Raw genomic sequence first — 72,089 nt, 5'->3', positions numbered from 1 at the left:
TCCGAAGTCTCACTAGGGTCTTACATCTACAACACTGAGATGATTTTTCTGGTGCCATTTCTTACTCTGAGAGCTTTTTTGCTCTTTGGAGACACTATGGATGAGAACCAGCTTTATACCAGAACCCAGCAGGTCTTGAATCCTTACATGTTTCTTCTGAATTCTGCTTGAGAACTTGAGAACCGTTATGCTTTTAACTCACCTCTCTATCTCTTTTTTTGAGGTTAATTTATTGATTTTGAGAGAGATAGAGACACCATGAGTTGGGGAGGGGCAGAGAGAGAGAGGGAGAGAGAGAATTCCAAGACCCAACATGGGGCTCAAGTTCACAAAACCACAAGATCATGACCTGAGCTGAAACCAAGAGTCAGATTCTCAACTGACAGCCACCTAGGCACCCCTCACCTCTCTTTACCCATCCTTCAACATATCATACACGGCTGAGGAACCAGCTGGCATATTCAGTATTATGCTTGGAAATTACAGTCAAATCCACCTGCTCCCCCACCTGTTCCTATTTTCCACACTACTACAGGGGAGGGTATTACCAAACTTTGCTAGCACTTGGTAACATGAATCACTTTCTCTTCAGCCTCCAAGCACAGTCCACCCTGTCCTTCAAAAAAGCTTTACCTACAGATGCCTCGAAGCCCTTACAGCTCCAGCAACTCCTGGGGCCAGGGTCAATGCCATGTACTTTACATTTCTGTTATGGAAGCACCACAGTTCCAGCTTCCACTCTTTGCTCTGGTTATCTTTTGCTACATGGCATAAGACTTTGAAATGTTGTGACTTAAAGCCACAACCATTTAAATTTGCCTCACAATCTTGTGGACCAGCAATTCTGGCAGAGGTTAGCTGGGTATTTTTTCTGCTTCATGTGGCATGGACTGGAGTCCCTCTGTGGTATTCAACAGATAACTGAGGGGTCTACAGGATTCAGGGCAGCTTCATTCCTATTCAAAGTGGCTTGGAAATGGTGACTGGAAAGAACCCACCGGTCCCTCTCCCTATCCAGTTAAATGTAGGACCACAGTCAGGATAGTCAGACTTTTAAAATTTAAGTATAAGTTGGTTAGCACATAGTGTAATAGTTTCAGGAGTAGAATTTAGTGATACATCACTTACATATAACACCCAGTGTTCATCCCAACAAGTGCCCTCCTTAATGCTCATCACCCATTTAGCCCATCTCTCCACCCACCTCCCCTCCAGCGACCCTCACTTTGTTCTCTGTATTGAAGAGTATCTTATGGTTCGCCTCCCTCTCCATTTGTATCTTATTTTTCCTTCCCTTCACCTATGTTCATCTGCTTTGTTTCTTAAATCCCACAACTGAGTGAAATCATGTGATATTTGTCTTTCTCTGACTTATTTTGCTTAGCATAATACACTAGTTCCCACCACATTGCTGCAAATAGTAAGGTTTCATTCTTTTTGATCACTGAGTAATATTCCATTATATATATATATGTGTATATATATATATATATATATATATATATATATATATATGTTCCATGTGTATATATATATATATATATATATATTCCATTGTATTCCATTGTATATATTCCATTGTATATATATTCCATATATATTCCATATATATTCCATTGTGTATATATATATTCCATATATATATATATATATATATCTATATATCTATATCTATGCCACATCTTCTTTATCTATTCAGCAGTTGATGGACATTTGGGCTCTTTCCATAATTTGGATACTGTTAGAAACGTTGGAGTGCATGTGAACCTTTGAATCAGTATTTTTGTATCCTTTAGATAAATACTTAGTAGTGCAATTTGCTGGGTTGTAGTGGAGTTCTATTTTTAATTTTTTGAGGAACCTCTATACTGTTTTCAAATTGTTGCACGATTTTGCATTCCCACCAACAGCGCAAAAGTGTCCCCCTTTCTCCGCATTCTCACCAACATCTGTTGTTTCCTAAGTTGTTAATTTTAACCATTTTGACAGGTGTGAGGTGGTGTCTCTTTGTTGTTTTGATTTGTATTTCTCTGATGATGAGTGACGTTAAACATCTTTTCATGTGTCTGTTAGCCATCTGGAAATCTTCTTTGGAAAATTGTCTATTCGTGTCTTCTGCCCATTTCTTCACTGGATTATTTGTATTGGGTGTTGAGTTGGGTAAGTTCTTTATAGATTTTGGATATTAACCCTTTGTCCGATATGTCATTTGCAAATATCTTCTTCATTCCATCAGTTGTCTTTTAGTTTTGCTGATTAATGAATCTTTATATATGATCCTTATAATCTAGTAAATGCAATATATAACTAAACGTATGTGGAGATCAAGATGCTCAATGGAGCCCATTGTAAGCCAGGGAAAATGAGTAAGTGTGGAAGCCCTCAGAGATTTGATGTACAAGCAGGCTCTTGTTGGAAAATAATTTGTTTCTTATAGAAATAGTTACTCAATTGACCCTGGAATGAAATTAAGGGACTGAATTAATGAACTGAAAATCATTATGGTGTCAGTTGACATAGATTAAGGCTTTGATAAACAGCATCCACTGCGACCCAGAGTCCGGAACTGTGATTAGCTATCTTTTCAACAATTGCAGTGTTAACCTCAGTGACTTCCGTCATCCCAGGGACTTCTGCCTCTGAGCCTCAGGATTTCATAAACAGAGATTCTAACAGCTAGAAGAAAGACCTCCTTTGCTGAGGATATGATTGGATACGTAAGCCTGAGACTGGTTCTCCTTTAATGCCGGCTTAAATATGACTTCCCTTACCTAAATCTTTCCTACTATAAACTCACAATTTATCATTTGTTTAACTTTTTTTTTCTGTTTAAATTATATGCTTTTCACATATTTGACTGTCTGTGCCTCTTTCTTGGCAAGAACCAAGTCACTCTTTCTCTAGAGATTGTTCTAGGGGAGAAAAACTGTCCAGAAGTGTTTACTTTATTTGAATTTGTTGCACATATTCTAATAAACTAATTTATAATGACCTTACATTCTCTTTCATTAAAAACAGTAATGACATAGAAAGCCATAGGCTGTGTCTGCACATAGTAATGGGAGGATTATTTTCCTGATACACTGGCCCAAGAGATTTCTGACAACTCAAATATCTGCGCAGGCTAGAGTTTTTGTTAATTACCTAGATGGTTTTTTGTTATATTTTCCTGTGTATAAATATCCCTCATTACTTGTATGAGGGAAGAGCCCTTACATATGGAAGAGCCCAATTCTCTTGGATGAAAAGTGGGGAAAGGTAGAAACATGTCTTCCGTTAGGGAAGAAGTGACCTTAAGGATACGTATGTTTTGAATGAGTGAACAGGTAGAGTTCTCTCTCACCGGAGAGACTGCTCAGTCATTGGTCTTCCAGGAAGCAAATTCCACAATTTTTGTTGTTAGGCACAGAGACATGTTAATGTACAGAGACATAAATGTTATCCCAATCCTCAAAAGAAAATATTTTTTTTGTTGTCTCATCATAAATGTCTAATAAGAGATTTATTTAACTAATCTGAGGTTATAAAATTTTGGGCATTTTTATGTTGACAAATAACAGGCTTGTCCAAGTTAATTTCTACTAATCAGGATAATTTTTGTATGGCCTTTTGGACATAGCAATTTTGTTTTGCTTTGAGGTCATTTTCCCAGCAAGTGAGAATGTTCAACTATATTTGCACAGTAAATATGTTGTATTTATGTGTCTTTATAACCTAGACATCCACATTGGATAATTCTACACTTATCTGAAAGACTGAGATGTTGGGGAACCTTCATGGAAATGTAGAAAGTGTGGTCACTTGGAACTGTTTTTAGATGCACTGATCAGGCATATATTATTATGAGTTTTATGGTCACCCACAGTTCTGTGAAGTATATACAATTACTCACAGTGAGAGAAGCACTATTTTAATGACCAAAGAAACGACCCAAGAGGTGAGTCCTTAAAACAACCAAGGGATATGCAATGAAAATTCATGTAATATATTTTATGTAGCTAATGTCTTAAATACCATATATTTTCATTGGAGAAAGACTGGATTGAGGAAATTAAGCTAGCAAAACTGAAGTTAGCCAGTGTATCTAAAATGTATTTGGTATTAGTATTATAACCTGACAGATTTTTATTGTCCATTTAGCCAAATAACAAAGAGGAACACATAATGCATTTGAAATAAACTAACGGAATTATAAAGTAGGTTCATGGGCTATTTTACATAGCATGTTAATATTTGTAATTACTGTTAGATATATAAATTAGAGAATTTAAAATTGTATATCATATCAAGTGTGTTAGAATATAGAGGAATAAATAAATGCCTATTCTGTTCTGGAAGCTTGATGTGCACTGTTATGTGTGAATCTTAAAATTTTCATTGGTACTATGTTGCTGCATATTCATGAAGAAATTCGTGCTCGTGAGTAACTTTTGGCCATTGAGAGAGACATAAAACTGTAATTTGTAAAATACTATAGTATTTTTGTTACCATGGGATTTTAATTTATCTTTTAAAAGATATATTCATAACAAACTATGTAAATTATATCTTTTAAGTAGAGCTGTGTTTACTTAATGGTTTCAGTTATTAAAGCCTCGTAAGTCTATCTGTCCGTTTTTATAGTATGAAATCTTTGATGACTTAAACTCTGGAGAAGAGTTTATATGCCTCATTCCTACATGTGAATAATTTAACTGGCTAGTAGAAGATTTATCTTGGTGAAATCCAAAGTGGGGATTAATAAGAGTGAAGAACACTATTTCTTGCAGAAAATAATGAATGAAAAATAAGAATTATATATAGACTGCCTTGTAGTGTTATGTTCTTGAACAGGAGTGGCTCTATCAATCTAGAACTTCCACGATGATAGCACCCCCCAACAAAATGGAGTAACAATGTGAATGAAGCCTGGAGATCATTTGTCACACCTGGCTTCTAAGGAAAGCTCAAGCTTTTTCTTCACGTGTCCTCCCCTCCCAAATCCATGGGATTGGAATCAACTTGTCTATATATGAGGTTTAGTTAATTCTTTAATTTCCTTGAGCACTGAATAACCCAAAAGTTTGGGCTTGTGTCTGTGTACAACTCTTCTCTCATTTAATTTTGTTCTTCCCTTCAGATGTAGGGTCTCTAAGGAATCAGTGCTTTTATTCTTTTTGAATTTTTTTTTCCTTACCAAGAAGTGCTCTGTGTTTAATTGCTATGACTTCCCAGGATGCCTCCTGAGTGACCCCTGGAAGGCTCAGGGGATTTGCCTTCTGGCACTTCTAGCACCTCCTCACTAAAGGAAAACTTTGAGAATAAGATTTTTTTAAAAAAGTTATTTACTTATTTTGAGCGAGAGAGTATGGGCGAGGGAGGGGCAGAGAGAGGAGAGAGAGAGAATTGTAAACAGGCTCTGTGCTCTCAGCGCAGAGCCTAATTTGGGGCTCGATCCGACCAACTGTGAGATCATGACCTGAGCTGAAAACAAGAGTTGGGCGCTTACTGACTGAGCTTCCCAGGCATCCCTGAATAATATTTTTAAACGAATACTAACCTCACTTAATTAATATTCTTTTTTACCTGAGGATATTCATATCTTCAATATAATTTCTCCTCTCTGATTTGATACTTCCTTTCTTTCATTTTCTACCTTTTTTCTCTAGTTTTCTGCTTGCTTCTAGACAAGTCACATTTCATCATATGTAAATAATACTGCTCATATGTAATAAAATAGTTAATTCCTAAGGCATACAAACCTATCCTATGCACAGCAAGTGGTTCATGAGTTAGAGGTGCAATATTCTTTTTACCTGGGACTATGTCTATGATACTTACTAAATTGACAAAGATTCAGATGATTTGTTCTGATACAACTTAATAGTGAAACATTCAAGAACATTAATCATAGTACAATTTACTGAGCCTTTAAATAGGTGCCAGGCAGGTTCTGGATGCTTTATTTGTAATAAAACAACAAACTTAAGAAGTAGAAACTGTTGCTCTCCCCATTCTACAAATCATGAAACTCGGACACAGAGAGGTTAAGTTGCCCAACATTGCCCAGATGGCACATGGCAGAGCTGGGATTCCAACACAGGCAATGAAGTTCCAGAACCCACACTATTCACCACTGCACTACGCTCCCTCTCCAAGGATGTTTTGGGTCTTAACTAGGTGCACACTGAATGAGAAACTTGTAGTCATGATTTGATCTTGGTAATGATCAAGTCCCAGTTGCCACTGGCTAGCCTTTCTCAAGTAACAGTAACAAGATTGGAAATTTTAATGTAATTATAAAAATATGAAAATAGAAGGAAATGTCAGCAGAATAGAAGTAACTATTTCTTCTAACTGTGTCAGCAGAATAGAAGGGGTGGGGCTGCACAAAGGTCTCACAGAGCACTGGACTGGAAAGGATTCTGAGGTGGATGAGTTTGACCCCCTTAGTTTCCAATGAGCAAGCTGAGACAGGCTTGTAAGACATTTAGAAGGTGACTCAAACCCATGCCTTCTTACACTGAGCTTGGACTTTTCCCCCGAGGGTGCTGTTTTTTGCAACCTGGGCAACGAAGTTGTATTTTTGAGTGCTCTCAGTACCTAAGAAGCATTATAAGTGAAACCATGTCCCATTGTACCCTACCCCTCTTTTCAGCGTCTGTTTCTCTTCCCTCAATACCTAGCTCATGCCAAGAGTTTTGAAAAAAAAATACCAGGTGCTAATGTAACAATTTGTGAAAATCGCAAGTCTCTCCAGTTCAGTTCAAATGTATTTGCTGAAAATCTAGAGAGTTATTTGTGTTAAGATATTGTGGGGTGGGCAAACATTAAGTGGAGAGAACTCCAACTCCTTACAAAGCTGATCGAGAATCATACCAAGTCATTGTAATAGGGAACAATGTGCTAAATAGTTTTGCAGTTATTTGATACAGTTAAATCTAGTCTTTACCTCAGAGTCTAGTCTGAACATCTAATAGTGGAATGTCATAGTATTATTAAGTGAATTATTACACAAGAGATGCTATTTTTGGTGCTGGATACATCACACTGTAAAGGTACTCACTGCAACTACGTACTACCACCTCAAAAGTCTGACTCTATGCTGATTTATGTAGCATTTATTACCAGCAGAAAGTAAGTTTCTGGAGAGCAGGGATCCTTTCCTTGTTTGTGACTGCTGACTTCTGTGCCAAGAATAGACATAGTTTAAATAAGGCTATAATAAGTCTATGTCGATAGCTGAGCTTTTGATTACTCCTCTGTATAGACGATCCCCTAAGACTTAGAGATAGAACTTCTTTCTTGTAGGCCAACAAGATCAGCTGAAGACAAATAGGACCATCAAGGGAAGGTGTAACAGGCATTTTGGAAGAACTCAATAGTTACCACTAACTGTTTATTGTGTATAAACCGCTGTAGAAAAGACTTAATGATGAAGATGTGCTCTTAACAATGGACGTATTTATAGTCATGTTCACGATTCCATTACAGATTGCATTGTCCTGAGCTCTCATCCCTGAAACAGGTCATATAGAAAGAGGAAATGGGAAATAGTAACAATGTGACGGAATTTGTCCTCCTTGGCCTCACCCGGGATCCTGAAGGGCAAAAAGCATTATTTGTCATGATTTTACTGATCTACATTGTGACAATAATGAGCAACCTGCTCATTGTGGTGACTGTTTTTGGCAGCCCCTCTCTGGGCTCCCCCATGTACTTCTTCCTCACCTATCTGTCACTCATGGATGTTGTTTATTCCACTGTCATCTCTCCCAAATTGATTATAGACTTACTCTGTGACAAAAAGACAATTTCCTTCCCAGCTTGCATGGGCCAGCTCTTCCTAGAACACTTGTTTGGGGGTTCTGAGGTCTTCCTCCTGATTGTGATGGCCTATGATCGCTATGTGGCCATCTGTAGGCCGCTGCATTACTTGACTATCATGAATCGACAGGTTTGCATTCTGCTGTTGGTGGTGGCCTGGGTTGGAGGTCTTATGCACTCTATGGTTCAACTTCTCTTTGTGTACAGCCTCCCGTTTTGTGGCCCCAATGTCATTGATCACTTCATCTGTGACATGTACCCATTACTGGAACTTGCCTGCACTGACACCTACTTAATAGGCCTCACTGTTGTTGCCAATGGTGGAGCCATCTGCATGGTCATCTTTTTCCTTCTGCTCATCTCGTACGGAGTCATTCTAAATTCTCTTAGAAGTCACAGTCCAGAAGGGAGGCGCAAAGCCCTGTCCACCTGCAGTTCCCACACCACAGTGGTTGTCCTCTTTTTTGTTCCCTGCATTTTCATGTATGTTAGACCTGTTTCCAACTTGTCCATTGATAAATCCATAACTCTGGTTTATACAATTATCACTCCCATGTTAAATCCTTTAATATACACCTTGAGAAATTCCGAGATGAAAAATGCTATGGAAAAATTCTGGTGTAAAAATGTAACCAAAAGTAAAATAAGCATGTGTCACTGACACTGAACACATTTATGGTTAATTCTGAAGCAACAAAAAGGTACTAAATTCTGACAATGGATTTAGTAAATTCAGTGGATTCTCTAGAGATGTTTCTCTTTATTTACACAAAGTCATCAAGAAGTGGAATGGATTGTCTTTTGAGGTAATAATCAACCTAATAGGGAAATTCTGGAGGTTGAATAAAATTTGTCCCATTACAAGTAAAAATACAATTAATTTCACCTCGTAGCCTTATTTTTCTTGGTTTATATTGAAATGGAACTTTAGAAACAATAGTTTTTAAATTAAAAAAATGTCTTTTTATTTTGAGAGAGAGGAGAAAGTGAGCATGAGTTGAGGAGGGGCAGATAGAGAGGGAGAGAGAAAATCCCCAGCAGGTTCTGCACTGCCAGCAAGGAGCCCAATGCAGAGCTTGAACCCATGAACCATGAGACCATGACCTGAGCTGATATCAAGAGTCAGACGCTTAACCAACTGAACCATCTAGGCACCCGAAGAGTTTTAAAATTTTAAATGTGAAACAACCTACTTTTGAAAATTTACTTTCACCCAAACTAAAGAGAAAGTAATTTGGCTAATACTTAGAACAAATTACTGGGGCCAAAAGAGTGGTGTATAAATTTTAATGCTCATTATTCTATCAGCACAGAAACTTTCTGTAGCTGCAATATGCATCTTGTCCTTAAGATGATTTCCATTCCTCAGGTCAATGCCTATGCTTTTGCAGTTCAGGACATTTAAATGGGAGATGTTATTGTGTTTGGTTAGATGCTATCAGTGAGAAATTTTGTTAAAAATTTAACAAAGGGATGTTAAAAGGGATGTTGTATGTTTTTCCAGTTTGTTATGAGCCTGTATGGGGATGGTTGATGATGAAAACAGATTCTAGTTCCTAATTTGAGCACAGAAAACCATGCTAATTCAATTATAAATATATTTTATGCTTTTCCTCATTAGCTGTTATGTACATTTTGTTGCCATTCTTCAACAAGAAGATAGAACCTACTTTGTCTTCATGATACTAAAGATATGGGTAAAGAAATGTGTTATTTTGCATAACAGTGTTTCCCCCAAAAGTTGTATTCAACTTAAGTATTTTGTCCTGATAGACCTAATAATGATTTTCTTTGGAATCAACAAAATTTTGTTTTTCACTGTTATGTGTAAAAATCGACAACAGGTTTTTCTGTCTGCAGCCCATCCCTAAACACTGCAAACTAGGAAGAAAATGAACTTGCTTTCATTGTAACATGGAACATCATCATGCTTTGGAAGAGTTTTCTTTTCTAACTACAAAAAGATTTTATAACTTATTTTAAAATTTTATTATTTTTCATGCATATTGAATGATATATACAATTTACTTTTACATGTGATAGCCTCTTAACCTTGAATGTGATCAATATCATTGAAACTACCTGTGCATACTTCCCTGATAGCATTCATCTGCCTCTTCCCAGAGGTAATCTTAATGCTGAATTTTGGATAATCATAGTTAGAAACAGTTTAACTACATATGTATGTATCCTGAACATATATTGTGTAGAGTTTTCCTGCCTTTATTGAAATTATACTAAGTATTGCATAGTTTTCTGAATCTTACTTTTTTAATTTAAGTTTTTAATTTTAATTCCAGTATGGTTAACTAACATACAGTGTTATATTAGTTTCAGGTGTATGAGATAGGGATTCAATATTTCTATACGTTACTCAGTGCTCATCATGAGAAGAGTACTCTTTAATCCCCATTACCTATTTCACCCATCCCTCCATCCATTTCTCCTCTGGTAATCCATCAGTTTGTTCCTAAAGTTGAGTCTGTTTCTTGGTTTCTCTCTCTTTTTTCCTTTGCTCATTTCTTTTGTTTCTTAAATTCCACATATGAGTGAAATTATATGGTATTTGTCTTTCTCTGACTTATTTCACTTAACATTATACTCTCTGGATCCATCCATATTGTTGAAAATGGCAAGATTTCTTTCTTCTTCTGGGTGAATAACATTCCATTGTGTATATGTACACACACACGCACACACACACACACACACACACACACACACTACTTCTTTATCCATTCATCTGTTGATGGACACTTGGGCTGCTTCCATAATTTGGCTATTGTAAATAATGCTGCAATAAACATAGGGTGCATGTATCCCTTTGTTTTAGCGTTTTTGTATTTTGGGGGTAAATACCCAGTAGTGTGATTACTGGATTATAGGGTAGTTCTATTTTTTAACGTTTTGAGGAAAACATTTTGTTTCCCATAGTGGCTGCACAAGTTTGCATTCCCACCAACAATGCATGAGGATTCCCATTTTACCACATCCTCACCAACACTTCTTGTTTTTGTGTTTCTGATTTTAGCCATTCTGACAGGTGCGAGGTGGCATATCATTGTGGTTTTGACTTCTATTTCTCTGATGTTGAGTGATGTTGAGCATCTTTTCATGTGTCTGTTAGTCATGTGGATATTTTCTTTGGAAAAATGTCTATACATGTCTTCTGCCCATGTTGTAACTGGGCTATTTGTTTTTTGGGTGTTGAGTTTGGTAAGTTCTTTATAGATTTTGCATACTAACCCTTTGTCAGGTATGTAATTTGCAAGTATCTTCTCCCATTCCATAGGTTGCCTTTTAGTTTTGTTGATTGTTTTCTTTAAAATCCCAATAGTTCATGTTTGCTTTTGTTTCCCCTGCCCTTGGTGACATGTCTAGTAAGGAGTTGTTGCGGCCGAGGTCAAAGAGGTTAGTTACTTCCTGTGTGTCCTCTACGATTTTGATGGTTTTCTGTCTCACGTTATGTCTTTCATCCATTTTGAATTTAGTTTTGTGCATGGTGTAAGAAAGTGGTCCAGCTTCATTTTTCTGCATGTTGCAGTCAAGTTTTCCCAACACCATTTGTTGAAGACACTGTCCTTTTTCCATTAGATATTCTTTCCTGCTTTGTTGAAGATTAGTTGACCATACAGTTGTGGGTCCATTTCTGGGTTTTTCATTCTGTTACATTGATATATGTGCCTATTTTTGTGACAGTACCATATTGTCTTGATGACTACAGCTTTATAATATAGCTTGAATTCTGGAATTGTGATGCCTCCAGTTTTCTTTTTCTTTTTCAGGATTGTTTTGGCTCCTTGGGATCTTTTGTGGTTCCATAGAAATTTTAAGATTGTTCTAACTCTGCGAAAAATGCTGGTGGTACTTTGATAGGGGTTGCACTAAATATGTAGATTGCTTTGGGTAGTATAGACATTTTAACATTTGTTCTTCCAGTCCATGACCCTGGAATGCTTTTCTACTTTTTTGTGTGTCCTCTTCGATTTATTTCATCAGAGTTCTATAATTTTCAGAGTATAGATTTTTTTTAATGTTCATTTATTTTGAGAGAGAGACAGAGAGAGAGAGAGAGAGACAGAGAGAGAGAAGGCACTGGTCAGGGGATAGACAGAATCCCAAGTAGGCTCCGTGTTGTCAGCACAGAGCCCAATGTGGGGGGAAGAAAAGCTCTCACTTTGAGTATGATGTTAACCTGGGTTTTTCACATATGGCCTTTATTATGTTGAGATATGTTCCCTCTAAATCTACTTTATTGAGGGTTTTTATCATGAATGGATATTGTACTTTATCAAATGCTTTTTCTGCATCTATGGAAATGGTCATATGATTTTTATCTTCTCTACTGTTGATGTGATGTATCATATTAATTGATTTGTGAATATTGAACCACTCTTGCAACCCAGGAATAAATACCACTTGGTCATGGTGAATGACTTTTTAAAATGTATTGTGGATTTGGCTTGCTAATATTTTGTTGAAGATTTTTGCATCTATGTTCATCAGCCACATTGGCCTATAGTTCTCTTTTTTTTTTTGGTCTTTATCTGGTTTTGGTATGTCTTTATCTGGTTTTGGTATGCTGGCCCCATAGAACGAATTTGGAAATTTTCCTTTGTCTTTTATTTTTTGGAATAGTTTAAGAATAATAGGTATTAACTCTTCTTTAAATGTTTGGTAGGAAAAAAATAAGTGTTTGGCAGAATTCACCTGTGAAGTCATCTGGTTCTGGACTTTTGATTGTTGGGAGTTTTTTGATTACTGATTCAATTTCATTGCTGGTAATTGGTCTGTTCAAATTTTCTATTTCTTCCTGATTCAGTTTTGGGAGGTATTTTTTCATAGGAATGTATCCATTACTTTTATATTCTCTATAACCCTATGTATTTCTGTGGGGTTGGTTGTTACTTATCCTCTTTGATTTCTGGTTTTGTTTATTTGAGTCATCTCTCTCCCCCATCCCCCCTTTTTTTGATGAGTGTGGTTAAATGTTTATCAATTCGAAGAATGTGCTCCTGGTTTTATTGATATTCTATTTTTTAAATACAAATACACACACACACAGAGGAAAGTATGGCCCATTCAAAGAAACAAAATAAAACAGCAGAAATTGTCCCTATAAAGCTCTGATAACTGGACAAGGACTTCAACACACCATCTTAGAGATGTTCAAACAAGTAAAGGAAGGTATGGCAAAGCTCAAGGAAAGGACGCTAAGGAAAGAGTCAAGGCCAAATATCAAAAAAGAGACAGAAAACTTCCATATCAATAAACCTCAGTAAAGAAATAGTATTTTTGGGGGGAGCCTGGTGGCTCAGACAGTTAAGCACCTGGCTCTTGGTTTTGTCCCTGGTCATGACCACACACTTTTGTGAGTTCAAGCCCCAGGTCTTCTTGGGATTCTGTCTCTCTGCTCCTTCCCCTGTCATGATGCCTCTATCTTTCTCAAACTAAATAAATAAACATAAAAAAGAAGTAATACACTTTTCAAATCATGTGTAGAGAGTTTCAAAGGACCTGACAGTGTTATATGAAAGGCATCTGAATATCCAGTTTCAATATTTCTAGATTTAGTTTCTATGGTTTTTTTTCTTATATTACTTTGTAATTGTCTCTTTCAAATTATATATCCATACCATCTATCTCTTATTCTTTTTAAGAAAGATTCTCTTCTTTGGGGCAAAACTTCTCAGTTGGAATTTTATATGTGGGTTTTACCTCCTCTGAGTTAAATGGAAACTTATAACATTGATTACCAATAATCTTGTGCCATTCTTATTAAGTATGTCTTTTTTATACAAAGACTTAAGATTTTTACTTCACTCCAGTGTCTTCTTCAACTTGAGAATTTCAAATATATACTGATGAATTGAAAATAACGAGTTGTTGGGGTGACTAGGTGGCTCAGTTAGTTGAGTGTCTGACTCTTGATTTCAGTTCAGGTCATGATCCCAGGTTGTGGGATTGAGCCCTGCCTTGGGTTCTGTGCTGAGCATGGAACCTGCTTAGGATTCTCTCTCTCCCTATGCCCCTCTCCCTTACTCTACAATAAAAAAGGGGCACCTGGGTGGCTCAGTTGGTTGAGTGACTCTTGACATTGGCTCAGGTCATGGTCTCATGGTTCATGGATTCAGGCCCCACATTGAGCTCTGAACTGATAGTGAGGAAGCCTGCTTGGGATTCTCTATGCCCCTCCACTGCTCATGCTCACTCATGTGCTCTCTCTTTCAAAATAAATAAATAAACTTAAAAGAAATCAAATTAAATTAAAAAAATAAAGAATTCTTGTTCATGCAATCTTGTATTTTTGGTATTAATAAGTGACGTGTTCCTTGCTTTTAGATTGCTGTTTTTTTCTACTTAATTCTCCTGAAGTGATTGGCTAGAAGCCTCTGAAAACATGGATCATGTAGAAGGTCTCAGTTCTCTAGAGCATGATTCCTCAGTGAGTTTAATTTTGAACAAGCAGCCTTGGGGACAAAATGTTTTAACAACTCCATGAAGTAATTTGTGGCTCATTGTTGATTAAGTGCCCAGTCATATCTTTCCTTACCTGGGAGAATATTTCTCTTTGGGGGGTAATGTTGCTGTCAAGATGTAAAAAAAAAAAAGCCATTACTTTACTGGGCATGGGCCATATTAAACCAGTCATGTGAATGCTTTCAGAAATATTCCAAAGAATCCAAAACATCCACTGCATTATGGACTAAAAATGCTATTAAAGGTTGATTCAATTAATTTGGTCAGTTAAACATAATGATGTTTTACATTTAATTTTTGGTACATAATCTCAATGGCGGCTTTCAAATTCAATGATTCATCAATCATATCAACTATACATTCTTGAAGCCAACTCTGTATAATCCCATAATCCAAACTATTAAATGTCTGTGAAAGTTGAAGAAGATGGTCATGCTTTGTGCAGGCAGAGAAAGAGAAATCCTTATGTGACAAAGCATTTCGATGTCACTAGGTGCACCCTGACATTTTTTCTGTAGTCACATTGGGGTTGATGTGTTGGCAATCCTGACTCATTTTCATGCAACTAAGTGGTCATCTTTCAGGACCAAAGATAGAATTGCAGAAGCCTGGATTTGGAACAAGTGACCAAACAGAAAAGAGAAAAGAGAAAACAGAAAACAGAAAACCCAGGTAATGTATATACCTTAAACATATACCTTATACGTATACATATATACCTTATACGAGGGATCCTAGAAAATATTTTCCCTTTTATGTCTGGCTTATGGCACTTATCATGGTGTCTTCAATGAGTTTTATCCATGTTGTAGCATGTATCAGCATTTTTTCCTTTTTAAGGCTGAATAATGTTCCATTATCTATATATACCATAATTTATTTATGCATTTATTAGTTGAAGGACATTTGGACTGTTTCCACTTTTAGGCTACTGTGTATAATGCTTCTATGAACACTGGTGTGCAAATGACAGTTTGAATCTCTGCTTCCTATTCTCGTGTGTATATACACCAAATAACAGTTTGATATGTAAATTAATATCCCTTTAGTACAAAGGGAAACTCAGAACTTACAGTGTGAAAACTTGAGGTCATAGAAATTTAGTTACTTGTTAGATTCATTGACCTGTATGTGTACCTTATTAGAAAGCAAACTTTAGTGTCTGTGGAAATAGAATTCATGAGTTTTGTTAGATATGAGATGTATAGAATATTAAAGAAAATGCCACTATCTGTTTCTGCCTATGGGTTAATTCCATGGATATTTTCTCATTTTTAGGATCTTAAAAATATTGTGAATAAAATTGACACATTGTATTATTCACCCAGTTGACCTCTTATTTATAAAAATAAGGCCCCTTTGATTAAATTTAGATTTAATGATACAATGCAAAGAGGAGACTGAAATGTGGAGAAAAACAGAGGCAAGGGCATTTGTACACAGTAAAGCAAATGGTAAGGAAAGGACAGCTTCTGTAATTGTGTGTGAAAACTACCCAGTCAGTCCCTCCACCCCTCAGGGAATGCTCCCTTGGGTAATGGGAGAAGACAGTGGACTTTGGGGAAACTCATCTAACACTAGTTCTAAGAGGTGTGGCACTAAAATTACACAGGGAACCAAATAATGATAAATAATATCTTGAATTTATTTAGGGCTTCTTAATTGTCAGGCAGTTTTTGGATAACTTTATTTGCATTATCATATTTAGTCTTTAAAACCATCATATGTGTTAGAAGCTGTTATGTTTCCTTATGCAGATGATGTTGAATAATTTGCTCAAGATCGCACAGTTGCTAAGTATAGATTCTGAGGATTAAATTCCAAACCAGAATTTAGAACCTGAGTTCTCATAAAGTGCATCCAGGACCACCCCTGCAAAATTATAAAACAAAAGTCACAAAGATTATATATGGGAGAGGCAATCCACCCTCTGTGATTGGTGTTATTCTCTGTTTGTCCCCAAAGTCTGTTCAGCCACATTCAGGTTTTAAAGTAGCATTGTTACCTCACTATGAAGAAACTGACTTGGAAAATGTGTTATTTCTTTAAAGTATATCTTTTAAAAAAATCTGATGAGTGTTTATTGGGACCTCAAAATGTTTGCTGCATAATTTTTATGGTTGCTGCTCAATCATTAAAAAATGATGGCTTATGTGGGGAATAGATTTTAGTAATCAGACAGTTAAATAGAAACATATGTTTCTAACCATTGGCTTGCCATCATGTTTCTTCTTCTTCTTTTGTTTAATGTTTTTTTTTTTTATTTTTGAGAGGTAGAGAGACAAATTGTGAGTTGGGGAGGGGGTGCAGAGACAGAGAGAGAGAGAGAGAAGGAGACAAAGAATCTAAAGCAGGCTCCGGGCTCCGAGCTGTCAGCACAGAGCCTGATGCAGGGCTGGAATCCATGAACTATGACCTGAGCTGAAGTCGAACACCCAACTGACTGGGCCACCCAGGTGCCCCGCCATCATGTTTCAAAAGGATCTGGACCGTAGCTCAAAATTTCAGTCTATAATTTCCAATAGCTTGCTGATTTGAGAGTGTTTCCCAGTATTTTACAACTTGCGTGCCATATATGTGGTTTGTTTCTTCTGCCTTATGTTGTGGAATTTGGCATAGTGGAGATCTTCTTAATTTATCTTATTTTAATTCACATTGTGGGACAGTTATTGATTTAAGGTTTTGGAGCACTCCTTAATTATTTATTTGTTCTCATTGAGTGTGGTAAGAAATTTGAAGTATCGAACGAATGTTGGAAGCAGATATATTTATGTTTAATAAAATATTGTATAGGTAAAGTATAGAATTTTGTATCATTCTGAGTCAAATCACCATTTTTCAATAGTCTAGAGTAATAATTATGTTCATAAGCTCATTTAAACAGTCAAATATTCATTGATCCCTTAAAATGCGTAAGGCACACGTATGAATTCTGGTGATACCATTATTAAAAAGATGTGTGTCTATGTTTACTCTTCTGGCAGATCTAACAGAAAACACAACTATAAACAAATGAGTGCTGTAAGTTCTCAACAGGACAAGGGGTTGGACCCTCCTACTGGAAGCTGTCTCTTGAATGCTCAGACAAACCCCATGACTTGTGAGTATTTGTCATTATAAATGCAGACATAGCTTCATAATTGGGCGTGAAGATATTTAATTTTGTATGTATGTAATGAACTGCTGGAAGCCCCAAAGATGGAACCCCTTTAAGCAGCTTGTCTCTTCTGATATATCTTCTGATATATCTTAAAATTCAGAATCTGGTTTTCTGGAAATATGAAAAGTCTGAGGGGTGAGTCCTGCTACTGATGCTGGGGGACCCTCCAGTCTAACTCCAGGTTGAAAACTCAGGAAATCTGAAATTCCTCTACTTCCAGTTCATTCAGTCCACCCAAATCAAAATTCATCAATTTCCAAGCATATTTCATTCAGCTTATGGTCTTTGCTGATTGCTATCTTCCTTTTTATGTTTTCTCTTATTTTCTCTCTTCTACATTTTTATTCTCCCTCTGATTTTGAGTACAAATTGGCTTGCTTAGAAGCAGAAAGAATAAAATAATCTCCTTTCCTTCACAAGTGATGGTCTACAAATGTACACATTATAATGGAGCACATTTCAAATAATTCTGCCAAAAAAAGTTGTACACAATACATGCAAAATTCGTTGTGGATCATATCTGAAAGGCCCAATGGATAATTCATTTTCCTCAAGTGAGAAAGAATGTCTTATATTCCACACAGACTCAGATAATCAAGAACTAACAATGAACAAAACAGCTGGTCTAATCTACTCATTACTTTAATAATCATATAACCTTTAACATATGATAGTTCACCCTGATTATTAAAAAGATGGTCTACTGTCAAATGCTAGATAAAGTTTTCAATAACAAGAATTCAGGAACTCAGGAATCTGGAAAGACTATAACCTTTCCAAAAGAAACATGGGTTGGAACATGATTTTCCCAAGATGACTGGGCAAAATCAAATAACATTTTTAGATTTTTAGTATAGAATTATTTCTACTATACCATGATTCTGCCTAAAATCTTTATGTTGGCATTCTAAATTGAGCTATGGTTAGCAATAATCAATTCTAAACAGTTTTTGAAAGTAGGAAAAATATCTATGTAGTGCCCATTTACTTAAATTTGTACTACCCATTTTTCTCCCCAATAACCTAGGTTGTAGTAAATGTCCACTCAGTTTGTGTGTGTGTGTGTGTGTGTGTGTGTGTGTGTGTGTATTTTCAAACAACACGTTGCTCTTATTGTACTTTCTTGGGTGGGAAGAATTTAATATATTGATCTCAGTTGGTTTCTTACATGTTTAAAATTCAGCTAAAATAAATTTTATAAACATTTTATTTTATTATTAAAAATTTTTATGTTTATTTTTGAGAGAGAGAGAGCCGGGGGGGTGGGAGAGGGCAGAGAGAGAAGGAGACACAGAATCCGAAACAGGCTCTAGGCTCCGAGCTGTCAGCACAAAGCCCTGTGAGTGGCTCGAACCTATGAACCTGAGCCACAGTCAGACACTCAACCGACTGAGCTACCCAGGTGCCTCTTATAAACATTTTAAAGGGCACTTATGCTATGTCTGGTTCTTTCATTGCTTCAGGTGACTTATTTTTTCAGTATTTGGAGCTCATAGTGAAGTAACTCAGAAAAGCAGTTATCTAAATGTCAGGTTATCAATTTATGCTCCACGTACTAGGTATTACATTGTAAGTAAGCTATTAGAGATGAGATTGTTTTCATGGTGAACCTCAGAAGGCCAAAAAGAATTCAAGAAAAAAAAAAAGAAATGACATATAACATCAAAAAATGCAGTCCTTGTGAATTTCTAGAGAAAGCTTCTTCCTTGTTTGGTAGATCATGTCACAGATATGCCCACTCACATGTACCTCCTAGGTAGAAAACTGGTCTCCTCATTGTAGTTGATGCAAGGAACTTGTGGGTGGAGATTCTAAACTCTCATTTTCTAGAAAGTCACCCTGTGTGAGACCCTTTGGGGCAAACATTGTTGAGTCAACAATGTTATGTCAACACTTAGTTTGTTGACATACAGCTTGTGATCCTCTCAAATTCATTTTGGCCATTTTGTTTGCAGCCTCTGAGGCCTGAGTTCAATGCCTTCAGAAGAACGTATGGAAAATAGACACAATGTGACAGAGTTTGTCCTCCTGGGGCTCACACAGGACTCTGAGGGGCAAAAAGTTCTCTTTGTCCCATTCTTACTCATCTATATTGTGACAATAGTGGGCAATCTGCTTATCATGGTGACCATCATGGCCAGTCCGTCACTGGGTTCTCCCATGTACTTTTTCCTGGCTTATTTATCATTTATAGATGCTATCTATTCTACTGTCATTGCTCCCAAGATGATTGTAGACTTGCTCTATGAGAAGAAGACTATTTCCTTCCAGGCTTGCATGACTCAAGTCTTTCTGGATCACTTATTTGCTGGTGCTGAAGTCATTCTTCTGGTGGTGATGGCCTATGACCGATATGTAGCCATCTGTAAACCACTTCATTATCTAATCATCATGAACAGGAGGGTATGTGTTCTTATGCTGCTGGTGGCCTGGACTGGAGGCTTTCTGCACTCGTTGGTTCAATTCTTCTTTATTTATCAGCTCCCTTTCTGTGGCCCCAATGTCATTGACAACTTCTTGTGTGATATGTATCCCTTATTGAAACTTGCTTGCACCAATACCTCCCTCATTGGGATTTCTATGATAGCTAATGGAGGAGCCATTTGCACTGTCATCTTCTTCATTCTCCTAGTTTCCTATGCAGTCATATTACGCTTTCTTAAGACTCATGGTTTGGAAGAGAAACGCAAAGCCTTCTACACCTGTGCATCCCATATAACTGTGGTCATTTTATTCTTTGTTCCCTGTATCTTCCTGTATGCAAGGGCTAATTCTACCTTTCCTATTGATAAATTCATGACTGTGGTTTTAACATTCATAACCCCCATGCTGAACCCTTTAATCTATACCCTGAGAAATAAAGAAATAAAAAATGCCATGAGGAAGCTTTGGAGTAAAAATCTGACCTTTGCTGGAGGAAGGTTGTACTGCTCGTGCAGAACATGATATTCAATCTTTCACAGAATCAAGGACTCCTTTCACTAACAGTGATTGCATTTTAAAAATCATCTCCTTTGCATTATTTAGCCTATTTATTCTGAAACAGGTCTATAAATTAATCTTTATCTAAATGGGGTATGTTATATCCCTTAGAGAGCAAGAGAATTGTGTCAATTTAATCCCTGATATATGTAATCAAACTGTGTTAAGATTCTTTAGTGGGAAACAATTTTTGGTTTTATTTCAAGTTCTTGTTTGTGGGATATGGCACCTCCATGGTATGTAAAAATATTATCTAGTAGAAAATTTAAAATTAAAAATTCATCTTGTTAAAAAATAAAACCTAACAGCTTCATCTAACAGCAAAAATAAATATCCTGGTCAAATTAATTAATTTCACAGCACATGTTCACAGCTGAGGATAGACCCATAAGTAGTGAACTTTGTTAGGTTTATACTGTGGTGGTAGCATATGGTTGATTTTGTATATTCTAATTAAGTTTTGGACAGAAAAATTAAATTGTTCAACCCCTTCTGTACATCAAGATCAAATGGCTTCTTCCAGTAGTTACAATATATGTATAAGTGACTCGACTCATATTACGATAGAGCCTCAAATGCTGCCTACATTAAATTATACTCTCTGGGTACCTTTTTAAAAAATTGGCAATAAATGTAAAACATTTTGGGACTAGATTGTTTTGTTTACATATGAATGACTTTCTGATTCTCTGTAAACTTTGTGTTCTTGACTTAAGTGGTAAATCAAAGGTGTCTTCTCTGTTTACAATTGCTCTGTAGAAGTTTTGGAGGTCTATTACTGTAATACAAAGACCATTTTTTAAGGTTCTGGCATTATGCATTACCTTGTTGAGAAGTCAACTCACAACACAGATTGGATATGATATTGGTATTTTTTTTGCCCTCATCCTTCTTTCAGTTTATAATTCGATCTGGTTAGTGTACTTAGCAATATTAACGCTCCCATTTCTTTTATATGTATTGAATAAATGCCAGCCATGAAGGTTAATTTATTATTCAATGAAGTAAATAAAAATTAATCTAGATCTTTTCTTCAGAAAGAAATTCAACACAGTGGATTAAATAGTAAAAATTTATCAGAACTGTAGGAGATGACACCGGGGTCCTGGCATGAACTAAGTTGGGATCAAGGTCTCACCACCTCTGCTGTGGTGCAGAGGTGCAGAAACCGGACTCAGGATGACTGTTCTGTGCATATACTTCTCAAAGTCCTTCCGTGTCCTGATTTGATAAATATAACTTTCAAAAAAATTTAAAGTTTTGCTTCTTACATTTATATCTCTAACCTATATAGGATATAAATTTTCAGGTATGGTGCGAGGTGGGAATATACTTTCCTTTTTATAGTAGATTAACTTCTCCCAGCACATTTATTGAATAACCATTGCATTTCCCACTACCCTGCAACACCTCCACTTTCATATAGAAAATATCTATATATCTATTCTTCTATTTCTTAGCTTTCCAAAGTGTTCAATTTGTTGATCCATGAACAATAATACAGTGTCTAAATTACTGCAATGTTTCACATAGTATCGAAGTCTAAAAGATCGCCCCCAAATACCAGCAATCACTTTATCATTTCGGATGGTTTTGGTGGGTCAGAAATTTGGGAGTGGTTCACAGCGGTGTTTCTGGGTCAGGGCCTCTCATGAGGTTGCAGGCAGAAATTGGCTGAGCCTGAGGTCATTCTGAAAAGCTTCTTCACTCACATGCCTTGTACTAGGCTTGCAAGTCTTGAACAGTGAGGGCTGGAAGAACTAGTACTCCTTGAGGTCATAAGGGTGGGGCCCTAATCTGATGCAACTGGTATCCTAATAAGGAGAGGAGGGGACATTAGAGTTCTCTCTCTCACTCGTGTGCACAGAAGAAAGGCCATGTGAGGACAGTGTGAGAAGGTGGCCCATCTGCAAACCCGGAAAAGAGGCCTCACCGGAAGCCAACCGTGTTGCCACCTTGATATCGGACTTCCAGCCTCCAGAACTGTGGGAATATCAAGGTCTGTTTAAGCCTCCCAGTCTGCATGATTTTGCTATGACAGCCCAAGCAGACTAATATGATGAGGGTGGTGGTGATGATGATGATGATGATAAATAATCTAGATTTGGTGAATAAAGTCCTGAACTGAATCACCAAAATTCAGTTCAGGAAGATAATAGCTTCTCATCAAATCTTGAGATGAGAATAATTTCCTAAGCCAGAACTTCTGGAATGAAGGAATCATCACATATCCTTGAATAAATACCCTGTGATATCACCACAGATAGGGGGTGTATATCTTCATCCTAACCTTTCTCTAAGGCATCTGACATCATTTGGCAGGGTAACTATGCTCTGAAAAGAGAGAAATACTCAAACATTTCTGGAGATGCCATAAATATGTTGCAAACTAATGCTCATTCCTGGGTGGCAGAATGCCACTGTGGGCCAGTGGTCAGAAAGCAGACCGAAGGTGAAAGAATATTGGCCCAAAGCGATCACAGTGGGCCAGTTCTGCGGAGAAAGTTAGACTACTTATATTCTACAGGAATACATTTCCATTTTGGGTCCCTGATCCCTGGTGTTTAGTTTCATGGAATGATAGTCTGAGTAGAAGTATTTAGAACTAATCTTCCTTTTCAAAACAGTAAGTAAAAAAACATTACCATATCCTTGGGCTACCAAAGAGATTTGATTTATTCAGGGAGTGAGTCTTACCACATTCCCACTGAATTTACTAGTTCGGCTTGGAATAAAATGGAGAGACAGGGAAACTGTGTGGAAAATGGAATCTTAAAATAAATCTGAAATAAATTAGGCAAGCAAAACAATGTCTTTTGTTTGAATTATCCTTTAGCAAGTGAAAATATCAGCTATTCCATGCAGGAAAAAGATAAGTAGGTTGGGATATAAGAAACCTAAATTTGTACCCTTAATTTGTCACCATCAGACTTAAATTTTTTCCTCGTCACCATCTGAATGTGTAATTTCAGGAATGTTTCTTTCCTTCCCTGGGCCTCAGTTTCTTCATATGAAAAATAAAAAGAAGGAATTAGATACTCTTCAATAATTCATTCAATTTCCAATGTCTATGATTAATGATTGATTAACCAAATTCTGGCCTCCATGTACTTGACTTTTTGGGAAACTCCCATAGTAGACTATCAAACCCAAGACTAGTATTCTTCTTACAGTCAAAAATGGTACAACACTTTTTGGGACTTTTGATTTTGGAGAGCTTGTAAATCAGGCAGATAACACTGTGGAACTGAAATAGCAGAAACTGACTTTTGGTTCTACTGCTTACTAGTTACACCATCCTGGAAAAATGAAAGAAATTATTCTAAATGTTAGGTTTTCCATCTATAAGTTTGGAGTAATGTACTCATCTTCTAGGGTTATTTTGAAATTAAATATGAGAGAGGATTGTAAACAGTAAATGCTTGGTGTATGATGCTACCTTTTAATAGCAAATTTAGGTCAAATTAGAAATGGACAGAGACCATAATATGTTATTAACTGACCAGACAAAATATATAAGTAATGATAATTCTAAATTCTCCAAAGAGAGGAGATGGACAATTCTCAGAGGAAGAAGTTGACGTATTTCAAATTCTCAAGTGTGTTTTGAATCTATTTGTTAATGTCTCCACAACCTAGGATGAGAAACAGTATCTTCTTAAAGCCTTTGTTGAAAGATGAATATTAAAGAAGATTCATGCTAAGTACCTTGGTAAGATTTTACATGGGAGGTAATGTGGGGCCAAGGTCAAGATCAAGACTTGAGGCCAGACAGACTTGAATTATATCTTTAGGTCTGTCCCTCACTAACTATATATCCTGGAACACAAGGTTTTCCTTCTCCATGTCTCAATTTTCCTATCTGTAAAATAGAAGGAAGAACCTTTCAACCACATATCGCTCTTTCTAAAAAATATTCAGTGAGGTATTTTACATTTTTTTGCACAATGTATAGCATATGTGAAACAGTCAATACTAATTTTTGATCATTACTTGTAATAATAATGGTTAACTTTCATGCAGAACTTTATAATTACCAAATAATTCACACTCTTAAGAGGAAAGTAAGCTTAATTCTTTAGTCCTTAATTATCTCAGAACTGTAATATTTCTGCCACCAAAAAAATAAAAAAGGAGGTGAGAAAGAGCTATTGGAACATTCAAAATGGTACTAAAATTTATTTAAAAAGTCTTTTCTAAAGGTAGAGTAACATATAATCATGCTAAAAAATATAAAATACAGAGAGGTGAAAAATGAAAAAATGTTAGTTTCAGCATTACAAAAAACCTATAAAATAATACTGTTTTTGCTTTGCTTACTTTCTGTATTATTCATGCATCATTTTTCATAGTTATCCCTATACTTTTCCAACACAAACATAACATTTAACAATATAGTAACTGAGACTTTTTCTATGAATTAAAAGATTTTGGAGAAATGTTTCTTTAATTCCTGAAAGCAAAAAGGGGTGCCTTATTTAAATGCACTGAAATGACTTTTAGCTTTTATTAATTGTGTAGCAGACCTTTCCTTTCTTGACTCGTATGTAGTTTGGCTCTTAATGAGGGAGAACACTGCTGGGAGGGACATCCTTGGTTGTTTCCTATGTGTTATTATATAGGAGAGGCTAGTGAAAACATCATGGCTATTGGTTGAAGATGTCGTTTCTGGTATCACATTTGAAAGCAATCAAAGCAAAGGCTTTCTCTCTGAGGGTTGAGATGATCGTATTTGATAAAGTGTAGCAGATAACTGGAGCCTCACTGCTTCCAAATTTTTAATCTCTCTCTTTTTTAAATGTTTATTCATTTATTTTGAGGTGGGGGAGTGGCAGAGAGGGAGGGAAAGCAAGAATCCTGAGCAGACTCTGCACTGTCAGTGCAGAGCCCCATGTGGGGCTTGAACCCACAGACTGTGAGATCATGACCTGAGCTGAATTCAAGATTCAGACGCTTAACTGACTGAGCCACCCAGGCACCCCTTCAATCTCTTTATGCAAGAAATAGCAGTCCCTTGCTTCCTGAAGTGATGGGAAACTGAGGTGGTTCTTTCAAGAGTAAGCATTTGGAATTCTATTCCCTACTTTAAGTATTCACTTAATCTTCAGAGCAAAATGTTAAAGAGCCTAACTCAGTGTACTAGTCACGAGGTGTGATCCAATGCTCCATCTTCCTGGGCATTCACACTTGGTTATGGGGCACGTCACACACTTTGAAGTGCACATCTCTGATACTTTTAACATTTTCCCTCTTTTTCCTTAGAATATTGACTGTCCGTATCATAGATGAGGAGTTCTTTCAGAGAAGGTCCCTGTCTGCATCTCTCTTTGTAGCCCCTTCCAGCCCCTTTGCACATATTAGGGGCCGGATATATATATATATATATATATATATATATATATATATATATATATAGTTACTGAATTAACATGTAAATTAGTGAAAGTTTGGACAGTAAACCAATGAATTAACGGATGAATGAATGAATCATGGGTTCCGAGAAATAAGGGACTGATTTTCATAAAACTAAAAAATGGATTTGATCTAGTGACAATACCACAACTATATCTTATTCGATAGCTTCTCTATTAATTCTCTACAATTTTTAGATGATATAATTACAAAGGTAAGCCAAAGACCCAAACAACCATGTTTGCAAAAGATAAAACATTGGAGTTTTTAAAGACTGGATTCTCTGTCTTTGGCTCACACAGACTTAAACAGAAAAAAATTGCTCCCTTTTCTCATCTATAGTGATAACGCCTGTTAATAGCCTATCTTTTTCTTTCTTTTTTTTTTTTTAATGTTTATTGATTTCTGAGAGAGAGAGAGAGAGAGACAGAAAGCGAGCCAGCAGGGGAGATGCAGGGGGCGGGGGAGACACAGAATCCGAAGTAGGCTCCAGGCTCTGAGCTGTGAGCACAGAGCCGGACGTGGGGCTTGAACCCAAGAAGCTGTGAGATCATGACTTGAGCCGAAGTCTGACGCTCAACCGACTGAGCCACCCAGGTGCCCCTAGGCCTTTATTTTTCAATCTGGGAGCTGAAAAAAAGGAGCCTGGTTAGGCTCCTACAGTACAGGCATCCTAGTTTTCATATTTTCACCTGCAGCATTGATTCGCATTCCTTGGCCTTCTTGGTAGCTATGCCTCTACTAGATTATTCTCACTAGTCCTTTTTCAGAAGGCACTGAAGCAGTGCTTTCTGGGATTTTAAGGGGAGAAACATTTGCTTGAGTATACACCATTACAGGTTAAAAGATCACTCTAGGGAAATGAAATCTGGAGACATGAAAAAGGAATGGAGAGTAGTGGATAGGTAGAGATCTTTTTTATTTTGTGGGGCAGGGAGGATGCTGAGCAAAAAGGTAGGAAAAATGAATTTGAAGGGGAGAGTATCAGTGAATAACACTTGCAAGAAATCTATTTATTTCTGTTGAAATATTTTTGACATTCATTTTAAAACTGTAATCATGTGTAACAAACACTGTCTTTATCCGCTGAAGGCCAAGACTAACTAATAAATCTACTGTGGAGTGCATGTGTGAAATAGCTTACAAGCAATCACTTTGGTAAAGAAGAGAAAAGGACTCGTGCTAGGTGGTTAAAAACCATACAGATAAATGACTGACAACCACTCTTATTCTTTTTGAGTAATTCATTGCTTTAGGTGTTATAGATATGGCCTCATAGAAAGAACACTATAATATTAATAGTCGTAGTCCAGCGTCATCCTTTGTATCTCCTTTATGCCAGTTACTGGGATAGTAGCTGTTCTGCTCTCACAGATATCCTTTGAGCCAAGTATGTTCATTTTACAGTAAATAGTGAAGAGTTCCAGGGGTTAAATGCATTTTATGGAATTACCTTTGCTTGTTTATTTCAGCGTCACAACCCTTTGACTTACATTGAACAGCTTCCTTACTTTTTCTACATCTTAAACATTTCATCTGTTAAATGAGGATGATAGCAGTGTCTGACTTCATTGTTGAATTAAAGATTAAATGTGTCTGGTACTTGATAAACAGTCAGGAAATCATTGACTGTGTTAGTAGTGACTTCTGGACATGAAATTGTCTCAGTAAATGACAACACTGTTTTTAGATGTTGTTGTCCAAAAATTTTTGGAGTAATTTTTACTCTTTTCTCTCTTTACGTCTATGTTAAGGCCATCCACAAATTCTATTGTATCTACCTTCATAATATATTCACCTCTACTATTACCATACTGGTCCGAACCATCATTGCTTTTCAGCTGGATGGTTGTAGTAACCTCCCAACGAGTCTGCTTCTACTCTTGTTCTTCTCTGACCCATTCTGAGTCAGAATAATCCTCTTACAATGATCTGCAAGGCCCTACAAGATCTGTCATCAGCCAGTCTTTATTCATTCCTATCCTGTTACACTGCCTCCTTTGATCAACAGTATCAACCATGCTCCCTCCTCAGGGACTTTTCACTTGCTGGTCTCTCTATATGGAAACTTCTCTCCTTGGGTATCATTGCAGGTCCTTCCCCATTCGTTCAAGTTTGGCTTATGCAATCCCTTCCAAAAGAAGCCTTCTCTCACTGCCTTGGAGAAAATCATATACAGGGACCATGTATCATTTACCCTGCTTTATTTTTCTCATAGTAATTATTGTAACTTGACATAATGTATAGTTCTTTTTTTTTATTTGCTATTTTCTCTCTCTACTTACTAGAATATAAGCTTCATGAAAGAGGAAATTTTATCTCTTATTTTTACTGTTAAAGCTCCACTTCTGAGAGTGTTAGTATTTTGAAACAAACTTATACATGAATGACTCAATAGACCATAAAATTATATTTCATTGTGTAATCCTTCCCCTACACACACACACACACACACACACACACACACACACACACCAGAGCCAAATTGATGTAATTTGTTCAGCAGCTTGGTTTCGCTGTGGTTGATAAGGGTACTTACATTAGCCAAGTCTGGGTGGGAATAGAATTAGGAGGTTAATGAAAAATAATTTAATAACATATTTTGATTCCATTTGTCTTCAAAGCAAGTTTTTTTAAAAAATTAGTGCTTATTTATTTTTGAGAGAGAGAGAGAGAGAGAGAGAGAGAGAGAGAGACTGTGAGCGGGGGAGGGGCAGAGAGAGAGGGAGACAAAGAATCTGAAGCAGGCTCTAGGCTCTGAGCTGTCAGCACAGAGCCCTACACGGGGCCCAAACTCACGAACTGTGAGATCACGACCTGAGCTGAAGTCAGACGCTTAACTGACTGACTGAGCCACCCAGGTGCCCCTCTTCAAAGCAAGTTTTAAAGAAGACTTTTACAAATTGATTAAATAGAAGGAGATCCTCAAACAAAATAAAACAGAAAAACCCATGGTGAAATAACACAGAGGTTAAGAATATCTGGATTTTTATGAGTCTTGTAGCTTATCGCTCCTAAATATAATGGTCCCTATTCTCAGATCAAAAAGCAAGAGAATTTTTTAGAAAGTGAAACCATGACTCTTACACAAAATGAACACATGAAAAAGATTTTATTTAATCATTAATTTATGAGAGAACTGGTAAGATTATAATCACCCGAAAGAAGAATCCAAAATATTACCCTTACATTATTCAATCAGGGATTGTAATTCATCTACAAATAAATGCAGAACTGACTTTATCTATAATGGCCAGGAAGTCAATCAACCTTTCACCAAACAACATTTGCATTTCTATGGGCCAGAGTTATTAGCATTATTATCAGTTTTATAAATGTTATGAGTTATAAAATAGCTCAAGGCAGTAAAAGGCATAAATCCTATTAATCCCAAAGAGAGTGCTGCAGATAACACAAACTTTCACTGAAGATGCCCAATAATCTTTATGCTACATTTCTGCCTTAGACTATATATATATATATATATATATATATATATATATATAGTATGTATATATATATATATATATATATATATATATATATATATATATAGTCTTTCCAGGGGAATTCTACCAAACATTTATTTATTTATTTATTTATTTATTTATTTATTTATTTATAAAAATGAAATTTATTGTTAAATTGGTTTCCATACAACACCCAGTGCTCATTCCAACATGTGCCCTCCTCAATACCCATCACCTACCCTCCCCTCCTCCCACCCCCCATCAACCCTCAGTTTGTTCTGACAAAAGTTAATTTAATTTAGCAGCTATACATGAAAAGAAGTACAGATCTTATAAATAAAATAAATTCATATAAAGGGAAAATTATTTTCTCATTTATTTTTATTTTATTTTTTTTACAAAGGAAAGAACACAAATTTTCTGCATCCATTGGAGTCCTGAGATAGCATACTTAAAATGAGAGATTAAAAATAGTTTAATTATGTTTATTTATCAAGGTATAGGTAGGGTTAAGGGAAACCAATAAGGGATGAAAAAGCCATTACCACAATTAGACTTGAGAGAGCAAGGGCGGGGGGCAGGGGAGTGATCACAGGAACCCAGAGGGTCCATCCCAAAGAGTTCTGCTTCAGTGAGTCACCCAGTGGTTGACAGATCACTGTCAATCGAACAATGCATACCCTGACATCCTTTTCTTCTCACCTGCTTTCTTACATTCAGCTGGTACCACCTATTGGTCAGAAGGTAAGAGATCTGGTTGAAAGAGACCAGGGAAAGCAGCTGCCCAGGGTGGGCACATTGAGAGTGGATCTGGAGGGGTGGAAAAACTACATCTAGTTTGCATTCCTACCATGTACTGCATTATTTTTTCCTTAGTAAGGGAGTAAACACTTTCATTTTTTGGAGTTAACTGGAAAAAAAGAAAACCCAGAAGAAATAAGTAAAGAGTCTTCCAACTTATTTATTCATTTCATATTTATTGGACACCACAATAAGTCCGACACTGAACCAAGTGAACAAATAAAGGGGTGAACAAGCAGGCAGGTCTACTCCTCTGCCACTTATTTAAAGGGTTTTTAAATGCAAAAGAAGGTGAATTAGACTTAATCTTGCATCAACCATGTGTGGAACCAAACCAACAGTTGTACAGCTTTTTAAAAATATTTAATGAGTTTTTAACATTTCTTACTGGCTGAGAAGCAATCAGGCTTATTATATGGTGACCTTCCTGTGCCTGGATGTCCTCTAGCAAAGACCCAGTGACCAGTTTTTCAGGTGTGGAACAAGGATTTTTGCATCCTTGTAAGAGGTTGAATTCACTTCAAAAATTTGCTCTTTTTATAAAATAGAAAAAGCAAGTTTCTTTTCTTTGGCACACCATGAAAAAATAGCTTATGCTATTAAAATGCTTTGGACTTACCTAAAAACCCCACATATAGAGTTCTCATCACCTTGTCTTTGAAAATACTGCCTTTACAGGTTAATTCTCCACTCCTGAATTCATCATCAGCTTTAAAATAAAAGAAGACAGGATGAATGTGACCGAATTCATTCTAATGGGACTTACCCAGAATCCTCAGATGCAGAGAATTCTATTTTTGGTGTTACTTATCATCTACATTGTCACTGTCACAGGCAACCTGCTCATTGTGGTCACTATAATCTGCAGCCAGACTTTGGACTCCCCAATGTATTTCTTCCTGGCATTCTTGTCTTTGATAGATGCATGCTATTCCTCCTCCATAGTCCCTAAAATGTTAGCTGATCTGCTTTCTGATTCAAAATCTGTTTCTTTCAGTGGCTGCATGACACAGCTCTTTGTAGAACATTTCTTAGGAGCTTCAGAGATTGTCCTCCTTGTGGTCATGGCCTATGACCGCTATGTGGCCATCTGTAGACCCCTGCACTACGTGACCATCATGAACCACCACACATGTCGCCTCTTTGTGGGGGTGTGTTGGGCAGTGGGTTTTCTCCACTCCATTGGACAGATTCTAGTTACTTTCTGGCTCCCATTCTGTGGTCCCAACGTCATGGATCACTTCATGTGTGACATTTTCCCCCTGTTACAACTTGCCTGTACTGACACTTTCCTTGTCGGCCTCTTGGTTGTTGCCAATGGTGGAGTAATTTCTGTGATCACCTTTGTGATGTTATTGGTATCCTATGTGGTCATCCTGTGCTCCCTGAAGACTCACAGCTCTGCAGGGAGGAAAAAGGCCCTCTCTACCTGTGGCTCCCACATCACAGTTGTTGTTTTGTTCTTCGTGCCCTGTATTTTTATGTATCTGAGACCAGTAGCTACTTTTCCCATGGATAAAGTCCTAACACTATTCTTTGCTCTTATTACTCCCATGTTAAACCCTGTCATCTACACAGTAAGGAATACAGAAGTAAAAAATGCCATTAGAATGTTATTAAACAGCAATGCCATTTCAGAAAATAAATGACCCACTACAAAGATGTTATTTCTTTCATGATCTTTTACATTTTTATATTTTATTACTTTTAAGACCTCATATCTCTCATGTGGCACAACACCTCTGCAAGCAGGTATTATTATGATTATTCCTATTTTACAGATGAAGGAAAATGAAGTTCAAAAACATTAAATAACCAGCCCAATGTCAGACAGAGCTAGTATGCAGCTCTGCCTTTTTCTAAATCCAAATTTGATGCTCTTTCAACCATTTCAAAGAGTATCAGAAAAAAGGCAGCATTTCATCAGAACTTCTCTTGTTTTGTAACAGACTTAAAAATGTTCCTTTCTAATTACAGAGCTGTGTAATGGCTTGTGTATATAAGCAGTTGGTACTCAGCTGAATTGCCTACTGGCCTAGGACAGTGTGGAATGCAATTTAGAAAGGAGGTATTTGCCAATACCCTCTTGGCACACACTTGATATATCTAATGTTTAACATTATCCTGGGTTTTTTGTTCTGTTGGGTAAAAGTTGTCAGGGATTATAAAAATTAATTGTATTTAGACTGATGTGAAGATTTTAAAGTGTCTTCCCATGGTCACAACTTACAAAGTTGAATGCTCGTGTTTTTATTTTACAGAAAAAAAGTAGAAAATCAGAAAGGCTAAATAACTAGATCATAGAACATGTAAGCCAGCCTTGAGTCCAAATATTCGTACTCCACATCCTGTGATCTTTTCATGATACAGGGGTCTGGGACTGGTATTTGATTATGGTTTGGTTTATAAAAATAGTTTTTGGTTATATGCCATAGAAAGTGACACTTTGAGTAATAATTATTAGTAAAATCAAATGTAATTATTTTCCAGAAACATGTGGTAAAATCATTTCACTATTAAAAAGTTGACTTTGCATTTAGTTCCTTGAATCTGGAATCCTCTTTGGAAACTGCTTTAGGAGAGCATTTATAAGAGATATGAAAAAATAGGAATCATTACTCAACAGTTGCCAAAGAAAGTATTTCTCAGCTGAAGAGCTTAAGTTGCATGACTTTCTTGTGAATTAATTTTGGCTTTTTTCAAAAATAAAGTCTGTTAAAGAAAATGAAATCTGTGACCAAAATACAAATGTGTATGTATGTCATAGATGTGTTTACAGCTTCCTCTCTGACAGAAAGATCCAGCATCCCACCTCACGAGTGCCATATGTTTTATTGGAAAAAAATCAAGGGATTCCATGATGTAACAATATTTAACCAGCATATTATGGTTATGAAAATGCAGAGTAAAAAAACATCAGCTTTAGGACCAGGAGACATGGGTCTTATTTCTCACTGCGCCATTATCTCATTCCATGACCCAGACCAGCTCTGCTTATGTCTACCAGTAGTTTACCTGGGTAATTTAGAAAGTGATTCCAAGTTCCGTGGTTCTGCCCATGCCCATATTTTATTACTATGAGTGTTGTTATATTCACGTCTACTTCAGTTAAAAGTAAAATTGGAAGAGTCATGAGACCACAGCTCATCTCCCCCAAGTTTTGCATTTCTGACAAACAACTTAGAAGATGTCCTTCAAGGCTGAAAGGGTCTGTGGACTGGTAAGACAATGTGAGTTCTGCTCCTTTGAGAACACGTTCCTCTCCCCATTGAAATGCACGAAGCCACATGAAATGCATGAAGAACACTTTGGCAGGTACCTGATTTTTGTGAAATTAGTCCCTGAACCCATCAAACATCAGACCGTACCTCAACTAGTTTCTGGTCAACTGTGGTATGATGTATATTTAATTTCTTCTGCTTTCATTCTGGTTTATCCTTCTGATTTGAAGCACTGTGTTGCTGTCTCTCTGGGGGTTTCCAACCACTCTGCCTTTGGATTTACATTCTGGAAACACACTTCCCTGGTATAGCTCCAGGAACTTCTCTTTTGAAAAATTACTTTCATGGAAAACCCTCAGTGATTTATATTTAACTTGTTGTTTTTTCATCTCATGCTATTGTAGGCCTTGGGAAACTAGACTAGACAGTGGTAGGGGTTCTAACGCAGTCTCTCCACTGACCACTGCAGCTAAGTAGAGGCTGGATGACCATTTAATGGGCATTGTGAATGGCATGCAATCTTTCATGACACTGGGCACAATGACCTTGTAAGCACATGCTAATTCTCTGATCTGACTCTGGTTTTCATCCCAGAGCTGAAAGACAAGTTCAAGACATTTTCACAGATGATCCTTCAGCAAAAAAAAAATATATATATATATATATAATGTATATATAATATATATGTATTATGTATATATAATATATATGTATATATTATGTATATATACATATATATTATATATTATATATATATGTATATATTATATATATATATTATATATATATATATATATATATATTATAGCTCTTCAGGTTCAAATCCTGATTCAAACTGTCTTTGGTATGTACCATCACAAATATTACCATGGCACTATAATACTCAAGTGCCTAATCAAACTAGGTTTAGTCATGTTTTCTCGGGTAGCTTAAACTGTTTTCCCCCATGACACATGTTGCTCTCAAGGACCCAACCCAGAGTTATGTACAATTACTTTTTCCTGTTACTAAAGAAAGCATATCTGAACATGGGTGAGTGTGCTTCTATACAGGAGTATTTCTGAATGTAATTGAATAAAAATATCACTTCAAAAATTGATATTTATTTCTTTTAGTACATAACTGTAATATGCCTCGCAGTTGGTGGCAGCATAAAGGTGTCATGACATTTTAGTTGTAAAACAATAATTTAGGGACAAGGATCCTGGCCCAGAATTTAGAGGCCTGGCTTCTTGTTTCACCTTGGCAAATAGTATCCTTATTTCTTGTCTTATATTTCCTTGTTATAAATACAGATAGATGCCTATTTCTTTTCTATTTCATAGGGATACTATGAGATTAAATTTATATGACTGAAATAAATACATTTTACCATCTTTGACTACAACTCAAGAATGGAATTATGTTCATTATTATCATTTTTATCTAATTTCAGAATTGGCATAAGAAAGAACCACTTTGAAGAAGTATTGGAAACTTTAGCTGATATGAGGTGCCAATATTATAATAGGGTTCATAACTCTCACCTCATGTACATCTGAAAACAATATTTGAAAATTACCACCATGAATGGCAGACCAATCAAAAAGCAAATATTATGGCTTGCAAGTTTAAAAAATCAGATAGTTATCCGTCTAAATGTTTAATTTTTACAATACCAAATATTCAGACTCTGTATTAAGCTCATTTTTTATCAAGTATACAAATTTATAAATGGTTGACTTAGTTTTCTCCTCTTGTCATGGTATTTTGTATTCATATAGATTCAAGGAAGAAATTACAAATTAAAGACGAATGCTATAAAACTGATGTTCAGTTAAGTTACGTGCAATAATTGGGTTGTTGGCAAGATCTACTGATGATGGTGACATATCCCTGAGGTCTAATTAACCATAGCTAATAAACTTCACAGAATGTGCCTACAGACAGGGTGGATACTTGTGCTTATGAGACTCAAGAGAAAGGTGCCATTTATAAATCAGCAAAGACACTTAATGTAGCTGGGCTAGTTTGTATTTTCAATCTTACAACTTGACTTATTTCTTGGTGAACTACCGGCTGCCTGAGACCCTGGCCATGGAGCTATGTCAGACAAGTTCATAGGTGAGATTTTTTTTCCCCCCAGAAAATATATAATTATAGAATCTTAGGTTTAAATGGATCTGGTAAATCATAAAATCACCTCTTACCCCCTCCCCTGGTTAAGGGGAGACATTTAAATGTCTTCTGCAGCAGGTCAAACCACAAAAGATGGAATCAACTACAATACTACCAATTTAGAAGTAAAAATATTTTGGGATCTTTTTTTTCTTATTTATTTATTTATATGCATATTTAAATTAGTTAGAATCATGTTATATATTCAAATTTGCATCCAGAATTTCCCTCAACTATTATTACAACATAATAATTTTGCTTTGATATTGTGCAAATGTTTAAAAACATCTCTGTTACAAATGACATATTATTCAGAGAGGTGCACTGTATTTTGCTTATCCATTTCTCTAATGTTGGACATTGTATGCAGTTTTTAATTTTCCACAGTTCTTAATAATTGTGTTGAACATATTTGTACATAATGGGTTTTCTCTTTTAAAAATATTGTTATTTGGGTTTTATTCCTAGAAGGAATATTGTAGATTCAAAGAATACCGCCCAAATAATTTCTACTTCTTCGTAGCTAGTTACAAATCACTGTTATTAATTACATCTTATTCTTACTTATGTGCACTATTGTCTCTTCTAATCTTCTGGGGAAGTCCACCTCAGAATAAGGGACTACTTGATTTTCCTATGAGGTTGCTACACTTGGTTTTCACATATGAATAAAATTTTCACCTTGGATAATTAAAAAATTAAACTCTTTATCCATTTACCTTTGGAAGGAAAAGAAATGTCTTCCTGCAGGATACATTTTGCTATATTTATGTTTTCTCCCTTGTTTCATTTGAGAGATTTATGTCCCCACATTTCCTCATTCCATTAATAATGCAAGATCCTGCAAGCAAGAATGATGGGTGATGGATGCTTTGGGGGGGATGGGAAGAGAGGGCGCGAGAATGCAGGTAGGAGGAGCATAAAAGAGTGGGGGAGTCTCATGAATGAATGCGCTGCTACTGTTTGGTAATAAAGTGTTGGGGGAGGGGTTACTAAAGGCATTTAAACAGGGACACTTTTTATGACTTTGTGTTGACAAACACATTTATATACATAAGAAGCGTCCAATAAGTGTTTGTTGAATAAGTGAGCATATAATACACACTTAAAGTAATAGATTTTATATATTTGTGTGTGCATGTTTACATACACACACACACACACATACACACACACACACACACACACACATGACCTATCTTATCTAACAGACTCTGTTCTCCACATGAAATTTTTATTTTTAAAAACTTTTATCTTTTATTATTATTTTTTAAAGTGTTTATTTTTTGGGGCGCCTGGGTGGCTCAGTCGGTTAAGCATTGGACTTCAGCTCACCTCATGATCTCAGGTTCATGAGTTCCAGCCCTGTGTCAGGCTCTACACTGACAGCTCAGAGCCTGGAGCCTGCTTCAGATCCTGTGTCTCCCTCTCTCTCTCTCTCTCTCTGCTCCTTCCCCACCTGTGTGCTCTCTCTCTCTTTCTTTCAAAAATAAATAAATATAAAAAAAATGTTTATTTATTTTGAGAGAGAGAGTGAGCATGCAAGTCGGGGAGGGGCAGAGGAAGAGGGAGAGAGAGAATCCCAGGGAGGCTCCACACTGAGGGCAGCACCTGGCATGGAGCCCGATCCCATCACCCTGAGATCCTGACCTGAGCTGAAATCAAGTCAGACACTTAACTGACTTACAGTTGTAAATTAACTCAGTTGTTACAGTTGTAACTCAGTTGTAGCTGAGTTACAATGTATAAGGTCACAGGCAGAGAGGAGGCCTCAGAAGCAGTGGGCCACTGAAATGACTTAGTGAAGTCACTTAGGGTTGGAACCCGGAAAATCCCACTTGTGTTTAAAACCCAGGGTTTTCTCCATAAATTACACATCAGGAGCTGCCCTTTGGGTGTTTATAAGCGGCAGGTGGGAGGTGTATGAAGAGACAGGTGGGAGCATTGTGGAGGAAGTAAGAAGGAATGAAGACAAACGCCGAGGCAAGGAGTGCCCAGAACGTGCGCCACAGTTACAGTGACTGTTTTTGTACCATGAAATTCAGACTACAGTCCTTTCATGGATTAATAGGTATCTCTCTTTATCCCTCTGTAGGGAATTCAGGCCCCAGGAGGGTGTTCCTTCTCGAATGGATATCCTCACACCTCCGAACAATGTGACTGAATTTTTTCTCTTGGGACTCACGCAGAATCCACACTTGCAGAAAATACTCTTCGTGGTCTTTTTGTTCATTTTTCTATTTACTGTGCTTGCCAATCTGCTCGTTGTCATCACCATCTCCCTCAGCCCCACACTTTCCGCTCCCATGTATTTCTTTCTTACTTACTTGTCTTTTATAGATGCCTCCTACACCTCTGTGACCACCCCCAAAATGATCATCGACCTGCTGTATCAGAGGAGAACCATCTCCTTGGGTGGCTGCCTGACTCAGCTCTTTGTGGAGCACTTCCTGGGAGGATCAGAGATCATCCTCCTTATTGTCATGGCCTATGATCGCTATGTGGCCATCTGCAAGCCCCTGCACTACACAACCATCATGCGACAGGGGCTCTGCCGCCTCCTGCTGGTGGTGGCCTGGCTAGGGGGGATCCTGCATGCCGCTGTGCAGACGCTTTTCATGGTCAGCTTGCCCTTCTGTGGTCCCAACGTCATTGACCACTTCATGTGCGATCTCTTCCCTCTGCTGAAACTTGCCTGCAGCGACACCTACAGGTTGGGAATGGTGGTGGCGGCCAACAGTGGGGCCATGTGCTTGCTCATTTTTTCCATGCTACTCGTCTCGTACATAGCCATTCTGAGGTCCCTGAATTCCCACGGCTCCCAAGGACGACACAAAGCCCTCTCAACATGTGGCTCCCACTTTGCCGTAGTTGTACTTTTTTTTGTGCCTTGCATATTCACCTACATGCGTCCTGTGGTCACCTACCCTGTAGATAAGCTGGTGACTGTATTCTTTGCCGTCCTCACTCCCATGTTAAATCCTATCATTTATACAGTGAGAAACACAGAGGTGAAAAATGCCATGAGGAGTCTGTGGAAGAAGAGAGTTAGGCTGTTCATAATGCCAAGGAAGTGATGGTATATATAAATAGGGAGGACTATATCTGTCATAAAGTATGAAAGAGAATCAATAAATTTTGCAGATGGCTGACAGAAAAAAAAGTCCCACATACTAACATTTACTAAACACTCAATAGTGGCTAAGCCTTTTGATAGGTGCTTTTGATAGTTTTTAACGTACTTTACCAAAGCCTCAGTGTTCATAGATTCAAGGTATGCAATGGAAAAGACGACTATAAATCCCAAGTTTGGTTATTATAGAGTATGTTTTTCTCCAGAGTCTTACTGTTACTTTACCAAATTTTTCATACATATGTTACTTGGATGAAATCGTTTTTTCCATAGGACTTTTTTTTTTTTTTTTTTTTTGCTTCACCTATGGTGAAACAGAAGATAGAAATTCTTAGGTAGATATATGTGGATGGGACAGTTGGGGAGTGAAACTGCTGATGTTTTTTAGCCCCTATGAATGTACCAAAGGCAAAAGGGAAGACACCGCAAAAGGAAGGGAATAATTCATAACGTAGTTCTAGTTTAGGGTGTTTTTTTTTTTGGCACAAAAAATAAGCCAGAAATGTTGAAATTACTCTCAGTTTGGTCTCATCTTTAAAAATACCCTTATGACTCATTGTTTATTTATTTATTTTTTTAAAATATTTTTTACTATAAAGGAATTTTTTCTTTCTCCTTACCGAAACCTGAGCCACTTGAAACAACAACAGTAAACATTATTTTATTTAACCTTAACAAAAGGACATATGATTAGGTTCTAAAGCTTTTGTTCTGGAGGTTGTGATACATACATTTATATTAAATAAACATTTTATTACTTATCAGGCATATTCAGCTCAGGTGATTTATCCGCATACAAAATCGGTAGTTCCGATATTACTGTCCTCATTTTACAGAGAAGCAAATTGGTGACAAGAGAGGTTTACTAATTTACTTGCATCAGGTCACACGTCTACAAGTTTCAGCTGCAACACTTGAACACGGGTCTTCCAGATCTCAGTCCTACTTTCTTTCAAATAAAACACAGTTTGTCTGAAGCATTTATATCTATGGATAAGACATTTTTCTGCAGGTCTTGATGATTCACTTTGTCCTTCAAGAAAGATGGTGTCAAAATTGGTTGTAGCCTTGTCTTACATATAGAGATACGTTTATGCAATAACACTCTTCTGTGCACATGGAATCTGCCGGGTCATTCTCTTTTACTACGCAGCACTTTACGAAACAAAGCTTCTCTGACTATAAGGCTCCAACTTGTGTTACTTCCCACAGAGGTCCCTTTCTCAAACTCACTGGTCATCTGGACTTGCATCTTAATTTGACTGCATGGCAATGCCAGAGCACGGTCTATCTTTTCTTGGGGGTGACTGTGTGTCCTAGTTTATGCCTGGCTGCCTCAAATCATAAGGCATAGAACATTTTCCCACGAAGTCGAGGCCTGGAAGATGATATAACAGCGCTTAACCTATTAAAAGGGATCAAGTTTGCAATTGCTGGTGGCAATTAAGCACAACAGACTCCAGACCAAATAATGTGTGGTTCAGTTTGACAATAGGAGACAAGGGTAAGCCAGGGGTAAGAACAGGGAAAGTATTGAGTAAATGTTTCTACATTGAGACAAAAGGGGAGATTGGAAGAGGGAAGCTACAGCCAACGATTGTGTCTTAGGGCTGTACCACGTGAGAAGATTAAAGAGGCACAGATTATAAATTGTCAACAGCAAACTTGACAGGCATTAAGACCTGAAAGGAGAAATGTAAGACGGTCTAAGACTGTCTCCTGTTGTCAGGAGACTGTTGAGGGAGGCTTGCTGGTTTGGGAATAATTTCAAGGAATGTTAAGGTAATCCTTTGCAAAGAATCCCATCATCGAGATTCTCTCATGAAGGCCAAGTGCCGTCTGATTATTTCTGATACTTAAAACAGCAGGAGGGAAAGAAGTATATTTACTCTGAAAAATTAATAAGACACATAATGGTCGTGTCTGTTGTACAAGGAGACTTTGGTTTATGTGGACTGCTAATTCGGTGAGACTATCAGGCAATAAGTGAGGGAAGTGAGCTAACTCTTGTTGAAGACCAACTGTGACGCACACATTTTGATAGCGCTTTACGTGCTGTAAGTCTCTTTATGCAATACGTTTTATTCGATGGATCTTTACACTATGCAAAAAAAAAATGCGATTCAATAAGGGTTAAGTGTCAATATCAAGACTTTTAGGCTCTGCCTCCTCTACTCTTCCCACTTCCCACTATTCCTTGCTGGCATGAAGTGAAATAACCAAAACGCAGAACTACTCATTGGCCACATTGTGAAGATTGTCCTTGAGGCATTTTCCCCCCTTATTTGGGGGTCACTTTCTTCCCTTCAGCCTTCCCCTGAGCCTGGTTTCCCGGGCTACTTGTACTCTCTTGATTCTTCTTGTGTCCAAGAAAAGCCACTTGATGATCTCATGTCCACAGATGTATTTCCTTTCATGGACATCATGAAAAGTGGGATGTAACGAGCTCAGGAAATGAAATTCAAATGGTTGCATTTGAAAGACAGTGAATGAAGTATGGGCGAGAAAGATATTTGAAAGAAAAACAAGCAATTCAATCCTTGAGGAGACTGATAGTCTGATAGACTTAATGTCGTTTCTCTAGGGCTTTTACAATTGCTGTTCCATGTGTGAATATTTATTGCTTGAAAAATGACTCCAAAGTCAACTCAGTTTAGGAAATTCTTATTTCCTTTATTAAAAAAAATACTATTTAATTCCCACAGTGTGCCAGAGAGTTCTGGGGGCTTGGTATAAGACGTTGACTAACACAAACAGGTTGTGTTTGTGTGGAACTTAAATTACAGCGGGGAGCAGATGGTTAATAAGCAAGTGAACAAATGAATGAAAAATGTAATTGTGTTGGTAATAGGTATGATGAAAAACATTATATTAAGGAGGTGGTGCAGAAGAGAAGAACTGGATATAGATGTGTGTACTTGTTAGTAGCACAACTAGGATTTCAGTCACGCTCACATTTAACCACATTATTTACCTTCACCCCTTTCTTTATGTTTTCATTTTATTATAATTTTTTTTTTGAGAGGGAGAAAGAACATTCGCATATGAGTGGGGGAGGGGCAGAGAGAAACAGAATCTTAACAGGCTCCACACCCAGCATGGAGCCCAACGCGGGGCTCAATCTCATGACCCTGAGATCATGACCTGAGCCAAATTCAAGACTCAGATGCTTACCTGACTGAGCTACCCAGGGCCCCCCACCTTTCTTTTTGTAAGTAAACTTTTTCATATGCTTTTGCAAAGAGTAAAGTATTCTTCGTTCAGGTGAAAACAATTTCTTGGGGAATAAAAATATCTTACTGTTTTTATATATAAAGCACAGATATACATAAGGTACATACATGGATAATATTATCTGTGGTGTTAAAATTTTAGTGAGGGTAATTAGAATGTCTACAACGGGGCCTTAGGAGGACAGTAATGAAAAATAAAAAGATTGAGAAGCTTCCCCTAACCTACATATCAGAGTGGTTAGGTAAGAACATGAAGTGATTCTAAGATGTTAGTAAAAATAATCCAAGTGCGGAAGATGGCCCATCACCTTTGTGGGTCATACTCAATAAAACTGAGAGACTCTTCCTTTTCTGGAGACTTTCTCAGGAGACTGTTGTATTCTGTGTACTATGTTGTAAATGTAGCATATTGATATTTTTCACTATTGAAGGTGGAAAAAGAATGAAGCCTATCATTCCAGATATTTCTAAATTGAAAACATGTTATTTGAGAGTACTATTGTTATGGAGTGAGAAAGAATTGAGTCCTTCTTTTTTTCTGGCTGAGGTACATTGTTTAAAATCCTTAATAATGGCAACTGTTCTGCAGTTAGGTGTGACAATTTTAATAATAGTCTTAAAAGATGAAGGGGACACCAGACTAAGTAGTGGAAAAACTTGGTTCCAGGATTTGCTAGGTGTGTTGGCTTTTCTTCATCTAGGTTATTAGGCAGATGGATGGTTGTGTGACCATTCTGTTACTGAAGTACTGAAGAAGAGAGGTTACACTGGGAGCAGATAATTGAATGGTTAATACCAGGATCTGGGGTTGTGTTTGTGGAGCATCAGCCTGGCCTATCTCCAGTGAAGTTCTGCTCCGGAGAAAAACAGATCCTTGTAGGGGTGGATAGGAATTCACTGGTACGGTGATTAGCTCCCCAGTCAGTAGAGACACAGCCTCAGGGGGATGCTGTGGAATGATACAAGTCTGCACACTTGGAAATTCTGTGCCATTGGAAAATGGTGCTCTGCCCTCTTAGCTCAAGACTATTACCCGAAGGAGAACATCTTATTAATAGTGTTTCTTCTAAGATGTGGATTGGAAAGTCTTTACAAATTAAGCTCAAAATACAGCCAAGTTCTATGAATGATTTTGTAAATAGCTTAGCTGTCTTTTTTTTTTTTTATTTGGCAACCTTTCTTATTTAGATGAAATTTGAGTTTCTCTGCCATCTACAAGGGTTGTTTCCTATTTAAATTCTTGGACACTTAGAGCATCTGTTGTAAATCTTTCGTCCAAAATCATGAGAAACTCTGGTCCTATAGAAATAGCTCCCCATGAAATGATCAGACGATGTGTCTGCAGTGCGTGTCCTGATTTACTTGCCTGTATGCTTTGATCTGCTCAATGGAAACTCTAATAGGTCATGATTTGTAGCTATTTTGTAGATGAAAGTTCATGTAAGTACATCCTGGATGGGGCCAGAACTTTGGTTACCCTGACATTATCCTGGAGAATTTACTTGTACAATCTCTGCCTTCTACCTTCTGGAACCATCGGGTAACTGGCTTTTGGAGGTCACAAGGAAGACATCAGGTCGAGCACTGAAGGTGACTTCAACAAGTTACGTGAGTATTAAACATGTTCTTCTTAATTTGAACTACTTTGAAATTGTTGAACTAATTGAATCACTTTATACACATATACAATAATACTTAAAATGTGTTAGTAGTTCAATGGTTTTGTCTCTACACGCAAATTTGTGGCTTCAGAATGGAGAGCCTTAACCTATCAACACTTTTGATGGGATTTGCTTTAATCTCTTTTAGCAAATTATCAAAATGTAAGTGTCTGCCTAATCCAAGTCATGAGATTAGTAACTATGAGAGTGTATTTATGTTTTAGGGATGCGCTCTTAGGAAGGGGAGGAAGAGGAATAGCTTGTAAGTCTAGAATGGTTTTAGAGAGATTTTTATGTTTCCTTTTTTTCATGCAACTCTGTGTGTGTGTGTGTGTGTGTGTGTGTGCACATGAATACACATATATATGTATATATTACACATGTTTCTGCTTTCTTCTTGTGCCAACTGCTTTTAGCTTTGATTTTCCAATAACCTTTGAGAACGAATTTACATGGTGCTTTATTCCCGATTTAGTTTAATGATACTTCAAATGTTTAGTTTCATTTTTTTCCAATGTTTATTTTTGAGAGAGAGAGAGAGAGAGAGAGAGCGCGCGCGCGCACCAGTGGGGGAAGGGCAGAGAGAGAGGGAGACACAGAATCTGAAGAAGGCTCCAGGCTGTGAGCTGTCAGCACAGAGCTCGACGCGGGGCTTGAACCATGAGACCATGACCTGAGCCGAAGTCGGATGCTTAACCTACTGAGCCACCCAGGCGCCCTGTTTGGCTTTCAGTTTTCATGTAAAGATGAATTAGATTTAAAAAATATATTTATATAAAACATATATTTATATAAGCACATACACATTTATATGTGAGCAGCTCTGTCCACTGCAGGGTGTTAGTGTTGGTGCTGAAGGTGATGCTGATATGATTTGCTCGGGGATGGGGTCGTGAAATCAAGAAAGGTTCTTCCGGGATTCAGCGCCCTCCCACTGGAAACATCCCTAGAGAACATTAAGTTTTGTATCTACAATGGTATAGTAATTTCCAACCCATAGAGGTGCTATTGTAGATAATTCCTTCTCCACTCATCTCGCAAGGAAAGCAAAATGAATTAGGAAGACTTGCTGACAAAAATAATCCTTTTAAAGCTCTTAATTAGAGACATTCTACTGATGATGCATATGTTCTGGGTACAGATATTCTGAGAAATACGGGGCTATTGATTGCTCGTTAAAGGACAACTCAGGGACATCCATAAACGCATTTCTTGTGGTCCAGGATTTTACTGAAGAAATTATTCGGCTCCATAAGACATTCACACACTTAGAAACACGAATCAGCCATAACTTGGATTCAAATACAGGTTCTATCATTTATTAACTGTATAGCCTTACACAAGTTAATTATTCTGCTTTTCCTCAGCCATAAAATTTGTCTAAACAGAGCCAGATGTGAGAATTAAATGAGAAAACATGTATTACGTACTAGCAAAATATGTGGTATGCAGCACATGCTAAATTATTACTATTATTTTGATATTTTGTGTATAGACTATATATCTCTACATCGATATCACAGTGCATATAGGGGAGCCTGGGTGGCTCAGTCAGCTGAGCATCTGACTTCAGCTCAGGTCATGATCTTGCGGTTTGTGAGTTCGAGCCCTGCATCTGGCTCTGTGCTGGCAGGTCAGAGCCTGGAGCCTGCTTCGGATTCTGTGTCTCCCTCTCCCTCTGCCCCTCCCCTGCTCATGTTCTGTCTCTCCCTCTCTCTCAAAAATAAACAAACATTAAAAAAAATTAAAAAAAAATTTACATAGTAAATTTACTTTAGCTTCATCTGGAGACCAATAATATATTTATTGTTTAGGTCATTGATGAAATTCGATGAATGAATGATTAAATGTGAATTAAACTAATGTATGATTTTTACCTTATCATTTGGTTAATATAATCAAGATTGATAATATTTGGTGTGAGTAAAACTGTGGGAAAAACTACTCTTTCATACACTGTTGATGAGAATGAAAGATACTTCAGGATTTTGAGAGAACAGTTACAGAAGCAATCGAAATTCAACATATGCATAGTTTTTGATCCGGTGATGGCATTACTAGGAATTTCTCCAACCAGGAAGTATTCAACCAGGAAACATTCAAACCAGAAAGTAAAAATGTCAGTAAAGTGACGTCCAGTGCATCATTGTGTATAGGACAGAATACTAGAAATAGCATAAATGTCAAGCAAAAACAAATTGGTTATATGAATTATAGTACAACCATAAAATAGAATCACATGCAGAAGTTAAAATGTAGGAAAATTCATAACTGTTGACAAATAATGCCCAAACAGTTAAATTAAAATTTCAAGAATATTATTATATTTTATATACTTTCATATAGAGCAAAACACATAAATGTGCACATAGAATATTCCTGCATACAAATGCACATCTGAAAAGAGTGAACTACACTATCAATGAAGGGTCCGGTAGGGCTTATGCTTGGGAGTGCTCCTTTGACTTTCAGCTTTCTATCACTCTACCTCTCCATACGAAATATTTTCCAAGAGCTATATCTTACTTTTGCGATTTATAAAACTTAAACTGAGCATTTAGTAGAAGTATATGGATACTTCTAATAAAATCTAATATCATTTACTAGAAGCCTGTGTAAACACGTGATCCAAAGGCAGAGGATCTGTTTTAAAATAGTTTGTGGTCAGTATCCTTCTCCTCATTCTAGGAAAAGAAATAGAGATCCTGATCTAAGGATCTCCTGATCCTTTACATTTATAAAATCATTTAATCCTTACAACAGCCTTTTGGAATAGGTAACGTTACCTTCCCACTTTATAGAAAATGGAACCGAGGCACAGAGAAGTTGTCTGGCCTATTTTATGTACTCAGAAGTGAGAACTGACTGTAGTGTGGAAAATCAGGAATTTTACATAGGTCTTTAAGTTCTTACTCCCTACTCCCAATTGAACTCCAGTTTAGCTAGGCACACCTACTCAAGGTATCTCATAACTCAGTTCGTAAGGGTGTATGTGACTACCTTTTATGAGACATCAAAAATATCACAAGCATTATAATAAATATTTAACAAACACCTACACTATAATTTAATTTAATATTTTATCCCATTTTAATATTTATACATGTAAATATCAAAACCTAAACTATAATGCTAAGAACTTATTATGTTTAATACAACTCTGAAAAAAACCCCGTGATTTAAAGACCATGTGTAACTTCTGGTTGATTACATCCCTGGCAGGTCCAGAATGAAATGTAGGTTTTTGTGATGTCAGAGTTCACATATTTTGGCTATGTACATTATGTTTTTTCCTTTCTTCATGCCTTGCTCATGCTGTTCTCTTTCCTGTTGACTTTCTTTATTAAAAACTTAGAAGTTTCTAAATTCTCATGTCAAGGCTTAGATCACTTAATCTTCTTTGAAATCTATAGATCATACTGATAATTTCCCTTCTGGAACTTACATTGTATATGCATCATTTCAGGAGTGCTCATTCTGTTTCCTTCTTTACAGGTAGGGCACCTCCTCTATCCCTCGCAGTTTTGGACATGTTATGGAATGAGAAATATGTACTGTCTAGGTAATCATTAGAGAATTGAAGCAACGCAGTTTTTCACTTCTTTGTCTGAATGGTCTTTTAGCCAACGTATTTCATAGGAACACTGGAAAAAGAAGGCATTATTACAAAGAGGATCTGAAGGCGGTGGTTCAACACTAAAGTGCAAATCCAAGGTAGGGCTCCACTCTTGGGATTGGCTAATGTATGCCTAGGAGTAGAAATGAGAAAGCTGAAAGATGGGATATATGAGCTTAGATGCCAGAAGATAGCCTGGCTCTGACAATGGCACTCTCTCATTTCTGGAGGCAAGACGGGCACCAGTATTGTTTGGGCATTTTCCTTGGATACTATTTTCCTTGGTTGAATCCAGTTTCATGGATTTAATTAAATTTAATTAAATGACTAGAGTGTACACAGCACAGCATTAGACATTTGTGGAAATAGAATAAATTAGCTATCCTTAAGCATCCACATAGGGAGATAACACTGACATGAAATTTTTAAAAAAATTGGCCAGGAATACAGCTGAATTGCCACTGCTATGTACCCTAGCTGGACATTGTAGCAAATATCCAGAATGATGGTGGTGAAGGGGGCATTCGGGAAGAAATGAGGCAGAAAGGAAGAATAATAATGGGTTTGTTGGTAATAGATGGCATGGGCAGAGGCAGGAGGAAGACAGGAGCTTATAGGAACAGAAAATAGTCGTGAATATTTTGTTAGTGCTCCCCAAACATTCTCATGCCTGGTACTTCCTTCGGTGCTTCAGAAAGCATTGTGAGGCAGGGTATGGAATTCTTAGAGACGCTGCAGAGATGGTGGTTAGTATCCTGTGCCTTGGACTTGGTCACAGACTTACGAAAAGTGTACAACTTCTCTAAGCCTTAACCACTGCATCAGAAAACCAGGGTAATACGGGTTCCTGTCTCCTATGGCTTTTGTGGGAATTAAAAAAATCAGGGGCGCCTGGGTGGCTCAGTCGGTTGGGCGTCTGACTCCGGCTCAGGTCATGATCTCTCACGGTTCGTGAGTTCAAGCCCCGCGTCGGGCTCTGTGCTGACAGCTCAGAGCCTGGAGCCTGCTTCGGATTCTGTGTCTCCCTCTCTCTCTGCCCCTTTAATGGCTAATTACATTGTTTTCTTTTTGCAGGGTTGAAGGTTGTCCAGTCCGTGAGTGCCAGGAGTGGGACAGAGAGCTAAGTCTGCTCGCTCTGAACCCACGGCCTCTCCCACCAGACTGGACAGACTGACGTGAGTGTTCTGGCAGTAAGAGACAGCTTTGACCTCTGTGCGAAGGAGGCATACAAAAAATGAGGTTGATTAGTATGAGGCAAGGCCTTGAGTGTCATACCGAGTGTGTATCAGTGGTCAGAAAAGAACTATAACAAATTTATAGATTTTAAGACAGAAGGGGCATGAGTCTCTATTCTAGTGTATTGTGCTTTAAAATATTTTAAGTCCTGAGATGGCTCAAAGGACATCTTACTTGGAAGTGGGAACATCTAAGGCAGGTAGGAGCCAAGCTTCTGTGCTTGAGAGGGACAGAGTCCCTGAACTGGCTCCTTTAAACCCCTAGCATTCCACTCATCTACCACAGATGCCTCCTTCTCCAGATGAGGAAACGGAGGCCCAGAGTGGTGAGAATGTGACGACACATCTTCAGAGATAAGAGGGATAATTTGGAATGAAACCCGGCTAGCCTGATTCTGAGACTATGTTCCTTCTACACTATTAGGGCTATTATAGGACTTTTAAAGTTCTGAGGTGGAGATTGGGGTTAGCCCATACTGTAGATTGGGGTTAGTCCATATTGCAGATTGGGGTTAGCCTATCCTGGAGATTGGGGTTAGCCCATATTGCAGATTGGGGTTAGCCTATCCTGGAGATTGGGGTTAGCCCATACTGTAGATTGCAAACAGTGCCTTGGCAATTGTGTACCTTGTTTAGTAAAAGGAATATTAGGAATGTGTCTTTGGGGATTTAGAGGAATCTTAGAGAACCTTATTTATATTCCCCATAGGTCTCTAACGTATTCCTATCAAGTGGCAGACAGCCTCTGCTTAGGTAGTCATAGCAAAGAGAAGTTTACTACTGGAACAGTGCTTTTATCATATCATTTGGTGGCAGTGACACTTGTATATAGCTGACTGAGGCCACTGTTCACTCCTTCAGTGGCATAGTGTAACGGTTAAGAGCTCGTGTCTCAAAATGAGATTATATGGATTCATAATCCTCACTCATTTTAGATGAGATGCTTACTGACTCCAAACATCAGTTTCCTCATCCTCAAGATGGGATTTATGATAGCCTCCAACTCATGTGATATGAAAAATAATTGCAATAATGCATGTAACAGACTAAGTACCTTGCTGGTACATAGTGAGTAAAAAAAAAATAAATGAATTGTTTTATTGATATTTTGGTTATTCTTTAAAATTCTTTGTTTCGCCTGGGGCACTCCTTCACAAGGAAAAGTGGAAGGAATGGTTTATACTAGTTCAGGCTCACGTGCAGGGGTGATATCAGCTAAGTTGGATCGGGGTCTTCCTTGGGCAGAGAAAGAGGCACAGTTTTATTTTCTTTAGTCAGCATATCTGGAAAATTATTAGAGTCTTGGAATGTTAGTTACAGTTAATTAGTTGTAATTTCTAGTTTCAGGATTGGATTATATATATAATTAGAACACGTTCTTTATGGTAAAATTGTCATCAAATTTGTTGTTGAATTTTACTGTAGGATTTATTTAGTAAAATGAGCACAGGAAGCATAAATTTATCTCACTGGTTTGTTATGATAACAAAATTATATCATGAAGCAAATGTCTCTACCATATCGAGAACTTGATAGACTCTTAAGAGAAGTGACATTGTTTGCCATTGCTATTGATTTTGATCCAGGAAAAGCCGGATTTGAATTTGGTTTCAATGTTTTCTAACGGTGGGAACTTAGTGTCTTATTTTTCTACTCTTTGAAGCCTCCATATCTTATCTCTAAAATGTAGAAAATGTCTCATAGGGTATTCCACTGCCTGAGACATATTCACAAAACGTAATAATAATCCAGTTTGAGAAGATAACATGTACATGGAAAGAGTATAGCTTTTAATAAGTGGGGAGTCCTTGGGATATGACCTAGCTGGTAGGCTGTTCAACTTAGATCATTCTAAGTGCTCACTGCATATGTGGAAGAAGTGAAGGAGAATTTAAGTGTTCTTGGTTGTTGGGTGTGTCTAGTGATAAATGAGTGTTAGCTTCTGGCTTGAAGTTACCAAATATCAGAGGCTGAGAGAAGGCTTGTACGTAGGTGGTTTATTCTGGAGGCAGTGAATGGGGAGAGTGAAATAGGGGAGAAAGGCAAGTTAATCCAAGACTGTGGTTAAACTGGTTACCATTTATTCTCTGGCTTCTATTTATGAATGGTGTAGGATTTCTTTCAAGTATGTTAATCTCTTCATATTTCCAGGTAGGAGTATGCGCCAGAACGATGAAGTGGGGTTTTCCAAGTTTCTCAAGCAACACATATGGGGACAGGAAACAACAGATGTACTGGGGAGTGAAGGTGTTGGTGGAGGGATCAGTAGGATGGAGCTCTTGTCAGGCTATACTGTTAGCAGCTGGTTGCTGTGTCAGTGGCTGGAGAAAAAAGTAGGTCAAGAAGGTATAAGACACAGTGAAAAAATTGTCCAGCACACTCAAGGATTACTGATTCAAAATAGTATTCTTTTGTAGATTTTCCAGCTCAGTGTGGTGTGCTTATCTCAGCCCAAAGTAAATGGAGAATCCAAACAATGCGACTGAATTCATTCTTTTGGGGATCACAGAGAACCCAGAGCTGCGGAAAATGCTCTCTGCTGTGTTTCTAATCCTGTACGTGTCCACGGTTTTGGGGAACCTACTCATGGTGGTAACCGTGATCACAAGTCAGAGCCTGAGATCACCTATGTATTTTTTCCTCACTTCCTTGTCCTTCATGGATGCCACCTACTGTTCTGTCATTGCCCCCAAGACGATCGTGGACTCCTTCTCCGAGAGAACTACCATCTCCTTTGAAGGCTGCATGGCCCAGCTCTTTGCGGAGCATTTCTTTGGTGGTGTGGGGGTCATCCTTCTCGTCGTGATGGCCTATGACCGCTACGTGGCCATCTGTAAGCCCCTGCACTACCCGAGCATCATGAACCCTCGGGTGTGCCGCCTGCTGCTGGGAGGCGCCTGCGTGGGGGGGTTTATCCACGCAGCAATACAGCTTCTCTTCATGTATCAAATACCCTTCTGTGGTCCCAATGTCATCGATCACTTCATGTGTGATTTGTTCCCATTGCTGAAACTCGCCTGCATGGACACCCACACCCTGGGTCTCTTAGTCATCCTCAACAGTGGGGTGATGTGTGTGACCATCTTCCTTATCCTCGTGGCCTCCTACGTGGTCATCCTCTGCTCCCTGAAGTCTTGCAGCTCTGCGGGGCGGCGCAAAGCCCTGTCGACCTGTGGCTCCCACCTCACTGTGGTCGTCTTGTTCTTCGTGCCCTGCATTTTCCTGTACGTGCGGCCTGTGGCCACTTACCCCATAGACAAAGCAATGGCTGTGTCCTTTACCATTGTTGCACCCATGTTAAACCCCCTGATCTACACCTTGAGGAATGCAGAGGTGAAAAATGCCATTAGGAAATTGTGGGTCAAGAAGGTATAAGACACTTCTATACAAGAAGGTGTAAGAAACAAACAACCCTGGGGTGTCACTAATTTGTATGCGAAGGGCAAATCTTTCCTTCAAGGACAATGAGGTTTTGTCCCTCCACCATTCATCCCAGTCCATTGGGCACATGGCAGCCAATGGCATCTTTTAATATGCAAATCACACTAAGACACTACAATCACCCTATTTCCCACCTCTCCAGTACATTTTATACTCCATCACTTTTCTTGCTAGATTCTGGCCACTCTTTTCTCTTTTTTTTTTTAAACCTGTTTTTTTTTTTTTTTCTTTTTAAACAATTCAAGCCTGATTTTCAATAATTCAAGTCTTGGTTCAGGGCTTTTGTTTGTTCTTATTCTGTTCACTGCTGGACTTCTCTTTTCCAGAGATTTCGCTTGGTGGGCTCCACCTCATTTTTTCCATCTTCGGATGAACTCCCACATCCTTAGATAAGTCTGTCCTGATGATTTTCCCTAGTCATTCTTCCCTCAGTTACCTCTTCATTCCTGGATTCACTTTACATTTCTCGACCTTGCCTCATGTCAAGAAGGAAGAAAAAGCCCATGAAAGCATAATAACTTGCTCTCTAAAAAATTTAGGATGATAATTTTTCTATTTTAATTATAGAATTAAAGAATTGGAAAGGTCATAATGATATCCCTAGCCTTACATATTTGTAATGTGTATGGTAATTTTCCCCGTATCAAAAGCAGGTCCAAAACCTACATCTTCTCTTACAAAGGTGAGAGCTGTTCTTACCATTTGTGCTGAAATTATTACCTGTCAGTTAGATTTCACAAATTCCTTCTCATATCTGCCCTATGGGTTCCCCAAATTAATTCACGTTAAATACCTTTGCTCATTAAACATATTTCTTAGGAGCTCAGTGCCTGACTTTTTAAACCCTAACATCTGAAACAAATATTGATCTTACTACTTTTTTATAGGGATTTGCTGTTACTAGTGTAGTTTGTAAATTTCATATGATTATGTAAAATTGAAATATGATAAAATATGAAAATTCAATATTATTCATGATGCAAAGGCATAGAAAAATAGGGTAAAATGGTGCTTTAATTTGAAAAAGAGTATATGCCTAAAAAGCCCTTGCAAGCATCACATTTTGGGGGAAACATTAGATGGACTTTCTTCCTGTTTCATTGAGAAAAATTAAGATATCAGAATACTTCCACAGACTTGTGACTATACCTACCAATCTGTCAGCACCTGTTCAATCATATGCTACCTTCTTACTCCACTAAATACATTATCTGTGTTCCTGTCTGAAGGCAACCAATCTGTGCTCTGGACTTCAACTCCTTATCACTTACATAAAGGCATCTCTTTTTTCATTTCCCTTACGAATGGATCCTTTGCATCAGCAAAAAGGCAGTCTGATATCTTTCACTTTTAAAATAAAATATTCCCTTGATCTCATTTCCTTTATCAAGTACTACTCTGTTTCATTGTCTCTTCTTTGTAGCAAAATTTAAGCGATTCTGTAATGCCTGTTTCCCATTTCTCCCTTTCCAATCTCTTTACATCTTTTTCAGGGATACTTCAGGACCTAACACTAAAAATGCTCTTTTCAAGATCACCAGTGACATCTGTGTCACTCATTGAATAGGCTTTCCTCATTTCTCATCTTATGGACTCCATCACTGAATCCAATCTTCCATGACATATTTTCCCTACTTGACCTTGATTCCCAAATTACTACCTCCAGCTCAGGCTTCTCTCCGGAGGCTGAGATCTGGAAACCCAACCTCCTTCATGGCATTTCCTCTTGAATGACTAATAGATTCTTTTCCCATCTCTAAATCTACTCTGTTCACAATATTCTATATTTCAGCTGGTGGCATAGTTGGTCTCTCTTTCTCATACCCCCGTTTATCAGGAAATTCTGTTGGCTCTATCTTCAATACATACTCCAAATTCACCCACTTGTGATCTCTTTTGGATCTGTTTTCTAGTTCCTAGCCACTTCCATCTTTCACCTGAATATTTGCAATTCTCACCCACTCTTCTCACTTCTTTCTTGTCATTCTCTGCCCTATTGCTCTATTGTCAACACAACACGCAGAAATATCCTTAAACCCAGAAGTCAGATAATAGCCACACCTTTATTCAATACTCTGAAATGACTCTTGATCTCACTCAGGTTAAAAACTAAAACCTTTTGCAATTACTAACAATCAAGTGGACATAATCTGACTGCCCTCTTATTACTCTCAACTCCTCCCTTATGATTAAACCCTCGCTGACTCCTCTGGTTACTCTGGCATCTCTCTGTTCCTCTTACTGGTCATTTACATTCTTGCTGCAGGGTCTTTATGTAGGCTATTCTCTCTGCCCAAAATACTTTCTCCCAGTCATCTGAATGACTAACTCACTTTATGCTCCCAGACGGGAAGAACTTCTATTTTTAATTTAATAATAATATTTAAATAATACATAGACCTGGGCAAGCAAGGCTTCTGGTCTTCATTCCACACTTGGAAATGTCTTCTGTGAAGTTTTCTAGGTTCTCTAGTGTCTGGAACTGGGTAGTGCCTTCTGGTGGGGTACTCCAGCCTGGACCTGATTGCATGGGTCTCATCCTTGTTTCCTCCTTTGGGGTGCTCTTTGGCTCTCTGTGCTACACATGGCACCAACCAGATGCCCTAGAAACTCTGGATTCTATACTGTACTGTACTATACTATGTTATGAAGTATCCTAGGTTTTATGCCCAGGACCTTGGTTCCAAGAGGGCATTATGTCAAGCAAGAGGCATTATTCCAACATACAGAGGTTCTGGAGAGAATAAGAAGAGATAGATTCTGGATATGAAGAGGAGGACAGATGTTTACGCATCAGGAAGAATCTTTCTGTGTCTAACTGGACAATAAACAAATCCAAAGTACCTCTTTCTACCCTGAATTCTAGAATTCTGTCAATAATTCACTATATCTAATACTGACCTGTGAATCTTGTAATATACTTTTGAATCAAATTATTATTATTATTATTTTTGTTATTATTACAGTAAAACCTTGGATTCCGAGTAACTTGTTTTACCAGTGTTCCACAAGATGAGCAAACATTTTTAGGAAATTTTAATCTGATAAATGAACGATATCTTGTAATATGAGTAGTACGTGACACCAAATATCACATGGCCACAACTGAGCCAACGGTTCTTGAAATTCACTTTGATATACAAGTGCTTTGGATCATAAATGTGTTTCTGGAATGAATTATGCTCACAAATCAAGGCTTTACTCTATTATTATTATTATTTCATAAGAGTATTTACCTAGGCAGGGGTCCTGTAAAAAAATATTTGGCTGCTCTGCACACCCTAGATGAGACCCTGATTTTAGAGACACCAATTTCTGTGATGAATTAATAACACTCCTGCAAAAGAATGAGAAAGTGCATCTTTGTGGAAATTGATAAACTAACATTAAAATTTGTGTGTATGTGTAGCTATGTTTAAACAGCCTTGGTAATAAAAACAACGTGAGAGAAGTAGAGACGGGACTGGATCTTCTACATATCAGAATATACCATAAAGCTCTGCTGTGTAAATATTTTGCTAGAGGCCATTTAATAGAGAATTCTAAAGAACAGAAGAAATGGTCCAGTGGTTAAGCCATCTATCTTTGGAAACTTGGTATAATTTTTGTAATTTAATAAATGATAAAGGTGGAATTTTAAATCTGTGGGTAAGATTGGTCTATTGGATCAATTCTGAAGGGGCAAATTTCTATTTTCTCTCCCTCTTACCTTGTATCCACCCCACCCCCCATTTCATACATCTCTTTGTACCTGTCTCTATCTCTCTCCTCTGTCTTTTTTGACTTGTACAGTTTCTTTTTTAATTCACAAATTAAATATTTGCACAAATAACATGCTTATTATATTATCTGTCCCTTTCGATCTTCCCACTATTATTTCAGTGTTATCCCACTCACTTTCTCTAATAGAATCAAATAATAAGGATTAAGCAAAGCGAGGTATGGAATAAAGTAGAAGATGCCAAGTGTGGTTCAAAGAAGGAACCAGGATTCCAGGATTTAATTGCTGGAGTTCTGCTGTTGAGTCATGTGTTTAAAAGATCGTCTCCTTCAGGAGTGTGTTCCTGGTCAGATGGTTCTTCTGGTCGGGAAAAGTCTCTAAAATGTCAGTTAAAAGAAAATAGCACGTGCCCGTTAATACCACAGGTGAAGGTGCTTCTGCACATTCACTTTTCTGGCAAATCATTTCAATTCTGCTTCTTTTTGTCAGATGTGAATAGACATAAAATTCGGTAGGATACAAAAGTGTGTAGAACAACAAACTCCTTGGTATGGGCCCTCTCTGAAGGGATCTCATGAGCTAAGTCCAAGTTTCCCTCAAGCTTCAATCCCAGTGCTACATACTCTGAAGGATTAAAGTAAGCAGACCTGTCATTCCTTCTTTTAAAAAACTGTTTATTTATTTTGACAGAGAGAGACAGAGAAAAAGAGACAGAGAGAGGAAGTGCAAACAAGTTGGATCCCAACTGTGCTGACATCAGAGAGCCTGATGCGGGGTTCAAACCCATGAACCATGAGATCATGACCTGAGCCAAAGTCAACACTTAACCAGCTTAACCACCCAGGCGCCCCCTGTCATTACTTCTTTTAAAAAAAGTAGAAAGAGAAACATTCCTTTAATCTCTAAAAATTGTTTTTAGTTTTAAAGTCATAACATATATCGCTTAGGTATTCAGACATAAAAAAAGAAGATTTTTGATGAATCCACACAGCTTTGCACATTATTCATAAAATGTGTTATTCCTGAAAAAGCACTTGTTATCTAATCCTAATCCCAACACATTACAGATCCTTATGAATTGATGTGCTTCATCCCAGAACTCAGCTTTTGTATTTAGTAAATACACGGGCATTTTGCTTGAATCCTGCACAGAGATATTATGTTCCATCCCAGTATACATAGTTTTCTATTCCTGAATATGAAGGGAAATCAAAGCATCTTCAAATGGGAACCCAGGAGAAGTTTAAAAAAAAAAGAAAAAAAAAACTTTAATTGGTTAGGGACATAAAGGTTTTGCAAGTACCTGCATAAATCAAATCACAGATAACTGTGTCTTGAAAAATCATACTGATGGGAAATTTCCAAACCCTGAGGAAAACTAAGAAGGAATCCTACAGGTTCATAGCCTCTCAGGGAAACTTCTTTAAATCCTAGGTGGAAGTCAAGGAGGAAACTTTTGCTTCTTTATTTTATTTTTTTCCCTGAGGCCATGTTGAAGACTGCTTGAGAAGCAGTGGGGCACATTCTCTACCTCGTCTGCCAGAGACGCTCTTCTTCTGTCTCCTAGATGTAGAAATAAGACTTGGAAACATGCTTCACATTTTGGCCAGCCATTGAATGGACTTTTCTCCATAGAGTATAGGTGATTGCCATCACCAGAATTTTCAAGAAACTGATAAATGGTGAGATTTGTGATTCACATGTTTGCATTTTCAGAGAGAATTTTACTCTTTTTACTGCAGCAGTAAATAATAATCTGGATCAAAAATACAGTGGGTTTAGGAATTAAGGGGGAATAGTTAATCATGGAGTTTTAATCTATTCTTTTAATATGTAATAACCATGTATATTTAAAATTTACATGCAAATGTGATTGATATGCACATATAAGTACATAAAAACATATCTTAAATTTACTGTTTGTAATATAATTATAAAAATCTACCTATAATGACAACCTTACTAATAATTCCTCATATAGTTTTAAATATATATTTCAAAATTGAAACAAGCATTTCTATTATTTTCAGAAAGATTGATGCTAGATTAGTTTTGTTGCAGAATGAATGGGAAGGAAATAGTGGACAATGGGGTTAGTGGGGCGGCACATTCCCAAGGTCACAGCCCCAGGAAATAGTCCACAGCCCAGTTCATGGCCATGAGAGTCCCTGAGCAATCTCTGGTGTACGTCCAGCACATTACAAAGTGTGGCCATTAAGAAAGGATAGACCTTGGAATCTTTGGGAAAGTTTGGGCCCATGATATGGATATTTATGAAAAGTTTACAATAGTTAAAAATTATTAGTTTAAGAATCTATGTCATGTTACCATGTTAGTGCCACCTATGCAAATTAATGATACTGGATAGTTAATAAAACTATCCTCATACCCTGTCTCCTTTCTCTGACGCTTAAGGTGATGGAAAATATGGTGATATGGATTTTAAACTTGATTTTTAATTTTAAATTGTATATATTTATGTCTCGATACATATTGAAAATAAAAGTCTATTTTCGAATGATCACTTCTTGATTTTAAAATTTTATTAAAACATCTGTACAAATGGGCAGAGTTATTATACTACTTTTGTTTTTCTCATTTCACATTGATTAGCATTTTATTGACAGCATCCTGCACTATTTGTAGTAGTTTGATTTACAGAAGCATTTTCCTATTATTGACCATGTTGGATATTTCTAATTTTTCACTATTATAAATGACACATAAATGACTATTATAAATGACATGACATCGTCTTCCATTATAAAAGTTACACCACCTTAATTTAAGCAAAAACCAAATGAGCAAAGGGGAAGAGAGAGAGAGAGAGAGAGAGGCAAACCAAGAAACAGACTCTTAATTATAAAGAACAAAGTGATGGTTACCAGCGGGGAGGTGGGCGGGGGGATGGGTGGAACAGGTAAAGGGGATTAAGGAGGGCACTTGTGATGAGCATAGGGCGATATAGGGAGTGTTGAATCACTATACTGAACATCTGAAACTAATATAGCACTCTATGTTAACTAACTAGAATTTAAATAAAACCTAAAAAAAAAAAACCCAAACAAACCCAAACCCAAAATACCTTAGCTAAAATATTCAGAGGTATTTCAAGCAAAAGAAACTACAGGAAATCATTTGTTTTAACTCCTACCCTTCCTGCAGGTAAATTTATTATTTCTATATTAAAAATGAGCCAAAAAGTATTCAGTCTACCGACTTTTGCGCAGTATTCAATAATGCTACCGTGTTCTGATAGCTCATTATCTTATAGTATCTTGATACATACTTGATATTTGAGCATTCAGTCTGGAGTATTCACAATGTATCAGATAGTATAAATAAAATATCAGTTCTTGGGGGAACCCTAGTAGAGCTGGTTGAATAATATGTCCCACACGATATGTCTACCAGAACATGTGAACGTGACCCTATTTGGCGGGGGTGGGGGATGGTCTTTTCAGATGTACTTGAGTTAAGGATCTCATGATGAGATTTATCCAGATGGGCCCTAAATCCAATGGCAAGTGTCCCTGTGAGACAGAAAAGGAGAAGACAGAGATACCGAAGTCCCAGACCAAGATGCAGAGGAGAAGGCTATGTGAAGAGACAGAGGATAAAGTCACGCGAAGTCTAAGGCAGAGACTGAAGCTGCGCGCCTATAAACAAAGAATACTTGGAGCTGGAAGAGGCAAGAATGGATTCTCTCCTAGAGCTTGTGGAGCAAATGCCCTGGTTACACCTTGAATTTTTACTTCTAGCTTCCAGAACGATGAGAAAATACATTTCTGTTGTTTGAAACAAACAGAAAAAGTGACACCACCTTATTTCACTTTTAGAATAATTTTTTGTTTAGGGTGGGAGTCACTACTATAAGGAATAAAAACATGTTTATGATTCTGGAAATATTTACAAAAACATTTTCCAAATGATTCCATGAATGAGAGTTTCCCTGCGATTTTAGAATTAATATAATTTTAAAAACCAACACTTTAAAGACACATTTTATCTCATGATAGATTAACGTTTTCAGCTTGCTTTGTGGGTGTAAACACTGCTTAAATATCACTCTGATATCAATATTTCACAGCTTCCTTTTGGATTATACATTGCAAAACATAGGCATAATGACTATGTCATTTGACTCTTGTGAGCCAGCAGCTTGAACAAGCGTTACTAAATCTATTTTATGGGAGAGGATGCTGAGGCTTAGTGGTTTTCTTCAATGACACATGGGTGTTCAGCAATGAAGCTGTAATTGCTAGTTTTTTGACAGCAGAAACTGAATATTTGTTTATATTATTAAAAAATTTTGGGGGTCCTGGGTGGCTCAGTCGGTTAAGCATCCGACTTCTGCTCAGGTCATGATCTCGCGGTTTGTGAGCTTGAGCCCCGGGGTTGGGCTCTGTGCTTACAGCTCAGTGCCCGGAGCCTGCTTCAGATTCTGTGTCTCCCGCTCTTTCTGCCCCTCCCCTGCTCACGCTCTCTCTCTCCTTCAAAAATAAATAAACATTACAAAAAAAAAAAAAAACCACTGTCATCTCTCTTCTGTCAGTAGCTCTGGGGCTTGTTCTTACCATTTATTGTAATTTTTCTCCTATGATCCTAACTACATAAACGTTGTTATGTGTCTCACCTTTCTGATTCTCACAAGAATCCTACCAATAGGCATTTTTATATATACCCAGTTACAGAAGTAAAATCAGAGTCTCTGAGAATTTTAAGTGATTTTTTTTCCATCATATGATATAACTAAGTAGAACAGCCTGGTCTGTATGAATCTGGAGCTGATGTGCTTCCTCATTTCTTTGCTGCTTTGACTCTAGGATAAGCTGATCACTGCTGGATCATGCATTGATATTCTTTACTTTTTAATAACTGGTTGTTGACTGATCCAATGACCTTCTAGTGTTTGATATTCTTGTTTTCTTAGTGACAGCTTGTAGCCAAATATCAACTTCGCAGTCCAGGCACTATTTAGGAATGTCTAGTATGCTGGAAAAATAATGGAAATAGTTATCTTAAAGTAAGAGACAACAGATATTCGTATACATGGTTGTACATTGGTTAGTGTTATTCACATTGTAAACTGTTTTGATTAGCTCTAAGGGGCGTTCACAAAAATCAGCTTATTTTTAATTTGCCCAATAAGACCCATTATTCTTTTATTCACCTGTTTAATAAACATAGATTATGTGTATATGTACATACATATACGTAAGGATGGATAAATTTCTGCTATATGTGCAGGTGAGGACATAATCATTCTTCAAAGCTGTGTTTTGCTATCGAAAATGAAGTCAAAAGTTGGAGGAATCATCTGGATGCCTTATGGAAAAGATTTCTGTGGGTAAAGTGCTTGGGTTTTTAAATGAGAGAGTAGTAATTATGATTGGTAAGGACTGCTTAATCTAAGTGACACTTTTCCTTTTTCCAGTTTGACCCACATCATAATCCTGTGAGATGAGCAGGCAGGTTACGTATGAATATCCCCACTTTACCATAAAGTCATATTCATTAGCACCAGATATACTTTGGCAAGTTGTGCTTAATCAGATTGGACCACTTTGTATGATTAATTAGCAAGTAATTAATAAAGCCCTAAGATTCTGGCAATATTCACCGTGCTGTTACTGTTCCTTACTTATGTGATTGTTATCAATTTGTACCTGCAAGTAATTGGGTCATTACCTTCTGATTCTACACTCATCTGTTCTGTGTCCTTCATCAAAGGGACTCCTTCAAACATGAATAAGGAAATCAGAAGGCTAAAACCTCTACAGGTGGATGAGCATTTGAAAGGCCACCCTGCTCTGTGTTCTTGCTAGAAAAAGAAAGTTCTTACTCCTTTCTGTTGACACAGTGGATGGAGTTGGGGGTTAGTGCCAGAGTTTCTTTGTTAAAATCCCAGACCTAGCACCTGTTATTTGCTAACCTTATCTTTGTAAGCATGAGCTTCCCATCAGTAAAATAGGGATAAGACCTAACATGGACTGTTTCTTGGACAGTGGGCCCTGAACAATTGTTTTTCTTGTATTATTTAACTTAGTCATCATGGCAAGACTCTGAAATAGGCACTTCAAAAAAAACCACAAAAAACGTTTGTTCTTATTTTAAAATGATGAATAAAAAAACCCCCCAACTTAACACATGCATACTTGTTCTGTGTTCACATGGAGCTTTCTCATGTATCTTTCTCTTTTATAAGGAATGAATGAACTCATCTTAAAGGCCAAGTTCATCTCAGATGTTTAAAGAAATATTTGGGGAGTAGCCATGATTTGCAAGGACCTTTTAACCTGGATGTTATTTCTTCTGTTTGCAGATCAGGCAGACTCCTATCAGGGATGGCATGCAAGTCCCCTCGGCTCCCATTCCATCTCATGGTGGACATGATGACCACATTGTCATGGTCCTTTCCTCAGAACCTGGATGTGCTTCAGAACCCTTGCCAACAGTTCACTCCTGGAAGCCATTGCTAAGGGACCCAAGTTGGCAGTTGAGATAAACTATTTCTCTACATGTGGATACCTCCATTCTTCCCCCTTATTGGAACTCTGGCTATTTTAAAGTATTTAATACTACCTTTCTCCTCCCCAATTCTTTCTGACCGCTCACTACCACCTTCAACAAACTTTGACTTTTGTGTGAGTCACAGTGACGCCAGAAACATAGAAGATAATTTTTCGTGTGGATGCACCAACTTCTTACTGACTGTTGCATTACTGTCCGCTGGTCCGAGACAAATTTTTCTTTCTCATAATTGCAGATTGCACATGCTCCTTCTGGCGGCTTTTAGCTTTTCCTTGGAAATCATGCGAAACCAAAGCTTTGTAACTGAGTTTGTCCTCCTGGGGCTTTCGCAGAATCCCAGTGTTCAGAAAATAGTATTTGTTGTATTCTTGTTCAGCTACATTGCAACTGTTGGGGGCAACTTGCTAATTGTGGTGACCGTCAGCAGCAGCCCAGCACTCCTGGGCTCCCCCATGTACTTCTTCTTGGCTTTCCTGTCCTTCCTCGATGCTTGCTTCTCCACTGTCATTGCCCCAAAGATGATTGTGGACTCCCTCTATGAGAGGAAAACCATCTCTTTTGGAGGTTGCATGACCCAGCTCTTTGCTGAACACTTCTTTGCTGGGGTGGAAGTGATTGTCCTCACAGCCATGGCCTACGACCGCTATGTGGCCATCTGCAAGCCCCTACGCTACACATCCATTATGAACTGGAGGCTCTGTACCATTCTGATGGGTGTAGCCTGGACAGGGGGTTTTCTGCATTCCATGATACAAATTCTCTTTACTTTCCAGCTTCCCTTCTGCGGCCCCAATGTCATTGATCACTTCATGTGTGATTTGTACCCATTATTGGAGCTTGCCTGCACTGACACTCACATCTTTGGCCTTTTGGTGGTTGCCAATAGTGGGTCTATCTGCATTATAATCTTCTCTCTGTTACTCGTCTCCTATGTTGTCATCTTGCTCTCTCTGAGAACCCATAGTCCTGAAGGGCAGCGGAAAGCCCTCTCCACGTGCGGATCTCACATTGCTATTGTGGTCTTGTTCTTTGTCCCTTGCATATTTGTGTATGCACGACCTCCATCTTCTTTTTTTTTTGACAAAATGGTGGCTATATTTTACACCATCCTAACTCCCTTGCTCAATCCTTTGATTTACACTTTCAGGAACAAGGAAATGAAAAATGCCATAAAGAAAATGTGGAACAGAATAATGGTGGTTTGTAGTGACAAATAAAACATTGAAGTTTACAAAATATTGTAAAGAGTAAAAGAGTCAGATTTTCTAGACTAAGCCTTTGTGTGTTTGGGTTTGTTTGATAGGAGCTAATGTAATGCAATAAAAAAACCCAGTAATATGGGGTCAGGAAAAATGTTTTCACACTTAGATCACTTATCGACTCTGATTTGGTAACTCAGTATCTTCATAGTAAAGTAAAAGCGTTGGATATTATGTTTACTTAAAATCTTAAAAAAAAAAGATTGAAGGGAGAAATTACCTATCAGACCTGTTGTCACTCATCCCATGCTTTGGTAAGTCTTTGTGGAGGCATGACAAAAATATCTTAAGAGGTTAGAAACTTAACACTATTTCAAATGAAAAGAAGTTTATGCGTAGGGCAATGATTTCAGTGATTGAGGAAGAAAACAGTCATGGGTCGAGTGGAAGAGATCAGCGCATTCTCAGAACCTCAGCTATAGGTGTTCCTGTGTCATGGGACTATGTTTTGAAAAATAGCAACTTAGATTTCATAGCTCCACTTCCCTAACCTACTCTTCATCTTTTAACTTTTTTGAGAGAAGTTATTATTTTCTGATATGCTGTATAATCTCTTTCTTTCTTGCTTTCTTTCATCAGCCTTCTCTTATCGACATATTTAACTTATTATTGAAAGAGAAGTTATTTTCTCATATGCTACATAATCTTTCTTTCTTTCTTTCTTTTGTCAGCCTTCTCTTATGGATTATAAACTCAAGTGAGGCAGGGAAATTTTCCCCTCTTGGGCTCATAATGTATCATTAGCATCTTGAACAGTCTGAGGTAGGAGTTCAGTAAATATCTGTTGAATAAGTGAATAAATGAGATATCTTCCCATATTCACATTTAAATATATCTTTAACATTAACACACTAAAGTGTCAAATTTGGCAAAGGAGTGTGGTTATTGCTGATACGAGCTCTTAGCTCTTAATTCTTAATTCTTGACATACATAGAGCATTTAAAATAAATTCTACATTCTAGCAAATTTCCCCATGTTTAAAATCTAAATATAATATCTCAAAATTCAAATAGAAAATAAAGCCATTATTCTCTATCCACTTTCTCATTTTCATTCTCTATCCCTTCTTCCGTTCCCTGCAACAATAAGTCTTGCTCTCAGTGATCTGACTTTTATTCATAAAATATTTATGATCCCAATAAAGTCATCTATTGCCTCAAATTTGCATTTTATTAGTTGGGTTTATCTAGCCAGAGTTTCTGAATTATCCACTGGAAACCTTACCTTAGTAAGATACAAATTTCAATGAGCAGAGTTTATTTTTATTTATTTAAAAAAAATTTTTTTTTTCAACGTTTATTTATTTTTGGGACAGAGAGAGACAGAGCATGAACGGGGGAGGGGCAGAGAGAGAGAGAGACACAGAATCGGAAACAGGCTCCAGGCTCTGAGCCATCAGCCCAGAGCCCGACGCGGGGCTCGAACTCACGGACCACGAGATCGTGACCTGGCTGAAGTCGGACGCTTAACCGACTGCGCCACCCAGGCGCCCCTCAATGAGCAGAGTTTAAATCCTAAGATGAAGCCAGAGGTGGCTCAAACTAGTAAAAACCTCAGCTAGCATTTGTTCTGTTTCCACAGTTCCCATGATGGAGTGAGCATAGCCAAGTGCATTCAGCAAACCCTGCCATTGTTTTGACAGGACCTGGAATCCAGATCTCATTTAGTCCTTTGGTCTATAAGGAATTTAATGAGTGCTAAGGGTCAGTTCACTTAGAGATCGAAGAAACTTCAAGAGATCATTGACTTGGCTTCTTGGCTTTGGCCGCTTCAAAGATCTCCTTGGAAACGCCCTCTGCAAAAATTTCCCACCAGCACTGGAGAGCTTAATCCTCCTTCAAATGTAAGGAGTTAAAATGGGGCTTTTTTGATTGGGAGGTTTAAGGCAGGGGCTCTTTCATTGCTTGCTCTTGTTTCCCAGCCTAAGAAATCTTATGACATTCCTGTGCACATCATATGAAAATAAAAGAAGTTTAGACTTCTACTTAAGAGATGTGGATTCTAGGCTCATTTCTGTTGCTTCTGTAACCTGTTGCTTCTGTTCTGTAACCTTCATGAGTTATTTCACTTCTCTGGTGCTCAGTTCATGTTTAAGCAGGAGTAATAAAGACACATGAATATTTCTTCTGTGCTTCTGCGAGCCAGGGACTCATTGTTTTCCTATGTTATATATTTTAAGATTTGCAGAAACTTTTCTTTAAAGGTAGGTCTTCATATTACCGTTTAATTTATGGGGCAGCGGAGGCTCTAAGACTTTAAGTGACAGACCAAAAACCTTCCTCAGGATTCTTCTAGTCCTTTTCTAATACAACAGGCCAGGTGTTGGGGTGTGATTTTCTCTCAGACGTTTCTGCGAGACACCAGGCCTTGCTGGTTGCCACTAGACCTTTCAGCAAGAGTTCAAAGCATTGTGAAATCTTTTGTAGTGTTCTCCTACCTCTCTTTCTGTACCACCCTCTGTCATTCCCCTGTCACCTGAATGGATCACTTCATCCTCACTGAAGGTGCCTAGTGGACAGTGACGTGCCTGGCAGGCGATTCTAGAGCAGAGTGCTGGGTTGTAACATGATTTGCTTTGTGAAAAGTATTGTTTTAATGTAATTTATCCCATCTTTAACAGCTTGTAACCATTCACAAGCAACTTTCTGTACGTAAGTGGAAGGGCATGAATCTTTAAAAACAAAAAGAAAATACAGAAGACCTATATTCAAAAATTCTTATTCTCATCTCATTCTCTGCATTGACTAAAAAATATAGGTAAGATTAAGAACAGGGGAGAACTGAACACTAATGTTAAAGATAAATAAATAATGATTACCAGTTGACTTTTCCAAAGAGAACGTTGGAAATTAAAGAGGTTGAGAAACTTGCTTAAAGTCACGTAGCAGGTAGTGTTGGGGCCAGGGCTCACGTCTATCTGACATGTATCTATCTGAGCCTTTAAATGACATCAATGACTTTCATGCTTCTAGAAGAGATGAGCTTAAGCAAATCCTATGGAGAAGTGAACAGACTTTCCTAACCTGCAATCATAGTGAGTTGAAGCTAACTAATTGGCCCCAAAGCATACATTTGCCCTTGGACTATCTGAATGAGGTAGCTCATTGGACATCCTTTGGGACTGGGTTAGGAGTAATGGTTTTCCTGGAAGTCTTGAGGCTGAAAGCCTGTCTTAGGCATTTGCAGACTTACATGGGAATTGTCGTAAATACCTAATAGCATAAGAAGAAAATGCTTACCTCATTTGTATTCTCCAAAAGAAACTCCGAGAAGAGAGGCTGCTTCAGAGGCATTTCTCTCTCAGAATGCAGGAATAAGTTCCTCCATAAAATTTTGAAGGGCTGAATTAAGAAACTTTTCTTTTTCACCACCCCCTCCCTTCCTCCAATATAGACCTTGTTGTTTTTGTCGTAGTGCTTCTGGGGAGGAGCTGTGTCATGTGTGGCCACATGCAGAGTCCCCTTCCTCCATAAACTCTCTCTACCCCATCACCTCTTGTGATAAAAAAAAAACAAGGATAAGCGTCAATGAAGTATGGTTTGCATGTGATATTCAGGCTTCATATGATTCACTTTCTAAGCAAATGGAAGTTGAAGATACAAGAAAATATACTACATTGGAAGTCATCTATTTCCTCTTAAGCAAAGGGGTAAGTTTTGCAGCCTGTCTGAGATGTTTTCTTCATGTTGCATCTTCAAGACTGATCTGATATCAATACTCAGCGTGTCTTCTAACAAATGATGAAGTTCCTGGACAGTATTTCCACCCATGAAGGGTTGAGGTTGTCCAGGGTTCCTAAGACTTTCCTGGCCTCAGCACAGAGTTATACTGACTTTCAGATAATCTCTGCTTAATGTAGGGGGTGAAGAACGATAAAGTGCACCATGGCATTGAGGCCAACTTGGCTGAAGTTTCTACTTTGCAGGTCCTCTGATTTGAAAAGTTTTAGGTCACTGGTGATGTTTCTGGAATGGAGTATAAGATAGGAGTGTCCCTTCTCTACACTTGGGGTTTCAAGAACCTTGTTAACTCTTGCTAACGACCCAAAACTGCACTCTCTGTCTTTTGTTGGGGGGCAAGTGATAGTGTGGTGGGTCAGGAATAAAGAAGCTAAACTCTCTGATGAAAACTTGGGTGAAATGACCCTCTCCAACATTTTTTTGCTCACCTCTCCTCTATACATCTTTTGAATCTTATCCCCTGTTTCTTCTCTCCCTGATGTCTGCTCATTGTCACTCTCCTCTCTCCTGTTCTCTTTTCTGTCTTTGCCCTTCGCTATTATTCATTTGGATATCTAATTTTCCTTTTGCCATGAAGTTTACAGAACCTGATTTTGGAGTTGGGAGCAGGAATTAAGGTATCAGTTGGCATCCTTCCCTGATGGCTCAGGATTTATCTTCTCTTGGATGCAATCTACATGGTGATAGGGATTTGATACATTATATGACCTGGAGGGTGAATGATAGAGAGACTTCCAATCTAGTAGCCTCCCACTCAAGTTCTAGCCTGGTTGTACTCAGTGAAACTTTCTGTATCGTACCTGAAACTTTGCACATAGAGTTTTTTGTACGTAGGGCAAGTGGCCACACCTACATTGTAGGAAAATGTGCAGGTCAAATAAAATAACAAAAGTGGAATATCGTATGAATGGTAAGATTATAGAACACGAATAATGTATAATCTAAGATTGCCTTGTTCAGTTGCATATAAATATAAATATATATACATTTTAAATATATTTCTTATTTAATTTTTTTAATGTTTATTTTTGAGAGAGAGAGAGAGAATGACCAGGGGAGGGGCAGAGAGAGAGAGGGAGTCACAAAATCCAAAGCAGACTCTGGGCTCTGAGCTGTCAGCACAGAGCCCGATGTGGGGCTTGAACTCACGAACTGTGAGGTGATGACCTGAGCCTAAGTCTGATGCTCAATCAACTGAGCCACCCAGCCGTCCCTACAAATATATATATTTAATAAAGCACATAGTAATATAGGATCTAGGGGTAGAGGTTTCTTTATCTGGGAAAACCAAAGGAAGACTTTTGGTACCAATATAATTTGAAACTGGCTAAAATTTCAACAGATAAAAGTAAAACTTAAGAATTATGAAGAGAAAATACTGTGCTCCATTACTGTGATATCCTCCCAGATCAGAGAAAAAGTACAGTCCAGGAGTGTTGGAAATGATGACTGAATTCCGTGATAGAACTCTAAGTGGTGGTGTTGATCTCACATAATGCATACATCTTGTCACGTGCTACTTTCTTGTCTTTATGTCCCCAATTTTTCTTTTTGCTTATTTAAAATAAAACAAATAGAACTACATCACCTGGCTTTTACAGTTGTCTATTATCTGCTCCCAAACTTCTCTGTTACAACCTTTTGATTTAACAAGAGTATAGTTTCTATGGAGATAGTCTCTATGTTGACCTGAAGCAATGCACGTTTCTCCCTTTATGATATTTTACTGACTCTTCTCACATAACTGCTCCTTTCTTCTCTGCCAAGGGCCCTTTTGGGTTTTTTTTTTATCCCTTTTTAGGAATCTAATGTTTCAAAACAAAGTAATAATTTATTTACTTTTTTTTATAGCTGTCAAGAGATAATTGGACCTGCCAATCAGAGTTTGTAGTTATAACATCTCTGGTTTATAATAATGTACTAATATTATTTTAGCTGGATGGAAAATAAACTTGAAGTTTTTTAGATGCATAACTTTACTAGGGGTAAATGGACAATTTGAGTGAGTAATTTTGAACTATATATTTTATTTAAGGAAAGCCAGTATAAACTTATGGAATACTTGAGTTTCAGAGAACCGTATTGGGAACCAGTTTAACATATTTAAAGCAATTACTTCACATCTTTCTCATTTTTGAAACTTCACTGACCAATCAATTTAGAATCTAAAGATCTTTGTACTTTTGGAATCAAAAGTACAAATGCATTCAGCATTATCACATAGAATTGTATATAATTCTTATGTAGTTAATTATCTTACCTAGAAGTGTGTTATCCCTCCAACTTTGTTGTAAAGAGGTTGAGGACATATTTCTATGCCCTATTACATAGATTGAAGATATGAGTATGTGCTTAGTACATATTGGTGACTGGTTTGATGTTGTTATTAATTCATCGAAGGACTGGTGATTTATCAGAAAGGAAGAGGATCTCAAAACTCATATTAAATTATAGATCATTTCACATCAATATTGAAAGGTACAGAAATATTGTAAGACAGAATAAAGACAAATTGTAGTAATTCCCTAAGCTGAAGTAATAGGTAAAATTATGGCCACCATGAACCTGAATTTGGGGAAATAATTTCTTCTTACAGCATAATCTAACCAAGATACCGAAGAGGTCAGGAATAATTGGTACAAACCAGTGTCCAAATCAAGAAATGTGGTTTTTTCAAGAGAGAGTCTCCAAGTGTATATGTTTTAAAATCATACAAGGTTATTACTTTTCAGTAATTGAGCTGCATATACGTTACATGCACATATATACCGTACACATATGTATGTACTTAATAAACTATTAGTATCTCTAATTGCAAATGAAAAAAAAGCTTCCAGACATTAAAGTGACCTGATCAAGATCATACAGCAAAGTCATTAGTTCTCAGAATTTGGCAGAGGTCACGATCACTTGAGAGATTTTTTTTCCTTCTCAAAATTTCAGTCCACATTGGAAGACCTTCAGTTAATGCTCATGGTGAAAGCGTGGACATCAGCATTAAAAAACAAAAAGTTTCCCAAATGATGACAATACATAAAAAACTGAGAAGCATTGATTTATTTGTTGATGGAATTAGAACCACAAGAGTGAAATTCTGAATCAAGTCCACTGCTGTTGCTAAGTCACCATTTCCCCAACTTTCTCTGCAGATGAATACTTCCTCAGCTGTGTTTTTCTACGTTCACTGTGACCATGGAGTCGAATAGCAGTGTGAATGAGTTCGTTCTGTTTGGGTTAACACAGAGTGTTGTAAAGGGAAAAGTAGTGTTTGTGGTCTTCTTGTTTCTATACCTCGCAACCCTTTTGGCAAATTCACTTATTGTGATGACCATAAGATACAGCCGGACACTTGGGAGCCCCATGTACTTCTTCCTTTTCTACTTATCCTTTGCTGATGCCTGCTTCTCAACAACCACTGCTCCTAGGTTAATAGTAGATTCTGTATCTGAGAAGAAAGTCATCTCCTACAACGAGTGCATGACCCAGGTTTTTGCAGTTCACTTCTTTGGGTGCATGGAGATCTTGGTGCTTATCCTCATGTCCTTTGATCGCTATGTGGCCATTTGTAAGCCCCTGCGATACACTATCATCATGAGCCGGCATGTCTGTGGTACACTGGTGAATCTAGCCTGGGTCGTGTCTTGTATCCATTCTTCTGCACAGATTTTCTTGGCTTTGAAACTACCCTTCTGTGGACCCGATGTTATTGATCATTATTTCTGTGATATGCCACCTTTGTTGAAACTCGCGTGCATGGACACCTATGTAATCAATTTACTCATAGTTTTTAACAGTGGGGCTATCTGCATGGTGAGTTTCGTCGTCCTGCTTCTCTCTTATATTTTCATCTTACATTCTCTGAATAACCAGAGTGCAGAAGGAAGAAAGAAAGCCCTCTCTACGTGCACATCCCACATCATCGTTGTCATCTTATTCTTTGTTCCATGTATATTCACATATACTCGCCCTGTAACTACGTTTCCAGTGGATAAGATGGTGGCTGTGTTTTACACTATTGGGACACCCTTGCTCAACCCTCTGATTTATACTCTGAGAAATGCAGAAGTGAAGAATGCAATGAGGAAGTTATGGTGTGGCAAACTCTGACTTGATGTGGGAGAAAGCAGAGGACTCCAATTGCTAATTCTGTAACAAGGTAAATAAAATTGGATTAATAGAAAAGAGAAGATGTTTTCATCCTGACGTGGACAATTGAATTCTCTCCCAGTAGAACTTTTGGAGACATAGGCAGAATGACCACAGAGCACCGACCTGAATTATTTTAAGCCAATATCACAGAGTGCCAAAACATCTAGTACAGTGGTATTTATGGGAAGATAAGACCACTCTTCCCTTCTGCTGTCTGCATTGCAGCTTGTAGCCAGATTCTGTTGTATCTATAGCTTTAGCTCCCTCCTTCGTATATTATTCTGGTGTGTTTCTCTTTTCCATGTTTCTGACCTGTGTTGAAAAATTGGCCCCTAATTTTGACTGACCTATTTGGTTGGCAAATCGATTCTGACACTATCAGATCTGGATCTTGTCTTTTCTGGCTCAACAGTGAATATCACAAAGTCACTACAAGAAACTGAGGATCCCACAGGAGCATACATACCATCTAATTAAGCCTCTATTTGATGCTTGTCTTCTCTTTGTATCATCTTTAAAAATTGGCCCTTTTTGAAATTGTGGTTTATGTACACAATGGAGTACTACGTGGCAATGAGAAAGAATGAAAAATGGCCCTTTGAGCAATGTGGATGGAACTGGAGAGTGTGATGCTAAGTGAAATAAGCCATACAGAGAAAGACAGATACCATATGTTTTCACTTTTATGTGGATCCTGAGAAACTTAACAGAAACCCATGGGGGAGGGGAAGGAAAAAAAAAAGAGGTTAGAGTGGGAGACAGCCAAAGCATAAGAGACTCTTAAAAACTGAGAACAAACTGAGGGTTGATGGGGGGTGGGAGGGAGGGGAAGGTGGGTGATGGGTATTGAGGAGGGCACCTTTTGGGATGAGCACTG

At 37.7% G+C, this 72,089-nt stretch overlaps 7 protein-coding genes across 7 annotated transcripts; all 7 read left to right on the top strand.

Annotated features, from left to right (window-relative positions):
- The first annotated feature begins 7,414 nt into the window (after positions 1–7,414).
- LOC106976562 (olfactory receptor 4A5-like) lies at positions 7,415–8,467 on the top strand. The gene has a single exon (XM_015073989.2). The coding sequence runs from the start codon at positions 7,526–7,528 to the stop codon at positions 8,465–8,467; it is 942 nt and encodes a 313-aa protein (XP_014929475.1). The 5' UTR covers positions 7,415–7,525.
- A 10,962-nt stretch (positions 8,468–19,429) lies between these two features.
- On the top strand, positions 19,430–20,392 carry LOC106986238 (olfactory receptor 4A15). The gene has a single exon (XM_015084410.2). The coding sequence runs from the start codon at positions 19,439–19,441 to the stop codon at positions 20,390–20,392; it is 954 nt and encodes a 317-aa protein (XP_014939896.2). The 5' UTR covers positions 19,430–19,438.
- A 10,403-nt stretch (positions 20,393–30,795) lies between these two features.
- On the top strand, positions 30,796–31,760 carry LOC106986229 (olfactory receptor 140-like). Its single transcript, XM_015084402.2, has one exon. The coding sequence runs from the start codon at positions 30,843–30,845 to the stop codon at positions 31,758–31,760; it is 918 nt and encodes a 305-aa protein (XP_014939888.1). The 5' UTR covers positions 30,796–30,842.
- A 5,640-nt stretch (positions 31,761–37,400) lies between these two features.
- On the top strand, positions 37,401–38,663 carry LOC106986219 (olfactory receptor 140-like). The gene has a single exon (XM_015084391.2). It carries the CDS (start codon positions 37,619–37,621, stop codon positions 38,564–38,566), a length of 948 nt encoding a protein of 315 aa, XP_014939877.2. The 5' UTR covers positions 37,401–37,618; the 3' UTR covers positions 38,567–38,663.
- Positions 38,664–50,406: 11,743 nt separating this feature from the next.
- Positions 50,407–51,782, top strand: LOC106986232 (olfactory receptor 4C6-like). Its single transcript, XM_015084405.3, has one exon. The coding sequence runs from the start codon at positions 50,828–50,830 to the stop codon at positions 51,740–51,742; it is 915 nt and encodes a 304-aa protein (XP_014939891.1). The 5' UTR covers positions 50,407–50,827; the 3' UTR covers positions 51,743–51,782.
- Positions 51,783–61,859: 10,077 nt separating this feature from the next.
- Positions 61,860–63,280, top strand: LOC106986220 (olfactory receptor 4C15-like). Its single transcript, XM_015084392.3, has one exon. It carries the CDS (start codon positions 62,051–62,053, stop codon positions 63,278–63,280), a length of 1,230 nt encoding a protein of 409 aa, XP_014939878.3. The 5' UTR covers positions 61,860–62,050.
- Positions 63,281–70,255: 6,975 nt separating this feature from the next.
- LOC106986221 (olfactory receptor 4C11-like) lies at positions 70,256–71,170 on the top strand. The gene has a single exon (XM_015084393.1). It carries the CDS (start codon positions 70,256–70,258, stop codon positions 71,168–71,170), a length of 915 nt encoding a protein of 304 aa, XP_014939879.1.
- Positions 71,171–72,089: the final 919 nt, after the last annotated feature.

Source organism: Acinonyx jubatus, chromosome D1 (assembly GCF_027475565.1).
Source record: "Acinonyx jubatus isolate Ajub_Pintada_27869175 chromosome D1, VMU_Ajub_asm_v1.0, whole genome shotgun sequence".
Lineage (NCBI taxonomy): Eukaryota > Metazoa > Chordata > Mammalia > Carnivora > Felidae > Acinonyx > Acinonyx jubatus.
This window is presented reverse-complemented; position numbering and strand designations above follow the sequence as displayed.

Bases quoted from the DNA above. Each gene is read 5' to 3' on its own strand.
- LOC106976562 (XM_015073989.2), top strand. From the start codon at position 7,526: ATGGGAAATAGTAACAATGTGACGGAATTTGTCCTCCTTGGCCTCACC.
- LOC106986238 (XM_015084410.2), top strand. From the start codon at position 19,439: ATGGAAAATAGACACAATGTGACAGAGTTTGTCCTCCTGGGGCTCACA.
- LOC106986229 (XM_015084402.2), top strand. From the start codon at position 30,843: ATGAATGTGACCGAATTCATTCTAATGGGACTTACCCAGAATCCTCAG.
- LOC106986219 (XM_015084391.2), top strand. From the start codon at position 37,619: ATGGATATCCTCACACCTCCGAACAATGTGACTGAATTTTTTCTCTTG.
- LOC106986232 (XM_015084405.3), top strand. From the start codon at position 50,828: ATGGAGAATCCAAACAATGCGACTGAATTCATTCTTTTGGGGATCACA.
- LOC106986220 (XM_015084392.3), top strand. From the start codon at position 62,051: ATGTGGATACCTCCATTCTTCCCCCTTATTGGAACTCTGGCTATTTTA.
- LOC106986221 (XM_015084393.1), top strand. From the start codon at position 70,256: ATGGAGTCGAATAGCAGTGTGAATGAGTTCGTTCTGTTTGGGTTAACA.